This window comes from Peromyscus californicus, unplaced genomic scaffold, assembly GCF_007827085.1.
Source record: "Peromyscus californicus insignis strain IS unplaced genomic scaffold, ASM782708v3 Scaffold_10__1_contigs__length_136768540, whole genome shotgun sequence".
NCBI classification, from domain to species: Eukaryota; Metazoa; Chordata; class Mammalia; order Rodentia; family Cricetidae; genus Peromyscus; species Peromyscus californicus.
This window is the reverse complement of record NW_026294391.1, coordinates 14581439-14653527: the sequence shown is the minus strand read 5'-3', so window position 1 is coordinate 14653527 and position 72089 is coordinate 14581439. Positions and strand designations below refer to the sequence as shown.

The 72089-nt window shown below is 40.0% G+C and overlaps 1 protein-coding gene and 1 long non-coding RNA gene across 2 annotated transcripts; both read right to left on the bottom strand.

Moving 5' to 3' along the window:
- Positions 1 to 22775: 22775 nt before the first annotated feature.
- On the bottom strand, positions 22776 to 28430 carry LOC128119063 (uncharacterized). Its single transcript, XR_008221441.1, has 2 exons — positions 25282 to 28430; positions 22776 to 24546 (listed from the first exon to the last, which is right to left on the bottom strand). It is a non-coding gene; the product is annotated as an uncharacterized LOC128119063 (long non-coding RNA).
- Positions 28431 to 46346: 17916 nt separating this feature from the next.
- LOC128118676 (protein S-Myc-like) lies at positions 46347 to 51747 on the bottom strand. Its single transcript, XM_052751525.1, has one exon. The coding sequence runs from the start codon at positions 48655 to 48657 to the stop codon at positions 47353 to 47355; it is 1305 nt and encodes a 434-aa protein (XP_052607485.1). The 5' UTR covers positions 48658 to 51747; the 3' UTR covers positions 46347 to 47352.
- Between the last annotated feature and the right edge of the window lie 20342 nt (positions 51748 to 72089).

Below are 72089 nucleotides of genomic sequence, written 5' to 3'. Positions count from 1 at the left end.
TGAACATTGCCCTGATGTGGCCTAAGCAGACACCCGCAAACACAAGTCCACTGTGCGTCTCTGTTCTCAACACATGCCAAGTAACCACTTGGCCATGACAGGCACCTGTACTCAAGGACTACTTCTCCCCGCTCCCAGCCTCTGCAGGAACCTGCACTCACATGCCCACTGCCTTCTTATCCTCTGCAGGTGTCTCCAGGCACCTGCACTCATGGCCACCCCTGCCCTCTGTCTGATGCAGACACTAGCACTCACTTGCTCTCTCCTCTCTCCTTCCTCAGAAGGAATCTTCCCCAATGCCAAATTTATCCATCTACCTTCTTCACACACAGGCACTAAAAACCACTGCCCTGCTCTTGCCTCTGCAGGCAAATGTACTTACATCCTGACTGACCCCACCAAGACTCACATGGCCCACTGCCCCCACTCTGGCCTCTACAGGCAAGAACACTCACATTGCCCACCACCAACTCAGTATCTGCAGGAAGCTGCATGCACATGCAATCTGTCAATTTCTTGTTTTTGTGTGCACATGCACTCACATGCCCACCATCCCTTGGGCTCTGCAGGCACTTGCATTCACATATCCACTGTCCCTGTCTGCTCTCTACACTCACCTGCACTCACAAGCCACAGCGACCCTTTGGCCTCTTCAGGCACCTGCACCCACATGCAAACCACCCAATTCTGGCCTATGTAGGCACTTGCACTCACATGCCCACTGTCCAAATCTGGTTTTGCAGGCTCCTCCACTCACGTGTCCACAGCCAGTCCTTGTGTCTGTAAGAAACTGACTCATATGCCCATGCTCACCCTCTGGCCTATGTGCAAATATGAACTCTCACGTGCACAGCCCCTCTGGCCTCTGCAGGCACCAACATTCACATTGCCCACTGCCCCTCTCTGGCCTCTGTAGGCACCAACATTCACATTGCCCACTGCCCCTCTCTGGCCTCTGCAGGCAAGAACACTCACATGCCCACTACCAACTCAGTATCTGCAGGAAGCTGCATGCACATGCAATCTGTCAATTTCTTGTCTTTGCACATGCACTCACATGCCCACTTCACCTCTGGGCTCTGCAGGAAACTGTACTCCCATGCCCACTGCCCTCACAACCTTTGCATTCTATTTTTTCTTATTTGAGTAAGGGCTTCTCTGTGTAGCACTGGCTGCCCTGGAACATGCTCTGTAGAACAAGCTGGTCTTGAACTAAGAGATCCATCTGCCTCTGCCTCCCAAGTGTTAATACTAAGACATGAACTACCACCATCTGCCTGCCTGGCCTTTGCAAGCAAGCACACAAATGTGACCTCTGACCCTCTCCTCTCTGCAGGCAGCTGCACTCACATGGGAACTGCCCCAATGTCCATTGTTGGCATCTGCATTTACATGGCCCCTTCCCCACTGTCCTCTCAGGCACCTGCACTCACATGCCCACTGCCTCTCTCTGTCCTCTGCAGGTACCTAAACTCACATGCCCACTTCTCCATTTGGATTCTTCAGGAACCTAAACTCACAAGCCCACTAACCTCTTCAGGCCACAGCAGGTACTTGACTCACATGCCCAGTGTCCTCCTCTGACCTTAATATTCACCTGAAGTCACATGCCCACTGCCAACCCAGGCTCTGCAGTCACCTGCACTACCATGACAAAATCGACTTGGCCTCTACATCCACAGAACTCACTCTCATCTCTGGCGTCTGCTGGCACCTGAACTCATATGGACATTACCCCAATATGGCCTCAGCAGGTACCTGCAAACACAAGTCCACTGTGCTCCTTTGGTCTCTGCAGGAACCTGTACTCAGATGCCTAAGGCTCCCCTGCCCTTTGTACGCACCTGCACTCAGATGCCCACTGTCCAACAATGGTCTCAGTAAAAACCTGCACTCACATGACCAGAGTCCACCTTTGCCCTCTGCAGGCACCTGAATTCCCATGCCTGATGCCCACCTGTCCTCCACAGGTACCCACACTGAATGACCACTGACTCCTCTCTAGCCTCTGTAGATAACTGCACTCACCTGCACTCCCATGCCCACTGCTTTCCTGGCCCCTGCAGACACCAGCACTCAGTTTCTCACTGCCTTCCTCTTGCCTCAGGAGGAACCTGCCCTAACATGCCAAATTTACCAATCTACACTCTTCACAGCTCTACACTCAGATGCCCACCTCCCAGCTCTTGTCTCTGCAGGCAAATGTACTCACATGCCCACTGACCCCTGGCCTCTGCAGGTACTTGTACTCACATACCAACTGACCTCTGGCCTCTACAGACACCAACACTCACATGGCACACTGTCTCTCTCTCTCTGGCCTCTGCAGACAAGAACACTCACATGCCCACTACCAACCCAGTATCTACAGGAAGTTGCATGCACATGCAATCTTGTCTTTTTCTTGTCTTTGTGTGCGCCTGCACTCACATGTCCACTGTCACTCTGATCTATGCAGGCACCTGCACTCACATGCCAACCACCCAACTCAGGCCTCTGTAGGCACCTGCACTCACATGCCCACTGCCTGCCTGGGTTCTGAAGGCACCTGCATTACCTGCACACCACTCACCTCTGGCCTCTGCAGGCACCTGTCATCACATGCCCACTGGCCCAGTCAGGCCTCTGCACTCACCTGCAGTCCCATGCCCACTGCTTTCCTGGTCTCTGACACACCAGCACTCACTTGCTCACTGCCTCTCTCTTGGCCACAGAGAAACCTGTCCTAACATGCACAATTTACCAATCTACACTCTTCATAGCTCTATACTCAGATGCCCACCTCCATGCTCTTGACTCTGCAGGCAAATGTACTCACATGCTGGCCCTCATAGGCAAGGACACTCATATCCCCACTGCCCCCTGGCCTATGCAGGCACTTGCATTCACAAATCCTCTGTCCCTGTCTGCTCTCTGCAGGCACTGCACTCACAGGCCCACTACCCTACTCTGACATCTTCAATCAATACACCCACATGCCAACAGCCCAACTCTGGCCTCTGTAGGCACCTGCACTCACATGCCATTGTCCAACTGACCATGGTTGGCTTCTGCATTCACGTGGCCAGTTTCACAATGTCCTATGCAGGCACCTGCACTCACATGCCCACTGCCAATCTGGTCCCTGCAGGGAACTGTACAACCAAGATCAAAGCCTCACTGGCCTTTGCATGCACCTGAACTCACAGGCACACTGTCACCCCTCTACTCTTTTGGCACCTGCACTCATAAGCACCTTAGTCTAATATGGCCACAGCAGGTAGGTACCTGCAAATACATATCCACTGTGTCTTTCTGGCCTCTACAGGTACATGTACTCTCATGCCAAATGCCCACTTGGCCTCTACAGGCACATGCACTCAATGACCACTGCCCCCCAACTTCTGGAGATATCTGTACTCACATGCCCACTTCTCCATCAGGCTTCTGTAGGCACCTGCTCTCACATGCCCACTACTCTGACCTGGATTCTGAAGGAACCTGCATCCACATTCTTACAACTCACCTCTGGCCTCTGCAGGACCCAGCATTCAGATGCCCACTGAGTCAGTCAGGGCTCTACCTGGACTCACATCCCCACCTGCTGACACCTGCACTCATGGTCACCCCTCCCCTCTGGCCTCTGCAGACACCAGCACTAACTTGCTCTCTTCCTCTCTCTTGCCTCAGGAGGAACCTGATATAACATTTCAATTACTCCTCTGCCCTCTTCACACACCTGAACTCACATGCCCACTGCCCTGCTCTTGCCTCTGCAGGCAAAAGTACTCACATGTCCACTGACCCCCTGTCCTCTACAGCCAAATACACTCACGTACCAAATGACCTCTGGCCTCTACAGGCACCAGCACTCACATTGTCCACTGCCCCTCTCTGGCCTCTGCAGACAAGAACACTCACATGCCCACTACCAACTCAGTATCTGAAGGAAGCTGAATGCACATGCAATCTGGCAATTTCTTGTCTTTGTCTGCACATCATTCACATGCCCACTCCCCCACCCCCCGGGCTCTGCAGGAAACTGCACATGCATGCCTTCTGCCCCCATAGCCTTTACATTCTATTTTTTCTTATTTGAGAAAGGGCTTCTTTGTGTAGCACTGGCTGCCCAGGAACATGCTCTGAAGAACAAGCTGGCCTTGACCTCAGAGATCAATCTGCCTCTGCCTCCCAAGTGTTGGCACTAAAGACATGCACTACTACCATCTGCCCCCCTGGCCTTTGCAAGCAAGCACACAAATGTGACCTCTGACCCTCTCTACTCTGCAGGCAGCTGCACTCACATGTGCACTGTACCAGTGACCATTGCTGTCACCTGCATTTACATGGCCACTTCCCCACTGTCCTCTGCAGGTACCTGCACTCACATGCCCACTGCCTCTCTCTGTCCTCTGCAGACACCTGCACTCACATGCCCACTGCCCCATCTGCCTTTTGCCAGCACCTGCACTGATAGGACCATTGTTTGCCCGGCTTCTGCAGTACCTGCACTCACATACCCACTGCCCACCAGACTGTCAGCCCACTGACTGACAACTCACTGTGATAGGGACAGTCCAAATTAACATTAGAGAACTTATAAGGGACTGAAACTTGTCTAATCTCCAAAATCTCTAACCTAGGCACTTCCACTTATTCTGATGCCTGCTATTCTGACTTATAAGTTAATTCATCTGGATAACAGCAATATCACTGAGCCCCTGAGACTACTTGGTGAGCATGTACCAATGGTTTGACTAAATGTGCCTCTTCTCATGTTTTCCAGACTAAGTAGACAGTTGATCAGGACCTGGAGGTATTAAAACAACAGTTAGATAGATTCCCTTACAGAAACGATCCTACAACATTGGAGAGGCTTAGACTTCAAATGAGATAAAGAAAACTATGTCTGGCTTTGGGTGAATCATGTTGTTTGTATGCTAACTGATCATGAGTAATTAAAAAAATCTTGCCAAGGCTGAAAAAAAAAACTCCAAAAAAAAAAAAAAAAGGGACAAAGACATAAATCGGATAATTGATACAAATCTCTGTTCTTTTGGTCTTCCTGACTGTCATTCCAGACTGGGCCTTTAATTCTCATTCTGGTTAGATTAACAGCTAGTCCCTGCATCTTAAACTATTTGGCCAATTATGTATCAGTTCAGTAAAATTAATGGTCCTTAGGACTAACTCCACCTCTTTAGAGCAAGATAAGTTGTCAATTTGACTCACTCACTAGGACCAGTGTAGAATGTAACAGGGTCCCAGACCTTAGCACAACTGACTCCATGATGGAAGTGCCATTCAGGCTGTATAACTCAGCACATAGACAGCACCACCTGCCAAAACCAAAAAGAGACCTAATCCAGCAAAGTCCATAGTTCTGGGAAAGTCTCTAAATGTCCTAACCTTGCTTTTGGCTTCTGTAGTTCTGCTTCTGGCTAGATGATCTTGTTAACTGAAGTATGTTAACCCAGGACATGGCCTTTGTGCTTAGAAGCTCTCCTAAGAAAAGCTCGGAGCTACACTGGGATCCCAAACACCCAGTGTAGTTGCCGGCGTGTTGATAAAGACTTTCTATTGGTTTAAATCCATATCTGAGAAGTCTTCTCTGGTGAATACCCCACAATAGACTGAGACAACCATCCTCATAGACTGAACAATCACCAGATTTTTGATCTTTTCACAGAGAGACAGCCATTGTTGGACTAGCCTCAACTACAGCCTGTAAACAATCTAATAAATCCCCTTTATATATATATATATATATATATATATATATATATATATATATATATATATAGAGAGAGAGAGAGAGAGAGAGAGAGAGAGAGAGAGATTCATTCTATCACTTCTGTTCCTTGACTGCAACACACACACGCATATAAATTACTTTGATAATCTTACTCCCTATGTCATATCCATTATAAGCATTACACTAAGCAGGAATTTGTATCTTTTTTTCTCTTTTCCCTGCTTTTAGTTGTTTTCTTTATTCCATTATCCCTGTTTTTTCATATTATAAAATAGTGGTGACTCCAGCCAGGGAAGCAGGTAGGCTAACTGCAGATCTGCAACTCCCTCACTGCTTCTCCAAATCCAATTCCCCAGTCTCATCCCCAGCTCTTCAGCAGATTGCCTACTGTGGCCTTCCATCACCACCAGCCTCATGTCCCCATCTCCAGTAAATCAAAGAGATCTTCCAATCCTCACCTTCCTCCCCAATTCTTGCTTTATTCCAGCCCCCTACTCCAGTAGAAACTCTCTGGAGAACTATGTTAATCTCAAAGATTTGAGGAGAAAGACCACTGACCCAAATCATCATGGCCAAATTAATTCAAGCAAGCTTTTTTATTCACGTACACAGCCTGCTTTCCCCTAAGTCGGGGTTCAAGAGGTCAGCCTTGGACATGGAAGATGAGGGTTTTTATAGTTCAGGGGTAGAGGTTTTCCAAATGGGGGATTTACAGGTGAACAGGTGGGGTTTTGGAAGCAGAACATATGCACAACAAGTTAATCTTAATAACCTCCTGATACAAAGACATGCTTGCAAGTCTATAGGTGGTCATAATAACCTTTTGAAACAAAGACATGGTTGTCATTTCCTGGATCAGGCAGTACAGAGCCATTTGTAGTTAAGGTGACAGGTGGGGCATAGCCCCATCCTTGAGAAACAGATTAAATTGTAAACAGGAATGGGCCTAGTTTGTCCTTACTACAAGATGGCTTTCAAGCCCAGGATGGTGGCAGCCGATTCATCAACCCACAGGTCACTCTGACCAGGAAAGCAAGTAGGCTAACTGCAGATCTCCATCTCTCCCTCTGCTCCTTCAAACCCAATCTCCCAGTCTCATCCCCAGATCTGCATCACAAGGGAAGCCTCCCTTCCCCCTTTACCCCCCATCTCCAGTGCATTCCACACCACAGATCTTCCCCTCCTAAACTCCCCTCCCCCCACTCATCACTTGATCCCAGCCCCCCACCCCAGCAGGCACTCCCTGGGAGCCTACAGGCCACTCTGACAAAGGAAGCACGTAGGCTAACTGCAGAGCTTCACCTCTCCATTTCTTCAAGTCCAATCCCGCATTATCATCCTCAGAGCTGTAACAGACCTTCTGCTGTGGCCTCTCCACACTATCTGCAACAATTTCCAGGGGACTAAGCAGATCCTGGTGTAACACCCTGCTTTCTTCTTCCTTTGAACCCTTCAGCCACCACCTATTCCCAAGTCTTAGGTCCCAATACCTAGAAGCACATTTTACCTGGAACCCTCAGTGGCCACACCTATCAGGACCGTAGAAGAATTTCCTACCCAACACAAACAGCCACCACACTCTCCTGAGAACCAGAGAGGAAAGAAACGAAACACCCACCTAGCAAAGACATGACCAGACATCAGCACCTAGAATTACAATCTTCCCAAACACAGATGCCAAGGCACCAGCATAAAAACACAATCAGTAATAGCCAGGACAATATGTCTCCAATAGAGCCAATCACAGTAGGTCCTGAGTATTTCAGCATAGCTAAACCACAAGAAAAAAAAAGACCTTAAAATAGCCTTTATGAATATGATACAAGATTGTACTGGCTGGTTTTGTGTGTCAACTTGACCCTGAGAGAGCAAGACAAACTCCATTTTAAAGAAAACTTAATTTCTAGCAATACTAAGATAAAAGCTGAACCAAGTTTCAGAGACATAAACACCCAGCCAAGACTCCGGTCAAGGCGACCCCCCCCCCCCCCCCCCCGCAGTCAGGGTGGGTAGGCTGCTGGCCAAGAAATAGCTAAAACAAAGGCTTAATCCATCAAAGTCTTCAATAGTACTGGGAGACTCTCCAATAGTACTGGGAGAGTCTCCAAATGTATTTTGTCTTCTGTAGTTCTTCTCTTGGCTAAATGTTCCTGTTAGCTGAAGTATGACCCTGAAATGCAAAGGCTTGTACTCCCTAGCTTGCGGTTTTTCCCTTTAAAAACTCTTCACTTTGAGAGCTCAGAGTCGTCTTCCTTCACCTGGCTAGCCAGTGTGTTGTAGCCCGGGCTTGCTTGCTTTAATAAATAAACCCCTTTGTACTTGCATCGGATCTGTAGTGGTCTTGCTTGGGGGTCTCGAGACAAGGGCACAACAACACAAGCTAGAGTCATCAGAGAGGAAGGAGCCTCAGTTGAGGAAATGCCTCCATGAGATCCAGCTGTAAGGCATTTTCTCAATTAGTGATCAACCGGGGAAGGTCCAGCCCATGATGGGTGGTGCCATCCCTGGGCTGGTGGTCCTGGAGTCTATAAGAAAGCAGACTGAGCAAGCCAGGGGAAGCAAGCCAGTAAGCAGCACCCTCCTGTGGCCTCTACATCTGTTCCTGCCTCCAGGTTCCACCCCTGCTTTTTTTTTTTTTTAATCACAGCAATACAATACTAAGAGAAGTTGGTACCAGGATAGTGGGATGTTGCTATGACAGACTGGACCATGTTGTTTTGGGAAGAACTATGGAAGGACTTTGGAACTTTGGGCTAGAAAAATCACTGGGTATTGAGAATGTAGTGATCTTTTCTGTAGGAACTTGGAAGAAAAGAATGTTGAGAGCGGTACAGATGATGGAAGCCTGGCTTGTGAAGTTTGAAGACTCTGTAGTTCTGGTTATCTGGGGCTGAAGAATCAGTTGTGATTAGCAAGATACTGGAACTACTAAAGTGAAACCTTGGCTTTGCTGGGATACTTCATGCTGGTTAGCTGTAACTAAGGAATTGGTGATTATTAAGAGATCAGCATCACTAAGGTTTTCACCTGGAAAGTGTTTCTTAAGAGTCAATACACAAATGCTGTATTCCAGACATAGCCAAGGTTGAACCTTTTGCTAGCAGCTGAACTTGGTAGTGTAAGAGTCACCAAGGTGGTGCTGATTTTGAAGGTATGAAGGAGTCATGGAGAGCAGCTGAGGCTTGGCACTGTGTGGCAAGTGTGTGAAGTCCCTGAAGAGAGCCCAGAAGAGGCTTTTGATAAAAGTGCAGCCCAGTTGCAGCAAGGGACCCCAGCAGTTTGGGAGATGCCAGTACCATGGGATGACCACCAAGAACAGCAGCAGCAGTGGAATAGAACCCTGCCAGGGCTTTGAAACAAACTGTGCTGCAGAGGGCAGAGCTGGAGAAGTGACCCACACACTTTGGAGAGCCCAGAAGACTTCGTATGGATTCCAGACAATTGGACATTGGGTTATTTTAACTGTTGGAGTTTGGTTTCACTTTTTTTCTGATTGTGGCTATACTCTGGTTCTTCCCTCTTGAAGAAAGCATTTAACTTAATTTTGATTTTTACAGAGCCCACACTGAAAGACTTCGAATTTTTAAAAGAGTTTTTTTGATTTTTAAAGATATTGAATATTTTAAAGAGAATGAACTTTTAATGTGTTTGAACTTGTAAGTACTGTGTGACCTTTAAAGTTATTTACATTAACTATTGTGATACTAATGTTCCATCTTGGAGATAAATAAGAAAGGAAAGTTCTAATTGAAAAGTGATGTTTGTGTGTCAAGTTGACAAGGGGTCAGTTGTACTGGTTGGTTTTGTGCCAACTTGAAACAAGCTAGAATCATCTGAGAAGAGGGGACCTCAATTGAGAAAATGCCTTCATAAGATCAGGCTGCAAGGAATTTTCTTAATTAGTGATCAATAGGGGAAAGCTGTGGGTGTTGCCATCCCTGGGACGGTGGTACTGGGTTCTATAAAAAAGCAGGCTGAATAAGCCATGGAAGCAAATCAGTAAGCAGCACTCTTCCATGGCCTCTGCATCAGCTCCTGCCTCCAGGTTCCTGCCCTGTGTGAGTTCTTGCCCTCACTGCTTTTGATGATGAATTGTTATATGGAACTGTGAGCAAAACAAACACTTTTCTCCTCAAGTTTCTTTTGGTTGTAGTGTTTCATCACACCAATGGAGTACAAACTAAGCCAGATGCTTAAAGCGGAAATCAATGGAAACACAAAAAGTGGAAGGAAATGAATAAAACTGTTCAAGACCCGAGAGTGGAAATAGGATCAATAAAGAAAACCCAAACTGAGGGAAATCTGGCAATGAAAACTTTAGGAACACAAACAGGAACCACAGAGGCAAGCCTCACCAACAGAATACAAGAGATGGAAGAGAAAATCTCAGGCATTGAAGATGTGCTAGAAGAAATGGATACATTGGCCAAAGAAAATGTTAAACCTCAAAAAATTCCTGCTCCAAAACATCCAGGAAATATGGAACAATATGAAAGGACCAAATCTAAGAATAACAGGAATAGAAGAAGGAGAAGAACTCCAGCTCAAAGGCCCATAAAATATTTTCAACAAAATCATAGAAAAAAAATTCCCTAACCTAAAGAAAGAGATGTCTACCAAGGTACAAGAAGCACACAGAAGACCAAATAGACTGGACCAGTAAAGGAAAGTTTCCTCAGTACATAATAATCAAAACACCAAACAAACAGAACAAAGAAAGAATATTAAAAACTGCAAAGGAAAAAAAACAAGCAACACATAAAGAAAGACCTATTAGAATTACACCTGACTTCTCAATGGGGACTTTAAAAGCCAGAAGAGCCTGGACAGGATGTGCTACAGACTCTAGGAGACCATAGATGCCAGGCCAGACTACTATATCCAGCAAAACTTTCAATCACAATAGATGGAGAAAATAAGACATTCTATGATAAAACCAAATTTAAACAATATCTATCTACAACTACAGCTTAAATCACATATTGACCCTCACACAATGCTAATGGGAGACTTCAATACCCTACTCTCACTAATAGGTCATCCAGATAAAAACTAAACAGACAATATAAAACAAATGGAATTAACAGATATTTACAGAACATTTCACCAAACACAAAAGATTATACCTTCTTCTCTGCACCTCATGAAACTTTCTCCAAAACTGACTACATATTTGGTCACAAAGCACCTCTCAACAGACACAAGAAAACTGAAGCAACTTCCTGGTCACCACAGATGTAAAACTGGATATCAACAATGACAGAGACAATAGCAAGTTTACAAACTAATGGAAACTAAACAACTCACTACTGAATAAAAAATGAGTCAAGACAGAAATCAAGAAAGAAATTAAAGGCTTTCTAGAATTGAATGAAAATTAATACATAACACACTTATGGGACACAATGAAAGTGGATCTAAGAGGTAAGTTCATATCACTAAGTACCTACATTTAAAAAAAAAAAACTGGAGAGATCTCACACTAGCAACTTAACAGCATACCTGAAAGCTCTAGAAAAAAAAAGAAATAACACTCAAAAGGAGTAGATGGCAAGAATAATCAAACTCAGGGCTGAAATCAATAGAATAGAAACAACAGCAAAATAATACAAAGAATCAATAAAACAAAGAGTTGGTTCTTTGAGAAAAATCAATAATATTGACAAACCCTTATCCAAATTAACTAAAAAGCAGAGAAAGAATATCCAAATTTACAAAATCTGAGTCAAAAAGGGGGACATAACAACAGACACTGAGAAAACTCAGAGGATCATAAGGACATAGTTAAAAAAACTCTTCCAAACTCAGAAATATAAAAGAAATGCATAATTTTCTCAATAGTTACCACTTATCAAAGTTAAATTAATTATCAGATAAAGAATTCAAATAGACCTATAACCCTCAAGGAACTAGAAACAATCATTAAAATCTCCCAACCAAAAAAGCCCAATACTCCTCAAAATATTCCACAAAATAAAAACAAAAGGAACATTGCCTAATTCATTCTATTAGGCCACAGTTATCCTGATACCCAAACCACATAAAGACCCAACCAAAAAAAAAAAGAGAGAATTACAGACTATTTCCCTTATGAGCATAGATGCAAATATACTAAAAAAAATATACTTGCAAACTGAATCCAAGAGTACATCAAAAAGATGTACTATGATCTAGTAGGCTTCATCCCAGAGATGCAGGGATGGTTTAACATATGTAAATCGATAACTGTAATCCACTATATAAACAAACTGAAAGACAAAAATCACAGGATTATCTTATTAGATGAAGAAAAGACCTTTGACAAAATCCAATACCCTTCATAAGAAAAATTCCAGAGAAACTAGAAACACACAGGACATATCTCAACATAGTAAAGGCAGGTTACAGCAAGCACACAGCCAACATCAAACTGAATGGAGAGAAACTTAAAGCAATTCCACTTAAATAAGGGACAAGACAAGGCTGACCACTCTCTCCAAATCTATTCAATATAGTACTTGACGTCTTAGCTAGAGCAATAAGACAACTGTGGGAGATCAAGGGGATACTAATTGGAAAGGAAGAATTCGAAGTATCTCTATTTGCACATGATATGATAGGACACATAAGTGACCCAAAAATTCCACTGAGGAACTTTTAGAGCTGGTAAACACTTTCAGCAAAGTGGCTGGATATAAAATTAACTCATTAAAAATCAATAGCCCTCCCATATACAAATGACAAATAGACTGAGAAAGAAATCAGGGAAACAACACATTTCACAATATCCCCAAATAATATAAAACATCTTGATATGACTCTAACAAAGCAAAGCAATTGAAAGACTTGTATGAAAAAATACTTCAAATCTTTGAAGAAAGAAAATGAAGATGATATCAGAAATGGAAAGATCTCCCATGCTCATTGATCAATAGGATTAACATAGTAAAAATGACCATCCTACCAAAAGCAATCTACAGATTCAGTGCAATCCCCATCAAAATTCCAATGCAATTCTTCACAGATCTTGAAAGGATAAATTTCAATTTCACATGGAAACAGAAAAAAAACCAGGATAACTAAAACAATCCTGAACAATAAAAAACTTGCTGGAAAAAAAAAACTTGCTGGAAGTCTCACCATCTAGATTTCAAGTTGTACTACAAAGCTATAGTAATGAAGACATCACAGTATTGACATAAAAACAGAGATGTTGATCAATAGATTTAAATTGAAGACCCAGGCATATGTTCATACATGTATATACACCTAATTTTTGGTAAAGACACCAGAAATACACACTGGGAAAAAAAAGCATCTTCAACAAATGGTGCTGGTCAAACTGGATGGCTGCATGTAGAAGAATCTAAATAGATCCATACTTAATCACCCTGCACAAAACTCAACTCAAAATAGATCAAAGACCTCAACATAAAACTAGATACCCTGAACTTGATAGAAGAGAAAGTGTGTGTGTGGGTACCCTTGAACACATTGACATAGGAGGTAACTTTCTGAACAAAACACTGATAGCACTAAGATCAACAATTAGTAAATGGGATCTCATGAAACTGAAAAGCTTCTGTAAGGCAAAGAACACTGTCAATTGGACAAAGAGGCAGCCTATAGAATGGGAAGAGTTTTACCAACTCCACATCTGATAGAGGTGTAATATCCATAGTATATAAAGAACTCAAGAAACTAGGTATCAAAAAAAAAAACCAAATAATCAAATTTTAAAAATCAAGTACAGATCTAAATAGAGAATTCTCAATAGAGGAAACCCAACTGTCTGAGAAACATTTAAAGAAATATTCAACATCCTTAGCCATCAGGGAAATTAAATCAAAACTACCTCGAGATTTCATTTTATACCCAACAGAATGTCCAAAGTCAACAGAACAACTGACAGTTCATGCTGGCAAGACTGTGGAGTAACGGAAATACTCATCCATTGCTGGTGGGAGCATAACAAAGTCTTATTATCTACTTATGGAAATCAGTGTGATATTTTCCAGGAAGATGGGAATTGATCTACTTCAAGATCCAGCTATAGCACTCTTGGGCATGTACCCAAAAGACATTTCACCCTACTACAAGGACACTTGCTCAACCATGATTGCTGCTCTGTTCATAATAGCAAGAAGCTGCAAACAACCTAGATGTCCCTTAGCAGAAGAATGGATAAAGAAAATGTGTTACATTTACACAATGGAATATTACTCGATTGTTTAAAAAAATGACATCATGAAATTTGCAGGCAAATGGATGGAACCAGAAAAAAAATCATCCTGAGTGAGGTAACCCAGATCCAGAAAGACAAACATGGTATGTTCTCACTCATAAGTGGGTATTAGCTGATAAGTAAAGGATACTCATGCTACAATCCACAGACCCAGAGAGGTTAAGTAACAAGGAGGGCTCAAGGAGTGGGGCAAATGCATGGTTCTCCCTGGGAAGGGGAAAATAGAGTAGATTTTATGGGTTGACCGTAGGTGGGGGTGAAATGAGAATGAGAAGATCAGGTGGGGAGGGGGGAGGGATAATGGGGTTGAGGGAGAGAATGCCAGAAAGACAGCTAGAATTCAGGGGCATGTGTGGGGTGGTATGGAAAACTAGTGCAGTAGAAACTTCCTAAAATATATGATAGTGATCCTAATGAAGTCTCCAAATAATGAAGGAGGTAGAGTCCCAACTATCCATCTCTTGTCACTAAATCAAGCTTCCAGTACCAGGGCTGGGTTACGTTCAATTGAGCTGTTGGTCAAAAGGGTCCTGTGGGAATCCCCCAACAATCCATGCTGTTGCCAAGACTATAGGTTGCTCTCCCCAAGTGACAGCAGATTTAAAAAAAGGCAGCAACATGGAAGATATAATCAACAAAGAAATTGAGATTTTGGGAAAAAAATAGAAATTTTTTAAATGAAAAACTATGAATCAAACTGAAACTAAAAATAAGCTTGCAGAGCTATTCTTTTGAATATATCTTTCTCATTTTTATTAGTTGTGAATTCCCACAGTGCACACAGGCTGACATGGTGCTGGAGAAGCAGCTGAGAGTTCTACATCCAGATCAGCATGCTGGAGGAAGAGAGAGCACCACGGCACCTGGCTTGGGCTTTCTGAAACCCCAAAGCCCACCCTCAGTGACACACTTCCTCCAACAAGGCCACACCTACTCCAACAACTGTTGGGGTTCTGAGTTAAGCAGTTTGCTCAAAGAAAGATAGACACTACAGGATGGAGCAATCTCTGATGGACTGAATGCCTAGCAGCTTCACAGAAGCCTCTTTATTGTTACACAAAAGGCACTTACTTCTAGCGAGTCAATTTCCACATGCAAAACCTCTGATCTAGGAGTCCCCTGAAGGAACCATTACCTAAGCAATTCTGAAACATATAAGACTTCCTGGTTTTTCAGGTATGTATCCAGACTAAGTTATGCAAAGGCTTTGTGAATCCTTCAGGAAAAGCAACTCCATGAACATCCGCTAATAATCACTATATGCAAAAGGTTACTTCAAAGCCTAGATATCATCACTCCAGAATTCATGCCAGATACAATGGCTTTGTTGAATGTCTCACTACAACCAAGGTCACACCTACTCCAACCAGGCCACACCTCCTAGTGCCACTCCCTAAGCATTCAAATACTTAAGCCTATGGGGCTCATCTCATTCAAACCATCACAAGGATTTACTGAGGAACCTACTCTTGAAAGTTCTATCCTCAGTACCAGTCAGAGAGGAGGAAACAAACTATATTCAAAAGAGGCTTCCATTTACCACCTACTAGACACCACAGGCTAACAAATGTAAACCCAGTTCTAGGAACAGATTACCTACTTTGGTGTTGTTGGCCATTGAGGTCCCACAGACCTCTAAGTGTTATGGGCTACTACCAAAGCTTTTAGTTACTTTCAAGAACTTGATGGTATGATCCTAATGATGAAGACACAACATACTTTAGTCATATAATAGTGGAAATCTAGCTGATGTGTACATAGAAGCTTCTTTCTAAACATCACAAAATATCTAAACAAAATCACAAAAATTAATCAGTTACTTATATTTCCATGTAAGACCTGAAAATTTGAAACTGCTAGGGGAAAACAAAGGTAAATACTTTAAGATATAGAAATAGCAATTATTTTCTGAACAAGATTCCAGTAGCACAGGAAATGATCCCAAGAATTGACAAAGGAGTTACACAAAGTCGAGAAGTTTTTAGATCAAAGAAAGCAATCACAAGTATGAAAAGACAGTATGATATAGACTATATTTCTAACTATGCATCAGACAGGTGATTAATATTTAGGATACATGAAGAACTGAAAACATTAAACACCAAAAACCTAAATTATCCCATCAATAAGTTGGTCAGCTAGCAAACTGATAAAATAATTCTCAATAGAAGGTATACAAATTGTCAATAAGTGGGAAAGTATCCAATATACTATCTGTCAGAAATACAAATGAAAACTACTTTGAGATTATGTCTTGCTCAACTGGAATAGCTAATATCAAGAAAATAAAAGACAATAAATGCCAGTGAACATGTGGGGAGAGTGGAACCCTTATTCTTGGTATAGCTACTATGAGAATAAAGATGGATGTTTCTCAAAAAACTGAAGTAGAGCTACCAAATGACCCAGCTCTTCTTCTATTCTTGGTTATATACCCAATGATTCTAAGTCCTGCCTCTCAGAGACACTTGCACGCACACACACACACACACACACACACACACACACACACACACACACACATATATATATATATATATATATATATATATATATATATATATATATATATATATCACTGCACCATTCACAGCAACATGGAAAGGGAATCAGCCTAGATGTCCATCAATATAGGCAGTAACCATTAACTGCCTATAGAGCATCAGGGATAGGCCTTGTGAGCCTCTTCCGGGATGTAATGTTCACAGGCCCAATTTTATGTAATTCTTATACACGTAGTCATAGCTACTGTGAGCTCCTGAGTACAATTACCATGCAAGACAGCATTTCACAACACTTACCATGGGCTCTTATATTCTTATATTCTTTCTCCCCACTCTTCTGCAGTATGCTATGAGCCTTGGAGAGGGTGATACATATGTCCTATTTGAGCCTAAACATTCAATAGTCACTTATTATCAGCACTCTGATCAGTTGTGAGCCTCTGTAATAACCAGCACTCACTGCCAAGAAGTTTCTGTGTCCAGAGCCAACAGCAATATTAACATAAGGGCATAAGCATAGTCATTTAGAAAGCAATTTGATGGGTATAATATGTCCATTTAGCAAAATAACAGCAACAGTTTCATCACTAGGGCTTATGACTCAATGTGGACTTTTAGCATGTTTACAATACTAGTCATGAGTTCCTCCTTGTGGAATGGGCCTCAAATCCAATTGAAAGTTATTGACTACTCTCAGATCGGTTATGTGTCACCATTAAACTAGTGGACCACTCTTGCCTGGCAGATTTGTACTGTAGTACATGGGGTCCTCAGCTGAGTAAGACTGTTGATGATTCTTTCCTAGGACCATAGATAGCACCTTCTGGCACTGTGAAAGCTAGCCAACAGCCAAAAATCTTTTACCTCAATTTTAGCTTGATTTTGGTCTATCCTGCATGTTGTATTTTAATACAAGATTGCATGTACCTATACTATCCTCAAACTCACTATGTAGGCAAGGCTGGCCTTGACTTTCCTGATCTCTTTGCTTCTCTCCACCCAGTGGTGGGATTACAGGTGTGCACCACCACACTCAGCATTATGTATGAAAATGTCATAATGAACCATATCACGTTGAATATAGCCTAGTAAAAATGTTATGCATAAAAAGCACATTATTACTGAATCTATTGGGATGGCTAATGATAATTGTCAACTTGATGGAATTTAGAACCACTGTGAGTATTTAGAGTTACTTCTGGGTTTGACTATAAAGATGTTCCAGGGAAGTTTTGGTTGAAGAAGGAACATCACCCTGAATATGTGTAGCACAACCCTGTGGACTATAGTCTTTAACTGAATAGAAAGAAGAAAGCGAGCTGGCTGAACACCAGCATTTATTGCTCAGTACTTCCTGTCTGTGGATACAATAGGACAGTCTGCCTCCTCCTGGTACTATGACTTTCAGATGGACTGTACCTTCAAACTGCAGCTCTAAATACTCCCTTCCTTTCTTAGGTTGCTTTGGTCTGGTATTTTGTCATAACAACAAGCATTGTCATAGACAGCTGATATAATGTAAGTTGGAATAATTACATGGCACAACTTGACAATGCCTACAAGTAGTAGTATTGGCAGAGGAAAGTGGAGATATGAATGCAGCAGTCGAGGTCCAAAAGGAGTTTCAAATTATAATTTTCTTTATAGCAATTTTGTATAAACTTAATTCTCAGAATTATCACAATGTCAAAAAACTCCAAAGCGAAACTTTGAAGCCAATCAGAATGTTAGAACAGAGATTGATTTACAAACATTTAACAAAGCTAAGCATACTTAAAATGAGCAGCACATAATCACAACTGTGTGAAGAACTGAAAGAGAAAAACAAGTTAAACTGAGAATCTTTTGATGAGGCTAAAGAGAAGAACTGTAATTAGCTTGGTAAATGTGTTTCTCACAGCGTATTGGGTTAAAACTCCTGAAATCACTTCATATTTTATACTAGAACTGAGTAAGTATATTGTACATAATGAGAATGGGTTTTCTTGTGGCTGAAGAATAAAAGACATATGGTGGGGATAGCTGTACTGCTAGAATGAACTTTGTGGCACTATGTTAGAATCATTTCTCGTGCATGTATATGATTTTTAGTATAGATACCAAAGTATAGCTGTGTATATATGTATATATTGACATAGAAACATGCTTTTCCATGCTGTATGTCTCAAATAGGCCTGAATATTGTGAAGCCTCAGAAAAACATTTATTTCTCATTGTGTGTGTGTATGTGTATGTGTATGTGAGTGGTGTGTGTGTGTGTGTGTGTGTGTGTGTGTGTGTGTGTGTGTTTGCGTGTGCACACATGCGTATGCATGTGCAAGTGCTTTTGTGTATGCCATGTGCCTATGGAGGCCAGAAGCAGATGAAGGATTCCCTGGAGCTAGAGTCACAGGCATTTGTGAACTGTTCAATGTGGTGCTAGGAACCAAATTTGAATCCTCTGGAAGAACAGGAAGTGCTTTTAACCACTGAGACATCACTCTAGTTCCAAGTTTCTTGTTTTATACAAGATGTAACCCAGGTCTTATATATGCTAGGGCAGACTTATCATCTCTGTGTCATCTTCATTTTAAAATATCATTCTTCAATAGAGAAAAACAGGGCTCCTTATAGAAGGTAGTGGGTTCTTAGTTCAGGTTCAAGGAAACAAATGTTAACTGCAAAATTAAGATACTGCTGGGGAAAAAAAAAAGGTCAACCCAAAGGAAATTTCAATGGCCCAAACTGGAAAAACTAAGTATTTGTATTCATTTCCTAGGAAGGCAGCAACAAATAACCAGAAACTACAGAGCTTAAAATCATGGTGATTTGGTAGCTCACAGCTCTACAAGACAGGTGTCCAAAAGCAGGATGTCAGCACAGTTGCTTCCTTCTGCAGGCTCTGAGGGACGATCTATTTTATAAATCCACCTTAGATTCTAGTAACTATAAGAAAGCACTGGTGATTCTAAGTGGGAGAAGTTTAATTCCAATCTTTTTCATCATTTTCACATAGCATACTTCTGTCTTCTGTGTGTCATATTCCAAATTTCCATCTATTGTACAATAACACTGCACAAATTCAGTTGGGTAGCTGTTGCCTTGCTTGCTGACCTTGACCACATGTCCTCCCTATGCTGATTCCCTGCCGCTTTCCTTCCTCCAGAATGCTCACCGGAGGTTCCTGGTTTGTGGATCCTGCATATTGGGCGTTAACAGCTTAGATGCAAGAATGTAGAACATCAGGAGCGAACTTCTGCCCTCCTGGGTTCTCCCATTGTACTATAAGCCTGTATTTAAGGTTTCCTCCCTCCTTCAAAACTGCTGAGACAAATGACCCGCTGTCTCTTGTCTCTGTTTTTTGATCCACATCCCCTCACTCGGATATGGTGAACGGGTGGTGGTAGCATGGGTGTTACCGCTACAATTCAGCATACTTGTATTTGAACTGAATTGCATGTGAAAAGACGTTATTTAAAAATGAACTCATGGTCTCCACCACCGACTCCCACAGGCACTCCCTGGAAACCTGCTGGCTATGATGGCTAGAGAATCAGATCAGTGCCTTATTCAGCCATCATCAGAGAAGCATCCTCCAGCAGTAGTTGGGAACAAATACAGAGACCCTCAGCTAGACAATGTGTAGAGAGTGGGAGACCTTGGAACATACAGCTCTTACTGGGATGTCTCCATCAAATCCCTCCCCTCAGAGCTCAGGGAAACCTGTGGAAGAGGAGGCAGAAAGAGCGTGGAGTCAGAGGGGATGGAGGACACCAGGAGAACAAGGCTCTCTAAATCAGCAGAGTCGATGAACATGTGAACTCACAGAATCAGATGCAGCATGCACAGGGTCTGCATGGGTATGCACCAGATGGGGTCCCATCACTGCCAGAAGTGCGCACCAGCCCCCATCCCTAAGCCAGAAGCTATTGATAGTCACTCATAAGTGAAAAAGAAGTTTTCTCCAAAGGAGTCTCACTGGAGATACAAACAACTCTTAAGGAGTGGCCCCATTCCCAGCAGTAAATGGACAACACAAAAAGAACTCAATGGCATTTTTTTTGTTTTATCTTATTTTTATTTATTTTACTATTATTCTTTAGATTCCTGTTTATTTTCTGTTTTATTAAAATTTTCAATTTATTTTACATACCAACCACAATTCCCCCTCCCTTCTCTCCTCCCACTCCCTCCCCCCACCTCCTTTCTACCATCCCCACCCATTCCTCAGAAAGGGTAAGACCTCCCATGGCACTCAACAAAGTGTGGCATATAAAGTTGAGGACTGACCAAACTCTTCCCCCCCACATCAAGGCTGAGCAAGGCATCCCACCATAGGGAATAAGTTCCAAAAAACCAGCTCATGCACCAGGGACGGATCCTGGTCCCACTGCTAGGGGCCCCACAAACAGACCAAGCTACACAACTGTCACACACATGCAGAGGGCCTAGGTTGATCCCACGCAGGATCCCTAGCTGTCAGTCTGGAGTCCGACACATGAGCTCCCATGAGCCTGGGTCAACTGTCTCTGTGGGTTTCCCTGTCATGATTTTGACCCCCCCTCATCACCTTGCTTATATAATCCCCTCTTCCTCTCTTCAACTGGACTCCCAGAGCTCTGCCCAGTGCTTAGCTTTGTATCTCTGCATCTTCTTCCATCAGTTACTGGATGAAGGCTCTATGATGACAATTAGTGTATTCACCAATCTGATTACCTGAGAAGACCAGTTTAGGCACCCTCTCCACTATTGCTAGTAGTCTAATTTGGGTTCATCCTTGTGGATTCCTGGCAGTTTTCCTGGCACCAGGTTTCTCCCTAACCCCATAATGGCCTCCTCTATCAAGACATCTCTTTCATTTCTCTCCCTTTCCATTCTTCCCCCAACTCGGCCATCCAGATCCCTCAAGTTCCTGTCCCCCATCACTACCCCTCTACCCCCCTCACCCTGGTTTACCCAGGAGATCTCATCTATTTCCCTCTCCAGAGTGATCCATGCATCCTTCTCAGGGTCCTCCTAGTTACCTAGTTTCTCTAGGGCTGTGGATTATAGCATGGTAATCCTTTGCTTTACATCTAATCTCCACTAACGAGTGATTACATACCATGTTTGTCTTTCTGAGTCTGGGTTACCTCACTCAGGATGATTTGTTCTGGTTCCATCCATTTGCCTGCAAATTTCATGACATCATTGTTTTTTTTAACCACCCAGTAATATTCCATTGTGTATATGTACCACATTTTCTTTATCCATTCTTCAGTTGAGGGACAACTAGGTTGCTTCCAGGTTCTGGCTATTATGAACAATGCTGCTATGAACATAGTTGAGCACGTGTCCTTGTGGTATGTTTAAGCATCCTTTGGGTATATGCCCAAGAGTGGTATTGTTGGGTCTTGAGGTAGATTTCCATTTTTTTTTGAGAAACCGCCATACTGATTTCCAAAGTGACTGTACAAGTTTGCATTCCCACCAACAGTGTAGGAGTGTTCTCCTCACTCCACATCCTCTCCAACTTAAGCTGTCATCAGTGTTTTTGATCTTAGCCATTCTGACAGGTGTAAGATGGTATCTCAGAGTCGTTTTGATTTGCATTTCACCAATGACTAAGAAAGTTGAGCAATTCCTTAAATATCTTTCGGCCATTTGAGATTCTTCTGTTGAGAATTCTGCTTAAATCTGTCGCCATTTTTAAATTGGATTATTTGGTATTTTGATGTCTAATTTCTTGAGTTCTTTATATATTTTGGAGATCAGCCCTCTGTAAAATGTAGGGTTGGTGAAGATCTTTTCCCATTATGTAGGCTGTCGTTTCATCTTATTTACTGTGTCCTTTGCCTTACAGAAGATTCTCAGTTTCAGGATGTTAATGTTTAATTGTTAATCTCAGTGTCTATGCTACTGGTGTTATATTTAGGAAGTGGTCTCCTATGCCAGTGCATTCAAGGCTACTTCCCAATTTTTCTTCTATCAGGTTCAGCGTAACTGGATTTATGTTGAGGTCTTTGATCCACTTGGACTTGAGTTTTGTGCATGGTGATAGATATGGATCTATTTGCAATCTTCTACATGTTGACATACAGTTATGCCAGCACCATTTGTTGAAGATGCTTTCTTTTTTCCATTGTACAGTTTTGATTTCTTTGTCAAAAATCAGATATTCATAGGTGTGTGGATTTATGTCAGGGCCTTCAATTCGATTCCACTGATTCATGTGTCGTCTATTTTATGCCAATACCAAGCTGTTTTTATTACTAAAGCTCTATAGTAGAGCCTGAAGTCAGGGCTGGTGATGTCTCTGGAAGTTTCTTCATTGTACAGGATTGTTTTAGCTATCCTGGGTATTTTGCTTTTCCATATGAAGTTGAGTATTGTTCTTTCGAGGTCTGTGAAGAATTGTGTTGAGATGTTGATGGTGATTGCATTGAATCTGTACATTGCTTCTGGTAAGATTGCCATTTTTACTATGTTAATCCCACCGATCCAAGAGCTTGGGAGATCTTTCCATTTTCTTATAACTTCCTCAATTTCTTTCTTCAAAGACTTGAAGTTCTTGTCATACAAGTCTTTCACTTGTTTGGTTAGAGTTACCCCAAGATATATTATCTATGGCTATTATAAAGGACATTGTTTCTCTGGTTTCTTTCTCAGCACGTTTATCAATTGTACATAGGAGAGCTACTGATTTTTTTAGTTAATCTTGCATCCTGCCACAATACTGAAGGTGTTTATCAGCTGTAGGAGTTCCCTGGTAGATTTGGGAGTCACTTATGTATACTATCATATCATCTGCAAATAGCGAAAGTTTGACTTCTTCCTTTCCAATTTGTATCCCCTTGATCTCCTTTTGTTGTCTTATTGCTCAAGCTAGAATGTCTGTCCAGGACCTTCTGGCTTTCAGGGTCTTAATTGAGAAGTCGAGTGTAATTCTGATAGGTCTGCCTTTATATGTAACTTGGCTTTATTTTTTTGCAGCTCTTAATATTCTTTCTTTATTCTGTATGTTTGGTGTTTTTATTATTATGTGAAGAGGGGACTTTTTTTGTCCAGTCTATTTAGTGTTCTGTAAGCTTCTTGTGCCTTCATAGGCATATCCTTCTTTAGGTTGGGAAAGTTTTCTTCAATAACTTTGTTGAATATATTTTCTGTGCCTTTGAGCTAGAATTGTCCTTTTTCTATCCCTATTATTCTTAGGTTTGGTCTTTTCATGGTGTCCCAGATTTCCTGGATGTTTGTGTTAAGAATTTTTTGGATTTAACATTTTCTTTGACCAGTGAATCTATTTCCTCTATTGTATCTTCAATGTTTGAGATTCTCTCTTCCATCTTTTGTAGTCTGTTGGTTATGCTTGCATCTGTTTCTGTTCATTTACCCAGATTTTCCAATCCCAGAATTCCCTTTGTTTGTGTTTTCTATATTGCCTCCATTTCAATTTTCAAGTCTTGAATTGCTTCCTTCACTTGTTTGATTTTTTTTCTTGGTTTTCTTTATGGGATTTATTGATTTCCTACATTTTTTGTCTTTTTCTCAATTTCTTTAAGGGAATTTTTTCATTTCTTCTTTAAGGGCATCTGTCATCTTCATAAAGTTATTTTTAAGGTCGTTTTCTTCTGTTTCATCTGTGTTGGGATGTTCAGGTCTTGCTGTTGTAGAACCACTAAGTTTTGGTAATACCATATTGCTCTTTATGTTGTTGAATATATTCTTACTCTGCCATTTACCCATCTGGGTTTGTGATAATTATAGGTACAGGTGTTGATTCTTGTGATTTTTTTTTTGTGTTGGATGGGTCTTTTGTTCCTTTAATTGTCTTTTGGCCTGAATGGACAAGGGTTCTGCTGACTGGCTGGTTGTCAGGTCAGCTGGGATTTATATGGGTTTGTATGCCTAGATCCAGGGTATCGTCCAGTTCTTCTGGCTGGTGTGGGCTTTACTTGTGCCTATGGGGTTTGTTCTTCCAGCTGGTGTGGGTTTTGCTTGTGCCTGTTTTCCCAGCTGTTGGGGGTGACATTTGTTCCTATAGGATCTGTTGATGTTGCTGGAGAGGGCTGTTCACATGGAGGCTGCTCTTCTTCCAGTTGGTGCAGGTGGTCCTTATTGCCTGTTTTCTAACGAGAGTAGGAAAGGGGTTGATTTGTTGGGTGGAGAGTTTGGGGAGGATCTTGGAGGAGTTGGGGTAGGAGAAACACAATCAAAATATATTGTATAAAAAAAATCTATTTTCACTAAAAAATAAAAAATAAAATAAAACTTTAAGAACTCATATTCATAGTTGCTGGGAGCTAAGATGTAAATATACCATTTGGAGGAAAACAATTCTACTTGTTGCAGTAATAAAATAATTGATAACATTAAAGTTTAATTCATAAGCTAACCTTAATATCCATTTGTCCATAAATAATAAATAAGTAAGTAAATAAATAGAGCATAATGAATAAATATTTCTTTTGTAACAAGTACATTAGTAAATGTATATGAGGGTTGAGAGAAATGAAAGATCACTGTTAGGCAATCACCACAATAATAATTATAATTGGAAAATCCTACAATTTTTATGTGCTATAATAATTTGTGGGTAAAGCTGTAGGAGAAACAAGAAATTTGCACAATCTGAAGGTGTTTATGCAGAAGTATTTAATAATTACAAAGTGAATATTATATTTACTGTAAGAAAACTTTAACCTAGTGATCAAGATTAACTAGTAATGAATCACATTAAGTAACTCCAATAGGATATACTCACATGTACATAGCATATTTTAAGTGTTGTTACTGCCCAAATGGCAAAACTGCTAATAGAGTTAATGTAAGCTATCAGAAAATAAAAACGAATTCAGGCTTACCTTACTTCAAAAGGCTCGATGTCATGAAATACAAGAAAGCACTGGGAAACTTCAAGACACTAAGGTAACATGACAACTAAATGCATCTTGGGTTGGATCCTGGAACAAATAAAAGATGTAAATGAAAAATAGTGGATGAAATGCCAATAAAGGATGGATTCAATTGTTTTCCACAAAGGATCATTTCCTTGTTTTTGTAACTATGCTATGACCATGTAAACTGCTATCAGTGTAGGAAGATGGACAGAGAATCTATGAGAATGAGCTGGACTCGGTTTTCAATTTCCTGTAAGTTATAAAAATATTTCAGAAAAAATAATTTAAAAGATAAGAAATATATACATTCTTAGCGGAAGGCACAAACATTCATTTTGGATTTGTTAAAACTTCAAAGAGGGAATGATTGCAGCTCTAGGAAGGAGTAAAACTTTGCCAGACAGAAACAGGTGTGGAATGGTAGAACACCAGGCATGGACACAGTGGGCCGCTAATACTAAACGCTTTAATGGGCCGCTAATACTAAACGCTTTAAAGGGCAGTGAGTACAATTCTGATTCTTCTTGACTCCATTTCTGTTGGTAATATTTGGATTTTGATTTATTCCATTTTTCCTGGTTTTGTGAATACATTTGCACAAGTCTTCACAAATCTCTTTCTATATATATTTGTGCAAGTCTTCACAAATCTCTCTCTCTTACACACACACACACACACACACACACACACACACACATACACACACACACACACACACACACACACACACACACACACACACACGTCTGAGAAAGAGACAGGAGATATGCCTTTTTCTTGAATCCATACAGGAAGAGTTATTATTCTGCAATGCAAACTAGGTTGTGAAAGAATTACTTGCTAAAGCGTAAAGTTAACATTTAAAAGAGTAACAACTTTGCTTTCCCATATAACATGGTTTATGTGGAAATATTCAGAACTGTCTCTGTTTATTGTATTTTCTATTTCTTAGAATTTGTCCTTGGAAGTAAATTTGGATAAGGAATTGTTCAGAAAAATGCTTCAGTTGGGGAATTGTTTCCAAGTCCTGTAAAATTATCTTTCAAGAAAATTTCATGTTTCTGATTGGTCCTCAAACTTGATAATGTCTTGCTTTAGAAATAATGTTTTAATTCATATCTTTGTTCCCAGGAAGTATAAATATTTGTAAAACTGTTCTTACAAATTAAAAAAGGCTACTGATAATATTCTTTGCCCACACATAGAAAAGTCTAAGACTCTATTGGAGTTATTATTTTAACAATTAACAACGTTGTCTCCAAGAAAGTTTCTTAGAAATATCTTTATAATTAGGAGCTCATATTCTGTTTGTTCATCATTAACTGGTATAATAAGGTTAAGACAATATCACCAGCTGAAAAGAGAGTCACTGAAGATAAGCTTGTAAAAGTAGACAGTATTTGTTGTGAAAGGTCTTAAATGCTACTCTAAAGAGAGAGGAAAAAGTTTTGCACATGAACTTCTTTCCTGTTTACTCTATTTGGTAAAAATACTTAAAATTTTGCCCATTTTTATTTTCTTTTACCTGTAAAGATGGAAAACTTCTGACTCTCAAGAGAAATTCTGTTCTACCAGTTCTTAAAAGATACAAAGTTGTAGAAGTCTCTAAATTTTTTGTGTTAGTTTCATGTGCTGTTATTAAATTAAATCATTTTTTTCTATATTGAAATGAATCCTACCGACCATGTCATACCTAGTGTGCTATTCATATGAGTCTCTGTTCCCCTAGTTTCCCCTTGTGGGTTCTGATTCATATGAGATTATCATATTAATCTTACCTTCTTCATCAGTGTAAATGGTTAACATGTCCCAGGTTTAATCTCAATCTCTCTCTGTCTCTGTCTCTGTCTCTCTGTCTCTGTGTGTGTGTGTGTGTGTGTGTGTGTGTGTGTGTGTGTGTGTGTGTGTGTATGTCTCTGCAATACTGGAATTAGAACCTAGGGCTGGATGAATACTAGGCAAATGCTCTACCACTGAGCTATATTCCCAACCCTCTTGTATTTTACATAAGGTAGGGTCTCATACTGTAGCCTAGGCTAGCCCAGAACTCACTTATGCAGCTCAAGCTGACTTCAAACTCCAGGCATTCCTCCTGTCTCAGTCTCATGAGCATTGGAATTACAGGTGTGTGTGCCCACGCCCAGCTCCTGTTTAATTTCAATGGCTGCCTGCAAAGGTTCTACACAAGACAATTAATCATAGATTGGAGAGGGTTAATGGGTAACTACCCCCTATGAATTATTAGCTATTGTATCCACTGAGGAGCACACCAGCTGCAGGACTCGAGCTGAGTGGCCCCTGTACTTTACCTGGCCAGCACAGTAGAGCTGATCTTGGTGCTGTAGGTGTGGGTGAGTCAGTCCCGAGGGTTTGAGAGCAGAACTGACCCCCTTGCTGCTTACTGCATAGGGTGAGCTAGCTGAGGTGGTGCTGGAGAGCTGACTCTGGTGGTGAGGATAAGGGAGAGCTGGTGCACTGACCAACCCAGCAACCACCCAGGCCCAGAACCAAGGCTTTGAGTTGGCCCATCCCAACATCCACCCCATCTATGATCTGCTGGAGCAGATGAAGGGGTCAGTTCTGCAGACCCAAAACTGCAGGATCTCCATGACACAGGATAACAACCGGATATCCAGGAGGAGTCCCAGTGAGGGCCCAGTATTGCTAGTGTGGCAGAAGCCAGAAGCCTTGAACCAGACCAATGACTCATTGCAATGAACATTTGCAAGTAAAGATGTATGAACTAAAGGGTATACTGTATGACTCACTGCGTCACACTGCACTTTCTACAACGAGATTTTCCTTTTTTTCTTTTCTTTTGAATTTTTTTTTTATCTTGTGAGGGAGGTTGCAAGGGCAGAGGGAAGATGGGAAGGAACAGGGAGATGAGTGGGATTGAAATGTATGATGTGAAATCCACAAAGAATCAAAGAAAAGTTAAATTTAAGAACATAAACTTCCGAGCCGGGCGGTGGTGGCGCACACCTTTAATCCCAGCACTTGGGAGGCAGAGCCAGGCAGATCTCTGTGAGTTCGAGGCCAGCCTGGGCTACCAAGTGAGTTCCAGGAAAAGGCGCAAAGCTGCACAGAGAAACCCTGTCTCGAAAAACCAAAAAAAAAAAAAAAAAAAAAAAAAAGAACATAAACTTCCAAAAAAGGTAGTTCCCCTTAGCCAACACACTGATAAAGGGGAAAACTAACAAGGCAAAAAAAAAAAAAATTAAACCAATGTATAATTGAACAAACTACTGACAGAAAAATCATCACCAAATGAGTTTTAGTGTAATTACACAGGGAAATTATCTTTCTTCCCAGGCCCTTTTTGTGTTTCCCAGCAGTACTGTCTCAGTGAGTACAAGTAAGAAAATGATTTATTTCCCTTCAGGAGAGGCAGAAAAAAATCATTTACCTTTGTGGAGTAAGGTTGGAAGGGTTTAGCAGGTATCTTAGTTTCTTCTGTGTACCTGTGATAAAATACTCTGACAAAAGAAACTTAAAGGTTGGAAAGTGTTTACTTTAGCTCACAGTTCAAGGAAAGGTCAGGACAGCAAGAGCTTTAGACATCTGGGCACATTACATTCACAATCAGAAAACAGAGAGGGATAAACACATGCTCCTGCTCAGCTGCCTTTCTCCATTTATATAGCCCAGAATCGCCTGTCTAGAGAATGGCAACACCCAGAGTGGGCTGGTCTTTCTACCTGAACATACTCAAGATAATCCCCACAGGCATGCCTAGAAACCCATCTGCTAGGTGATTCTGGAGTTGATGAGCATAGTATTCTCCATCCGTTTTAGAGGATAAACTGATAGGGCTCCAACTCCTCTCCTGGGATACTATTAATGAAGCTGATATGGGAGAATTTTTCTGTCTTATGCCTGAAAGAAGCAGAGAAGTATCATGATTCCCTGCTAGATTGGTGCAGAAGACTGATGGAGAGAGCAGATCTTTCACCTTACTTGCCACCAATAATCCAGAAGGAATAAAGAAGAAATGAAATTAAGCAGATTTGCTGTCCTCCCTCCCCATAATGTCAGTAGGGTCCAACTGAGGATTGACTTTCTTTCTAATCTAGTGATTTGATACAAGTCAGTATTGTGCTTTATAACTCCACGACACATAAAAACTAGAAGAGTGCGGCCGGGCGGTGGTGGCGCACGCCTTTAATCCCAGCACTCGGGAGGCAGAGCCAGGCGGATCTCTGTGAGTTCGAGGCCAGCCTGGGCTACCAAGTGAGTTCCAGGAAAAAGGCACAAAGCTACACAGAGAAACCCTGTCTCGAAAAACCAAAAAAAAAAAAAAAAAAAAAAACTAGAAGAGTGCAATGTTGTTCAACACTACGGATATCAGGAGCCACTGAAACAGGATGAGTATCTATAAAATGAGAAGATGAAATAGAATTCAAATTATCATACCATAATACACAAAATATCCAGGATACAAATGAAAATTAATCACAACTTGAACAACTAAAAAAATCCAGATATTGAAAATGAGATTACAAATGTTAGAATTATTTGATATTTTCTACAGTAATCATAAAAATGTTTCAATACGAAATTGTAAGCATTCTTGAAAAAAAATGCTATAAAATTTCAGATAATATATATAAAATAAGGAAAATGACTAAAGAGCACTTATAAAATGGAAAAATATAACAAAAGATGTATCAGACAAAATAATGGGTGGACGTGAACTCAAAGACATATCAACATAAATCATTCAACATGAAAAACAGAGGGCATAGACACTTAAAACAAATATGAACAAAGAAAAGACCTTTGAGAATAATAACAACAAAAGTTCTGCCTTTTAAAACTCAAATCGCCAAAGTAGAGACATGTGGGAGTCTAAGAAAATGGCCAAACAAAAAACTACTAAAAATAGAATCAATATGTGGTGGGCATAATTACAAATTCAAAGTGATAGTACACTATAAACTGGAACAATCAACTGAGTTTTATACTAAAATACATTACAAATACAGTTTTCAGCAAATACAAAATTACTGAGATAAATGCAAGGTATGACATACTGACCAATGAAAGAAGGCAAATTTAAATGACATCATAGTTTTCATCCGAAACCATGAAGTTCAGTGGGAACAATCACATTTTTACAAGTACAAAAAGTAATTCTCAGTCATGAAACTTGTATCTGAATGAAGAAGACACAAGGCATTCCGCAAAGGAAAAAAATAATGCACAAAAAAGAGGGAGAATTTATTGCTAAGACACCTCCCTAAAACCTGGCAGAAGAAACTTATCCCAGGCTGGAGAGATGGGTCAGCAGTTAAGAGCACTGGCTGCTCTTCCAGAGGTCCTGAGTTCAATTCCCAGCAACCACATCGTGGCTCACAACCATCTATAATAGAATCTCATGTCCTCTTCTGGCATGCAGGCATATATGCAGAGCACTCATACATAAAATATAAATAAGTAAATTAATAAATAAAAAGAAACTTATCAAAAAAGAAAAGACATATAATGGAATAAATTTTAAAACTGCAAGGAAGAAAGTATATTAGAATTAGTAATTAGCTTTTCATCATGAATTGTTTAAGTCTTACTTTGTGGATGAAGCACAGATTATAACATCTCAGGTAGAACTCTGCTTACAGACCAAATAATTAAGATAATTATATTTTGAAATTGTGATGGAAAGGGAAAATTAAATGGAAGTGAATTTTCTACACAGTATTAAAAATACCAAAAGTTAGCTGGGCAGTGGTGGCACACTCGGGAGGCAGAGGCAGGCAGATCTCTGTGAGTTCGAGTCCAGCCTGGTCTACAGAGCGAGATCCAGGACAGGAACCAAAACTATACAGAGAAACCCTGTGTGGAAAAACCAAAACCAACCAACCAAACATACAAAACAAAAAAACCCCACAAAAGTTAAATGTCTTTATTATAATAACTAGAATAGCCTATAAAAGAGTTACATAGTGGTATAATTAACAACAATATAAATAAACTTAAAGATAATTTTAATTATTTAAGTAATGCAGAACACTGCAAAGAGAGAGAAAAATGAAATATATGGACCAAACACATAAAGTTTAAAATGTCTATGTAATTTTAAGCATAAAATTTAAAACTTTTAACATATCAGTCACATAAGAAAATTACCTTAACAACAAAATATGTGTATAATTTCCCCTATAATTAACATAATAATTGTGATAAACTGAATATTTCCCACTCAAGGTCAGGAACAAGGCAAATATGCTCACATTCATCACAGTTTTCCAAGGCATTATTATAAGATTTAGCCAGTGGAATAAGGCAAAATAAAGAAATGAGATGAAGCCAGGCGGTGGTGGCGCACGCCTTTAATCCCAGCACTCGGGAGGCAGAGGCAGGCGGATCTCTGTGAGTTTGAGGCCAGCCTGGTCTCCAAAGCGAATTCCAGGAAAGGCGCAAAGCTACACAGAGAAACCCTGTCTTGAAAAACCAAAAAAAAAAAAAATGAGATGAATACAAGTTGGGATGAAATCAATATAAACATTTTCAGATGGTATAATTAATAATGAGAGCCATCCCAAAATTCAAAGAAAAATATCTTAGAATTATTAAATGTGTATGAGTATAAGAAGAGCACAAAATACAAGATCTCATATGACACAAAATTATTTGTAAATTTCTCAAAATAAAATCAAATCCATAAAGAATAAAACTAACAAAACATGTATAGAATCTTTAGGGTGAAATGACAAAACCTTTTTGGTGAAAGAAACTGAATGAGCCAAATAAGATGATTAATGGTTAACAAGATAACTCAAACTTATGTGTGACTCTGGAAGACAAGAATTGGGGTAGCAAAAGACAAACTTTGCTCTACAGTTAAAAATTGAAGAGAAGCATCTGAAAACATGGAACAGATGACAAAATAGGTTAAAAAGCATGAGGCAATACAGAATGGGAAAAGATCTTCACCAACCCTACATCTGACAGAGGGCTGATCCCCAAAATATATAAAGAGACTAGACAGCAGAATACCAAACAATTCAATTAAAAAATGGACTACAGAGCTAAACAGAGAATCCCAAATGGCCAAAAGACATTTAAGGAATTGCTCAACATCCTTAGTCATCAGGGAAATGCACATCAAAATGACTCTGAGATACCACCTGTCAGAATGGCTAAGATCAAAAACACTGAAGACAGCTTATGTTGGAGAGGATGTGGAACAAGGTTAACACTCCTCCACTGCTGGTGAGATATCAGTATGGCAGTTTCTCAGAAAATTGGGAATCAATCTCCCCCAAGATCCAGCTATACCACTCTTGGGCATACACCCAAAGGATGCACAAACATACCACAAGGACACTTGCTCAACTATGTTCATAGCAGCATTATTCATAATAGCCAGAACCTGGAAACAACCTAAATGTCCCTTAACTGAAGAATGGATAAAGAAAATGTGGTACATATACACAATGGAGTACTACTCAGCAGTAAAAAAACAATGACATCATAAAATTTGCAGGCAAATGGATAGAACTAGAAAATATCATCCTGAGTGAGGTAACCCAGACTCAGAAAGACAAACATGGTATGTACTCACTCATAAGTGGATACTAGATGTAAAGCAAAGAATAATCAGATTACAACCCACAGCTCCAGAGAAGCTAGGAAACAAGGAGGACCCTAAGAGGGATGTACGGATAACCTTGGGAAGGGGAAACAGAGGAGATCCCGATGAGTAAACAGAAGATGGGGGCGCAAAAGAGGGTAGGGGTGGGGGGTGAGAACATAAGGAACAGGATGGTCGATCTGGGGGAGGGACGGAGTGGGAGAGCAATGAAAGAGATATCTTGATAGAGGGAGACATTATGGGGTAAGAGAGAAACCTGGTGCTAGGGAAATTCCCAGGAATCCACAATGATGACCCCAGATTAGACTACTAGCAGTAGTGGTGAGGGTGCCTGAACTGGCTTACCCTGGTAATCAGATTGGTGAATATCTTAACTGTCACCATAGAGCCTTCATCCAGTAAGTGATGGAAGCAGATGCAGAGATCCACAGCCAAGCACCAGGCCAAGCTCTGGGAGTCCAGTCAAAGAGAGGGAAGAGGGATTATATGAACAAAGGGGTCAAGATAATGATGGGGGAATCTACAGAGACAACTGACCAAGCTCAGGGGAACTCACTAACTTTAGACTGACAGCTGTGGAACCTGCATGGGACCAGATTAGACCCTCTGCATACGGGAGACAGTTGTATAGCTGGGTCTGTTTGAGGGGCCCCTGGCAGTGTGATCAGGATCTATCCCTGGTGCATGAGTTGGCTTTCTGGAGCCCATTACCTATGGTGGGACACCTTGCTCACCCTTGATGGAGTGGGGAGGGGCTTGGTCCTACCTCAACTTAGCTGTCCCCCCATTGGAGAACTTACCCTGTTGGAGGAGGGAATAAGGGGTACGTCTGGAAGGGGGAAGGGGGGAATGAGAGGGGGATCTGTGATTGGTATGTAAAATTAATAAAAAAGGTTTTTTTGAGTTTTTCAGTTTTTTTATTTTTATAAAAATCAATATTTTTATTTTATAATTAATTTTACATAGCAGCCACAGATTCCCCTGTCCTCCTTCCTCCCACCCCCAAGCCTTCCCCCCAATCCATCCCCCATTCCCACCTCCTCCAAGGCAAGGTCTCCCCTGGGGAGTCAGCCCAGCCTGGTAGATGCAGTTGAGGCAGGTCCAGTCCCCTCCTTCCTGCACCAAGGCTGAGCAAAGTGTCTCAGCATAGGCCCTAGCTTCCAAAAAGCCAGCTCATGCACCAAGGACAGCTCCCAGTCCCACTGCCTGGGGGCCTCCTAAACAGTTCAAGCTCATCAACTGTCTCACTTTTTAAAAAGCAAGGCAAAAGAAAAAACACAGAGAGAAAAATAACAAACGCCTGGCATCTTCATTTTTGGCTCCTTGGTGAGAGAGATGCCAAAGCTACAATTAAAAGTTAATCCAAGCCCCTCCGGGGAAAATAGACTGACATTCCTAGCCACATTCCACCATAGGTGAGAACCTATGATTCTTGCAACCCTTAAGTGCAGTAGGAAGATTTGGTAGAACAATGATTCCCCCTGAGTAGCAGATCAACATTGGAGAAGATGTTTGTTTTGTTGTTTCTCATATCTTCAAGTGTTATGGCCAGGTGCCACCTTAAGAGGAGGCTCAATTTTTTTAGAAGGAGGTGATGTAGGGACTTGATAAAAAGAAACAGTCACAACAACGCAGGGAACTTGTGGACATCTTGCCACAGTCTCTGAGTGGAAGTCAACGCACACACACACACACACACACACACACACACACACACACACACACACAGCACAGTCACGGAAAATGGTAGTAGCCACGTTGAGAATTTCAGGTAGCAAGCAACTCAAGCTGTGAAAGGTGTGGTGGTTTCTGGTCCACTTTGTGTGGCAAAGAAAAAGTCCCATCATCTGAGAATGAACACGGAAACTGATAGTTGTAAATACATGGCCAGCAAATTGCTTGGGTGCTGAAGCTGCCTTCCTGCTATGTGTGCTTTGTTGCCAGGCAGAAGTTTGAACTCTGAGCCTAAGTCCAATGAATTACTGGATTTCTTCATCCTTGGGTTCCTTCAACTGTTTACTTCATCCACTCTCCGATGCACTTTACAGTTTGGATACGAAGCACCCCTTAATGTAAAACTGGGGACTTTTAGAATGAATACAAGCCAACTAGGTCTACAGATTACAAAGCTCATAGCAGCTAGAAGACTCTCTAGCACAGAGAAGGGGATTTGTTTTTAAGTAAATGTAAACCTGCACTACAAAACTGGTCATTTAGCAGCCTATGACTCAGCTAGCACAGAACCAAGCTGAACAGTGAGAATGACAAGAGATTCCAAGAGAATCCACTACTCCTCCACCTGGCACACTCAAATATGAGAAGACCTAGGAGTAGAATTCTTGCATTCTTTGTCTTTAAAAAACAAAGCCTGAAAGATAACCCAGCAGGTAAAGGCACTTGCCATAGAGCCTAAAGACGTGAGCTGAATCTCCAGGACACATGGTGAAAGGAAAGAACTGACTCCCCAAATTTGTCCTCTGATCTCCATACATGTGCTATTGCATGCACACACCATGTACATATCCATGTATGTACACACACACACACACACACACACACACACACACACACACAGAAAGTAAAATGTAAAAAGTTAACAAAAATAAAATGAAACAATCTCTTTTTTTAACTTTTGTAATTGTATTTTAATTTCCCCCTTATTTTATTTTTTTATACTGTGCTTATCTTGATAAAGATAAATAGCATTTGTTTTATATGTTTCTTTGATTAATAGGACCTTTTTTATTTATTGCTGTTTTTCCTCTCACTTGTCCTCACATTCTCCTCCTCCTCTTAATTTTACTTTTTCTTCTCTTAAGATTCATTTTTATTTTTAATTATGTATATGTATATGTATCTGTGTTGGGCTATATGCATATGAGTGCATTTGCACCTGGAAGTCAGAAGAGGGTATGAAATCTGCTGCAGCTGAAGTTAAAGACAGTTTTGGGCCTCTGAAAGGGGTGCTGGGAACCAAACTCTTTTACAAGAACAGTATTCATTCTTAGGCCCTCAGCCATCTCTTTAGTCCCTTTTAATTTTCTTATATTTAAGTTTTTTTCTTTACTTTCCCCTTTCCCAGCCCTCTTCTTTGATTTTGTTTGTTCATTTATTATGCATACCATTTCCTTAGTTAATTTTAACCTCATAAATTAATATTTATTAGTCTTACTATTTTTTCCTATGGTTACTGGAAGCAGTAGTTGGCTTTGGTTTTCATTTTTAAATTATTATATTGTTTTATGTGTATGAGTGTTTCACCTGCATGTATATATATGTACTGTGAGTGTGTCTGGTGCCCACAGAGGTAGGAAGAGGGTGCCAGATTCCTTGGAATTGAAGTTACAGAAATTTGTAAACAGTCATGTGGGCACTGGGAATTGAATTCAGGTCCTCTGCAAGAGCAACCAGTGCTCTTAATCACTGAGCTTTGATTTTAATTGCATGTTCATATGTGGTTTGGTGTTCTCATGACAATTTGTTTTCTCTATTCTGAGGGATACTAAGGCTTGAGTAATGCAGGATGCTTACTGGGAATACCCTCAAATAAAAAGAAGATATACCTATCCCAAGAGATGTACAAATGAGAACAAAGAAACATATTAATTATGAAAAATCAAGGTAGCACGTTTCCTCCTAGAGGTCACAAATCCTCAGTAACTGAATCCAAACATACTAAAATGGTTGACATATCAAAGAATCAATCTAATTTCAAAAATTAGATGATCAATGACTTCAAAGGGAATTTAAAAATTCAGATGAATTATGTAAGAAAATCAATTCAGGGTATATAGAAAAATGTAGCAATATGGACGAGAACTTTAGGAATGAAACTGAGATTCTGAAAAAAAAACAAAACAAAAATGCTGGAAATGAATTGCTCAATAGGTCAAATAAAAAAATGCAGTGAAAGTCAATACACTAGATGAAACAGAAGAAAAATGATAATAGAAGACACCAATAAAACATAACATTCAAACAGTAATAAAAAAAACACAAAAGCAATCATGGAAACTACTTTCAATGATTAAGAGACAAAACCTAAGTGTCCGTAGGAGCCAAGATACAAATTAAAGGCATAAAAGAATCTGTTTACTGAAGTTATAGCACAAAACTTCCCAAATCAAGGCAAAGGTGCAGCCATGTACTTCCAGAAGGCATTTAAGACACAAAATAGGATAAGTAAAGACCCTCTTTACATCACAGTGTAGGGGAAATGTTAGGGCTACAGAGTAAGGACATTATGCTGAATTTGTAAGCATAATGTCCTTACTCTGTAGCCATAACATTCGCTTAAAAAGACAAACTCAGAAGAACATTAGATTTCACAATGGCGATCCTCAAAGACAGAAAATGTTATTACAATTTGTTTCTAACCCAGAGAATAAACTGCCAACAAAGGTTACTATATTCAGCGAAATTATCTTTAAACATGGTCGAGAAATCACAATAAGATAAGCCTTGAGATCATCACAAACCAAAGCAATTCATGAACATTAAAGCAGCACTGGGAAGATAAGTAAAGATATCTCACCAGATACTTCCTGCTTTCCTAGCAAAGAATTAAAACAAAGCATAAAAATAGCAAAGCATAGAACAGGATTTACGGAAAGAGGAGCTGCACTGGCAATAAGAGTGGGCATTATGAAACAGAAGCAGCCCCAAGTTGTGGCAAGCAGGTATCTTCAGTCCATTGCCATCTAATTCCCTTCCGTTGCTCCCCCTCAGGAGTGATGACTGTCAGCTCTCCTGACTCATATGTATGTATGTATCATATGCTTTTAGCCGAAGAAAACTCCACAGAACGGGGGGGGGGGGGGGGGGGGGGAGGGGCTAAGATTACAATGACAGTAATGTTAATGAGTCAAAATTCATCTTCAATCAGCCCAGTGAGCTAGAACCAACCGAAGCTATTTCTCTTTGTCAGAGTAATTTTCTAAAGTGCCATCAGATGAGCAATATGAGAACTGTGTCTTCTTTTTGCTTACACTGGTGTTAGCAAGTTTTGAGGTATAAGACTGTACAACATCACCTGTCCCCTTATTTATCAGACACTCAGTACTCTTGTCTCCATTGCATTTATCTACCTGCTACCTAATATATCACTATACAAAGAGAATGAGGAAAGGTAGTTGTGAAGAAATGGGACAAACAAATAGGAACTAGGAAAGAGTCAGTTATCTAGAACTCAGTAAATTAGTAATTATATCCCTAAGATGAACAGGGGAAAAAGGAAAAGAGTGAACAATGTTTGAACCAATCAGGAAAATGAAGAACAAAATTACAGAAATCCGAAATATAGCTCAAAAATAATGATGAATATAAGATGGCTTCACTCTCTAATTAAAAGATGCAGGTTAGCTGATTGGATTTGGAAACAAAATTCAACTGTTCATTGTTTACAAAATTGATAACAATGTATTTACTTTCAATTGATAACACTAGTATGACTGTTTCTGCCGGGCTTCCCTAGTCCATTTCTGTAGGATGATCATAAGTATCTGATTTGTTGATGTTATCTATCTGCTGCTATGTGTTATTTTATTGGAAGCCTCAGCTAAGACAGAAGGGACCCTGTGCTCAACTCAGAACATTGCATCAATGGGATTTCCTCAGTTGACTTTTGTTAGGTATTTGTAAGCCCCTTATTTGATAATATCACCTATATTTGCTCTGCCAGTTAGGATACTCCAGTTGCCTCTAATTGTCCTAGTTTGCTTTCTATAGCTGGGACAAGTGACTAAAAGCAACTGGGGGAGTGTGGTAGTTTGAATGTAATTGGCCCCCAGAATCTCATAGGGAGTGGTACTATTAGGAGGTATGGCTTTGTTGGATTGGGTATGGCCTTATTGGAGGAAATGTGTTGCTGTGGGGGCAGACCTTGAAGTTTCCTATGCTCAGGATACAGCCAAGTGTCTCAGTCACTTCCTGTTTCCTGCAAGATGTAGGACTCTCAGCTACTACTCCAGCATCATATCTGTCAGCACTCCACCATGATCCCTGTCATAATGATAATGGACTGAACCTCTGAAACTGTAAGTAAGACACCCTAATTAAATGTTTTCCTTATAACAGTTCTGGTTATGGTATCGCTTCACAGCAATATAAACCTTAACTGAAACAGGGAGGAAAGGGTTTATTTAGCTTATACCTCTCAGAAGACAGTCCATCACTGAGGGAAGTCAAGGCAGGAACTCAAGCAGGACAAGAATCTGGAGGCAGGAACTGAAGCAGAGACCATGAAGAAACACTGCTTACTGGCTTGCTCTTCATGGATTGCTCAGCTTCCTTTTTTATACAACTCAAGAACACCTCTTCAGGGATGGCACTACCCATAGCTGGCTGGGCTCTCCCACATCAATCATTAATTAAAAGAAATCCCACATAGACCTGCATACAGGCAATGTGATAGAGGCATTTTCTTAATTGAGTTTACCTCTTGCAAGATGACTAGCTTGTGTCAAGTTGACAAAAACCTAAGTAGCCTACTATTTGATGGTTTGAGTACCTGATTTGATGATGTTTTGCTATCTGCTGTGTCTATCTATTAACTACTTGCTACTTGTTCTTCTTTTTCTTGTTATGTACTTAATAAACCCACTGTGGTGGTTTGAATGAAAAATGTCCCTCATAAGCTCAGGTTTTGAATACTCAGTGCCCAGTTGGTCATGTTGTTTGGAGAGGTTATGCAACTTTCAGGAGGTACAGCTTTACTAGAGGAATTACATCACTGGGAGCTGGGTTTGATAGCTCATAGCCTCACCCCACTTCCAGTTTGTTTTCTCTTCTTTATGTTTGTCATAGAAGATGCGACCTCTCAGCTTTCTGCTATTGCTCGCTGCTGGCTGCCATGCCTTCCTTGACATTATTGACTTCCCTTGGAACTCTAAGTCAAAATAAACACTTCCTTCCATAAGTTGCCTTTGTCATGGTATTTTATCACAGCAACAAAAAAAAAATAACTGATACACTCAGTTATGCCAAACTTAAAGGATGGCGATTATAAATAAATCTTTGGAGTGTACAGAATAAAAGGTCACAGATCAAATGGTTTTAACAGACATTTACAGAATCCATCTATCATCTGTAGAATATACATTCCTTTCAGAATCCCACTACTCTTTTCCAAAAATATATCACAATTTAGGATACGAAAACAATGGAAATTATACTAACATAGATATTGAACCATAAATTCTTGATTAGTGAGACACTGAAGAAATCAGAGCAGAAATGGCAAAACTCAAATTACGTGGAGATTAAAATATAACAGAGCTTTCTCAATACAGCAAAGTCAGTTTTATGGGGTAAGTATATAGTTATGAGTAATTACATAAAATCAGTTATCCCTAATAAATAATCTAATGTTGTATTTCAAATTCTTATAAAACCAAACAAATCAAACCCCGTAGTACACATAAAGATATAATATGGTATAAATTAATGAAACAAAATCTGAAGGAATAATGCTAAGAAATAGTGTAACAAAAATGGATTCATTAAAAATACAAAAATATTGATAAACTCTTAGTCAAACTAACCAAAATAGTTAGTTTGAATATTTTTGAAAGGTTATGTTATAATAACTAGAAAATCAAAAAGATATAGATAATAGTTTAGGAATAAAGAACCTACTAAATCTGAGCCAAGTGAATCTGAACTATATAAACGAGTAGGTAGGTAGGTAGATATTATGTTTTAAGTACATTATCCTTCCTTACCATCAGTGACTAGTGCAATAAGTAGGACATATTTCTTGTTTTACTATTTTATTAAAAATAGATTTTCTCACATAATATATCCTGATTGCAGTTTCTCCTCTCTCCACTCCTCCCAGTTCCTCCCCACCTCCCTTCCCATCTGGATCCACTCCTTTCTGTCTCTCATTAGAAAACAAACAGGCTTCTGAGGGATTAATATAATATAATTAATATAATATAATATAAAACTATAATAAGACAAAACAAAAACTAACACATCAAGGTTGGACAAGACAAGAGAGAGAGAGAGAGAGAGAGAGAGAGAGAGAGAGAGAGAGAGAGAGAGGAAAGAGCCAAAGAGAAGGCACAAGAAACAGAGAACCACTTGCTTGAAAACTCAGGAATCTCATAAAAAAACATTAAACTGGAGCAGGCCTGTGCAAGCCCTGTACACAAGCCCTGTGCCTCAGTCGTTGTCAGTTCATATTAGCTTTGTCATGTTGATTTAGAGGGCCTTGTTCTCTTGGTGTCCTCCACCCCCTCTGACTCCACGTTCTTTCTGCCTCCTCTTCCATAGGGTTTCCTGAGTCCTAAGGGGAGGGAATTGATAAAGACATTCCATTTAGGGCTGAGTGTTCCAAGGTCTCTCTGCATGACATCTAGCTGTGGATTTCTGTATTCTCCCCCTCCCCCTGCCTGCCGCAGAAGGGAGTGTCTCTGAAGAAACTCAACAAGTCACTGATCTATGAATATAGGAGTCATTTTATCACTACCTTTTTTTTTTTTTTAGAGCAGTAGTATTTGGTTTGACCCTAGGTCCCTGGGCTATGTAGTCTCTGGTTCTTGGTCACCCAAGCAATGTCGGGTATGGGTTCCATCTCATGGAGGGGCCTTAATCAAAGTCAAATCAGACATTGGTTGGTTACTCTCACAAACTTTGTGCCATCGTTCCCTAGGAAGCTTCTACTATAATACATTGTGTATCGAGTGTGTGTTCACCCGGGTCCGTGGAAAAAAGGCACAGAGCACTTTCAGGATGGCTTTAGTCTTTCCAGCTGCATGGGGATCAGCCTCTCAGGACTCACTCACTTATAGCTTAGCAAAGGGCTTTTTTTTTTTTTTTATTGTTTTCCAATTTACACCTTTAGCCAGATAATTTCTGTATCCCAAAACCTCTAATCTAAGCTCCCCAAAGGAACAATGCCAAATGCAAATTCGCCATTAAGGAATATCACGGTTTTCCGGATTGTCCCCAAGGCAAGTTTTGCATAGGCTTTGCACCTTTAGAAAACTCTCAGGCAAGATTCACATAGAAGGATCCAGAGACAAAAGGCAGCAATCACAAAAGGCAGATTAAAGCTAGATGCTAACAGTCTGGAATCAAACCACCTGTAGCTCTGCAGGAATTCCCCCAACAATATTAAGTTTCCATACTACCCCTCAAATGGCCCTTAATTTTAGTTGTCTCTCTCTGTATTCCCTCCTTCATCCCCCTCCTCTTGACTTGATCCTCCCATTCCACCCTCAGCCATCCATCCATTCATGACTATCCTATTTCCCTTTCTTAACAAGATCTATCTGTCGTTCTCCCCGCCTCCTGCTGTCCCTTACTCTATACCTACCTTCTGTGGTTCTACAGGTTGTAGCTTGATTATCATTGACTTATCAGCTAATATCCACATATAGGTGAATATATACCATATTGGACAAAATGTTTTTTATTATTGATTAAAAGGTTAGTTCCTGAGTCACATTTCTGGATCTAGAAGGATGTATTTATTATACTTGGAACTGCTTGAAAGCCATTAATCAGTAGCTATCTAAACCTAGCATCAAAAATCCTAAACTTCATATGGTTATTATATATAGCAGGAAGCTTTCTGGCCAATAATAAATCCACACTCTTCTGTTATACACACCACTGACCTGTTAGAGTCAGTACAAAGAGACCTATCAATCACCTGGTCAGAGTCAAAGACCCTAAGATAAAAAGGTTTATTTTACAGATTATAAAAATGGCCTTAACTTTGCCATGTGTAAAGGTCAGTGTAATGGTCTCACTGTTCATTGCCAACTCTCACCCCCTGAGAGAATTCTCTGCCTTGCATTTCACAATAAGCACTGTCTACTTGCTACACTATATTCTGTGATGCTGCTGATCTTTTGATGTTCATCACAAGGACAGGGCAGATATGAAGAGTCTGGACCAAAGTCCTCTTGATACTATGATGAGTAATAAAGTTGAAATAGCAATAAACAAAAGAATAAAATTTCAGTACCAGACAGAATCATCTCTGAATTTCATAACACCTTTAAAGAATGAATGCCAATGCTGCTCAAACCTTTCCATAAATAAAAAGCAGGTGTTAGCCTGATATTAAAACTGAATTACCATAAACAAGAAATGAAGACTACAGACCATATTTCTTAATGAATATATAGCCAATAAAATACTTAAAAAGCAAACTGAAAAATATATTTTTAGAAAATCGCATATTATGATAAAGTTAGCTTCAATCCAGCAAGCAAGCAAGTTTCAATATACACAAATAAATAAAAACGTACAATGTATAAATAGTATGAGGGGAAAAACACTATCATTTCAATGAATTGAGAGAAAAGACTTTCACCAAAATACAACAGCTTCTCATGATAAAAATAAGATTTTAGGAATTAAAGGATCATAACTCAAATTAATGAATGCTACATGTGATGTACTTATAAAATCATGATACTAAGTGGAAGACAATTGAAACTATAACCCAGGGACGAAGATGAATATAGATTGACTCTATGCTTATTCAATAGTGTTTAAATTTCTACTCAATGTTTAGGGGACCCCCAGGGAGTGAGACCGGGACCTGTCCTTAGTGCATGAGCCAGCTTTAATGGAACCTAGTGCCTATGCTGAGACACTTTGCTCAGCCTTGGTGCAGGGAGGAGGGGACTGGACCTGCCTCAGCTGAATGTACCAGGCTCTGCTGACTTCCCAGGGGAGACCTTGCCTTGGAGGAGATGGGAATGGGGGGTGAGTTGGGGAGGGGAACTCTGGGAGGTAGGAGGAGGGAGGACAGGGGAATCCGTGGTTGATATGTAAAATGAATAGAAAATCTCTTAATAAAAGGAAAAAAATTGCTAACACAATGTAAGGCATTCAGAGGCAGCTCAATAAAGCTGGGGATAAAGCCTTAAAAAAAAAAGCCTCAATGAACATGGTTGAACAAGAAAGAAAAATTTTCTACTCAAAACAGTAAGAGAAGGAAATGAAAATAATTCTTATATCAAAGTAGGCAGTCAAATTACTTCTGTTTACAAAATGACAAGATTTTACACTTTAAAGACTCAAATGTATGACTTTTAGATTCAATAAACTTACTCAGCAAGGTAGCTGTATATAAAATCAAAATGTTTTTCAATATACTAAGTGTGAACTTTGAATGAGAATACCCCTATATGCTCAAATTCAAATGCTTGGTCCCCAGTTGGTGGAACTGTTTGGGGAGGGTTAGGTGTGCCCTTGTTGGAATAGATGGCTTTGAGGTTTCAAAGGCCAATGCCATTTCCAGTTAGCCCTCTCTCTGCCTCATGCTTATAGATAAGGATGTAATATTTCAGCTAGTGCCCCAGATCTATGCTTACCTGTCTGCTGTTGTGCCTCCTGCCATGATGATCATGGACTCACCCTCTAAAACTGTAAAGCCCCAAATAAATTCTTCCTTCTATAGGTAGCCATGATCATGATGTCTTATCACACCAATAGAAAAATAGTGAAGACACTAAGTACTAATGTTCTGAGAAACACATCAGAAAAAACCACATTCATAGTTCCAAATCTATATAGGAATGTAACTAACCAAGGGTGTAGAAAACTCTGGAATGAAAATTTTAAAGCACAGAAGAAGGAAACTGAAGTAGATGTTATAAAATAAAAAGATATTGTATGCTCATGAATTAGCAAATTAATATTAAATGGCAATATTAACAAATATGATGTACAGATTGAATGTAATCACTGTCAAAATTCCAATGATATTCTTCACAGAAATAGAAAGAAAAAACAAACAAAAAACAAACTCCTAAAATTCATGTGAAAGCATAAAAGACTGTGAGGTCAATGTTATCCTGAAAGGAATAAAAGCAATGTTGACTATATCACAAAACCTGATTTGAAATTATACTACAGAGGCAAAGTAGGAAAATCTTCATAGTCCTTGCACAAAAACAGGCACATAGACTAACTGAGTAGATGAGATAATCAATAAATAAACCCATGCAGCTACAAATAGCTGGTTTTGACAAAAGTTGCTTAAACATAGCCTCTACAACAATTAAATGCTGTGAAAACTGGATATTCATATGTGGAAGACTCAACCTTGAGACCTCTCTCTTATTCTATACAATATTCAAAATAATGAATGTCTTTAATATGTGTGTAGGAACTTTGAAAGTAGTATAGGAAAATACATTAAGATATAACACACAACTCTCTGAATAAGTCTCCAATAGCTCAAGAATGCACTAGAATGGGCAAATAGGATTCCATCCAATTCAAAAGCACAGCAACCAATTTACCAGAGTCTATGGATAACCTATAAAGTGAGAGAAATTTCTGCCAACTGTTCTTCTAACAGAATATTTAATCAATAATATGTAAAGAGGTCAAGTAGCTAAACACTGAAAAATAAGCAATCCTATCAATAAATGGGCCAATGAATTGAACAGATGGTTCTCTGTAAGTAGAGAAGGCCATAAATCCATAGCCATTGCAGAAATTCAAATCAAAACTACATTGACATTCTACCTCACTTCAGTTAACATATTACCAACAAAATAACATGTAGCAAACATTACTAAACATTGATTACACTTTCAACAGTAATGTAAATTAGTTCATATACTGTGTGTGTGTGTTCAAAAGAACCAAACTTTCCATTAAGAACATATATCTGAATCCTCATGTTCATTGTTGTACTGTTCAAAAAAGCCAAGTCCTGGAATTGTCCTAGCTTAACACCAATAAGTAAATGGATAAAGAAAGTGTGATAGTATATTCATGTATGAAATTCTCAAACAATAAATATAAAAATCAAAAATAAATCCAACCATGAAAAATAACACCTTAGAGAAAGCATATAAAAGAGATAAAATTATCTATATGAAATAAAAAAGATAGACACACATACACAATGAAGTATATTCAGCCATACAATGAATGAAGTTATATCATTGGTATGAAAATGGAAATTGTAATGCTAAACAAATAAGCTACTTCAGATAAGCATCAGGTTTTCTGTCATATGTAGAACACAGATTTGAAAAGACAGAAATACAGAATGGCAACTACTGTATGGGGAAAGGACCAAGAAAGGGTGAAGGATGTTAAATATTAATATTGTACTTTGTATCCATATATGAAAATGATATAATGAATCCATTATTTGGTATGGTTAATATACATTAAAAATATTGAAAGCCTGCATAAGTTCAATTAAGTAGAGAAAAGAATATCTGAACTTGAACATGGTTATGTGATCATATTTTCACACACGAATAGTGAAAAAGGAAGACTCAAGGAAGAACAGATTTCTGAGACATAAGATCTTCTTGAGACCATTATAAGATCAAACATCTGGCTCAGTGACCTACCTGAGGAAGGCGAAGGGTATATTAAACCTATTCAGTGGACTACAGCAGGAAATTCCCCACATTTTAGGAAATCCATGAATCTGCAAGTACAAGAGGAGTTTATTTCAAATGGATCTGACCAAGAGAGAACCTCTTTACAGCATATTATGATTAAGTAACCAAAAGTGCACATCAGAGAAATAATATTAAAATCTGTGAAACAGAAACGCCAAGTCACATTTAAGGGCAAACTAATTAGTGGAAAAGCATTTCTGTTACCAGAAAATTTCTTTTAAAAAAATCATTCAATTGATATTTATTTCATAATAACATGAGGTATTTCAAAGTGTACGTATTTTGTAGAAATTAAACACACAACTTTGCATTTATCCATTTCTACACATCACACATGAACCAATACACTAACAGAAAGACAGAGAATATACATATACATATATAATTTCTTTAAAAACTTTCTTAGTTCAAAAAAGTGATAAAGTCATATCTACTAAAAACCTTCACTCTTCATCTTCATATGTAAACATAATTATCAAATTTAGTTACGTATCAGCTTCATACTAAAGTACACAGTGTAAGAATTAGTACAGTACATAACAGAGATTGACAGTATATTTGTATACAAAACATGCTCCTCAAACATTGAGGTGTTATCACGACACTAAGTGTGAACTTCCAGTGTAAGAATGACCTCTTGGTGGGCAAGTTTATGGAATTTACAGAAATGTTCCCCCCAGGGACATCAAATGGGGACTCCCTTTCTGTGGCATCTATTGGAATGTAATCACTCCTGGAAAAAGGAGAAGTAACTCTGGAAACTTGGAGTAAACATGACTTTAATAGCCTTCCAAGGTTCCCAACTATCCTGAACTTTCATGGCCATCACCGAGGTTAGAGGAAAGAAAGAAGTCACCTAGCATCCTATTCCTAGACTTTCCAAGGCCCCACTAGAACTCCATGATTTGCCCCCTATCCAGCTCCAAACTTGACAAGGGACCAATATGAAGGTAAACCAACATTCTTAATGTCAACACAATAGGTTTTTTTTCAAGTCAACATGTGCAAAACATCAGTGACTGTCCATTTAAGAAATATTTAGTATGTCTCAGAGTGTTTGATTTTCTTCAGCAACTGTTGTTTTCTTGCGTGCAATTTCTCCCTTTCCACCAGCAGCTTGTACTCATCAGCCTGCAGAGTGTGGATGTACTCAGTGGCCTTTTTCAGGATGACCACCTTGGCGGCCTTCTCATTGTGCACCAGCTCAGGCACAAGGTCCCTGAGGTTCAGGAAGCTGGAGCGCAAATTGTCACGGCGTTGGCGCTCCATCATGTTGTGGTTGCGGCGACGCTCATTGTCCACCAAGTCTGAGTTGCGGGGACCCAATCTCGTAGGCTTCAGCGGGAGGACGCACTTGAGGGGCCTTAGTGAAGCCTTGCTCTTGACTTTCTTGCGCGGCGGCGCGTCCTCGCTGTCCACATAGGGCAACGGTGGCGCGGCGTAGTTGTGCTGCTCATGAATGAGGACACAGCGCTTGAGGATCAGCTCGCTGGACTGCACGCACCGGGAGCCCAGCGCTGCGTTCCCAGGACACGCCGCGGTGGGGAGCCTGGTGACAGTATTGGAGGACTGTGTCTCCTCCACCGTGACCACATCGATTTCCTCTTCATCTTCCTCCTCAGTACCTGAGTTGCTCAGGATGTCCCTTCTGGAGGTGCTGAAGGCCTGGTGGCCCCTACGGATGATTGTAGTGCGGGCAGTGCCGGCATTGGCGGGGATGGCCGGTACCCGCACCCTCTTGCGCTTATTCGCCGGGAAGAAGACCACAGCAGGGTTCACACACTCCGAGTCCAGGTGGGCGAGCTCCGTGAGCCAGGAGGCTTTCCCACGCCCCACACTTGCTGTTCCGCTGCGCGCGTGGCCCGCGGAGCTGGCGGCGGCTGCCGCTCCAGGGGCGGAGGTGCTGGGGCCGGCCGCCAGGGACCCACAGCCATCCGGCAGCTTCTCGCTTACCGCACTCTCCAGCTTCTCCCGGGAGGAGAAGCCACTCCACATGCAGTCCTGAAGAATGATCGGGTTGCTGGTGAGGCCGCCGAGTCCTCCCAGGCCAAAAACATCCTCCTCGGCCGGGTTACCCCATAGGTCGGCCTCAGGCAGCAGCATCTCGGTGGCCCAGTTCCCTGGCTCCAGGCTGTGCTCCGCCAAGGCACGGCTGGGTGACAACCGAGGCGTAGGCAACAGGTCAAACTTCTTCCAGATGTCCTCCCCCGGAGGCGTCGAGTTGGGACCGCCAAAGTAAACGTCATCTTCTTCCGGATAGAAGCAGGGCTTCAGCGAGTCAAACTCCAGGTCTGAGTTCTTGCAGATCATCCCGGGCATGGTGGATGTAGTGCAGCTGAGCATCCGTTAGTCTCCGGCTGGTGACTAAACACTTCTTACTTCTCAGCTCTTTTTAAATGTAGGGGTGCTTCCGTCCCCTGGGGGTCACACAGGGTGTAGGACTCAACCAACCTGCAACACTCTCCAGGACTACCGGAGGATCCAATCCGAGGCTTTTCTGTGCTGGATCTCCGGTGGGCTTTAGGGACAGACGGGTCCTCCTGGTGGCTGCAGTTTGATTGCCCTTGTGCCTAACTAGGGCTGTCCTGGCTCCAACCCAGTTCTAAGGAGCATCTTCCCGGGAGCATCGTGTCCTGGTCCTGTGCCTTCCTCCCCCACCCTCCTTTGAATCCACCCACCAGGTCCAGACAGATGATTATCACTTCATGTGAAACTTTCAAGGACAGAGGGCACTGATGATGCCTTTCCAATCCCCAAAGAAAACAACTTTCCATTGAGATTAGTATACACAGCAAGATTACCCTCCATAATAAAAGGAGAGATATGATCTCAGAAAAGCATAAATTGTGGGAATGCAGGACCACCAGATGAGCATTAAGGAGGTGTTTATGGAAACCTCCACTCAGAAGAGGAAGAAACATAGGTACAAACATGACTGCTCCTGAAGGAAAATATCCCATTATAGGAGTACACACACAAATGAGAAAAGGAAAGGAATCAAACATTACCAGTAGTACAGAACATAAAATGTGTAAAATGAGAGGAAGAAATGAGCTCAGAATATTTGAAACAAGAAGAATTAAATTATAGTTATTACCCACTTATTACAATGAGCATAATAATCCTAATTCTCCAATTAAAAGACACAGAGAATCTACTTGGGATAAGACACATTCCAGAAGTATGTTGTTTACAAGAAAATAATCTCTCTGCAAAGAAACAAACTGAGTGAAAATATGGAAAATGATAATCCAAGCAAATATAATCAAGCAGGAGTAGTCATAATCATAACCATCAAAATAGACTTTAAGACACAAAAAAGTCACTCTATGCTGAACAAAAGTAGAATTCATAAAGAAGATATAACTAAGGGTTAGAAAGTAATAAGTTGCTTGCCTGGCATGTGCAGGGATCTGAATTTGATCTCAGCACCATAAAAAGAAGCTAGACTATAAATGTATGTGCTCCCAATGCTGATATCCCTAATTTTATAAAACCACAACTAGTCATAAGGCCTCATTAAATAATAGTAGGTTACTTCAATATCCTGATTCAAATATATTCATTGAAAACAGCAGAGAGATCTTCAAAAACCAAACATTAGCTAAAAAATGTCAGAATATATATGAAGTAAGATGACCTAAAGAGACATCTACATAATATTCAGTTCAACAGCTGCAGAATACACTTTTGATTATCAGCATATTATTCTAACAAGCACCATGTATTAAGCCTCAGAGAAATTATTATTGAATTAAAATATAATAATTCATTACATCATATATAACATCAATGGAATTAAAATAAATCAATAGCAAAAGCGCCTGAATACTCTCTTCACAACTGTGGTTAGACAACATAGTGGTTCACGATTGGTGAGTTATTGAAGAAATCAAAGAAGAAATGATAAAATTCTTCTAATCAAATGAAAAGTCTATATTAGTAATATAGAGATATTTTAAATAAATACTTGAAAGGTATCCCAAGAACTTATAAAGACAAGGCCCAAACCAAATTCCAAATCAGTATAAGAGAAATAATAAATAGTACAGCCAAAATAAATGAAATAGAAACAAAAAGAACAGTAAAAAGTTTAATTTTTAAAAGATGGTTATTAGAAAAAGATAAAGAGAACCATTTTATTAAATTTATTAGTAGAAAGGGAGAAAAAGAACAAATAAGTGAAACTAGTTTTAAAAACTAATAACAGATATCATTGAAATTCTGAGGATCATTAGAGACTATTTTGTTGAATTACATGTAAAAACATTGGGAAAAATACAAGTGGATACACATGCTATAAAAATTGAACCAAAAGCATAACTAATCAATCAGTACCAAGTAGTGATACTGAAGCTGTAGTAATAAGTTTTTCCACACAGAAAAAAGCAAGACTAGATGGATTCCCTGCTGCTCTTTAGAGAAGGAATGATACCAATGTTCCTCGAAATGAATCTATAAAGTAGGAAGAGAAACATCACATCAAAGGTCATCCTGTGAAGTCAATGTCTGTATTACTAAAACTTGGAAAAAATGCAACCCAAAAGTAACTTGTTCTAGTACCTCTAAGAAACAAAAATACATCATTTCTCAACAAAACACTTTTAAATAGAATTTCAAAGTACATTAAAAATGTCATTCACCTTGATCAAATAGGTTTCAGTTCAAGAATGTGTGAATAGTTCAATATAAGTATAGCAGGAAATGTAATGCAGCTCACAAATAGAATCAAATGTAAAAAATACATGATCATATCAATAGGCATATGAAAATCCTTTTGTTTAATTAAATATCCCTTCACAAAAAAGCCACAAATAAAGTATATATAGCAGGATTGCATCTCTACATAACAAGGTCATTATAAAACAAATCCATAAGCCAGCATACATACTGAACGGGGTAAAACTGAGATGTTGAAATTCACACAGAAGCAAAAAGACTCCACATAGACAAAGCAATGTAATGAAATTAAAGAGACGGCCCAGAAAAAAAATACATTTTTGGCAAACTGATTCTCAGTAACTGTAGCAAAAACATCTCTTGAAGAAAGGACATTCTTTTTAACACAGTGTGCTGGGAACACAAGTTATCTGCATGTACAGGAGAGAATCAAGGCTCCCGTGCCTCCTCTTGTACAAATTCCGTTCCAAATTAATGTGATTTTAAAAATTAAGATTCAAAATCTTAAAAGTGCATAAAAACATGAGGGAAATAATCCAAGAGAGATGCATATGTAATGATTTCCTGAATAGAGTGTCAATAGCTCATAATACAAGCAAGAGTTGATAAACAGGATTATAACATAGTAAAAATCTCTGCAAAGAAAAGGAATCAACAGAGTTAAGAGATAATTAAAGCTAATTGTCAGCTTCACAGAATCCAGAATCAACTGTAAGATGCACCTCTCTGGGCATGCCTGTGAAGCTTCTATTTTCTTTCTTTCTTTCTTTTTTAAATTAATTTAATTTTACATATCAGTCACAGATTCCCCTGTCCTCCCTCCTCCCGCCCCCACCTTCCCCCAATCCACCCCTCATTCCTACCTCCTCCAAGGCAAGGACTCCCCTGGGGATTCAGCTTAGCCTGGTCGATTCAGTTGAGGCAGGTCCAGTCCCCTCCTCCCTTCACCTAGGCTGAGCAAAGTGTCCCAGCATAGGCCCTACATTACAAAAAGCCAGCTCATGCACTAAGGACAGGTCCCAGTCCTACTGCCTGGGGGCCTCCTAAATAGTTCAAGCTAATCGACTGTCTCACTTATCCATTCTTAAAATACAGTCTTTTTAAAATGATTTATTCTTTGAGAATTTCATGCATGTATACAATGTATTTCAATCATATTTACTTCCCACTCCTCTCCTCGCCTCAAACTCTTCCTAGATCTTCCTCTACATCACTCTCCCTATTTTATGTCCTCATCTTACAATCTCCTATAACTGAAGCTCCAGAGGATCCCAAACCTCCTCTAGACATGCATGCCCATGGCTTACACACATTGACACATACACATACATACACATAAATGTGCAGTAAAAATAAATCTTTAAAACAAATCAGATTTTTCTCTTGCAAGTAGCAAATTAGAATTGATACTATTTTAAGAGGACACAAAGTTGGGTGAGTAGGGAAGAGAGGATGGACCTGAGAGGAGTTAGAAGAGGGGTGAATATGACCAAACTACATTACATGAAATTCTTAAAAAACTAGCAAAAATACTTTCATACCGATAGTAAGAAAATAAGGTTATTTCTGTTTAAATGGAGGCTAGATGAAGAAAGAAGGAAGAATGGAAATAATAGAAGAAAGAAATGACATGAAAGATTGATAGAAAGAAAGATAAAAAGATAGAAAGAAAGAAAGAAAGAAAGAAAGAAAGAAAGATAGATAGATAGATAGATAGATAGATAGATAGATAGATAGATAGATAGATAGATAATGCAGAGGGAAATCCATTATACTATCACTTTTACTTCTAAAGTCCAGGACCTATATCACAAGTTTATGACGTGGCCATTATGTGTAGTGGAAAGGAGCAAGTGATTATATTCATTTTGTAAGACTTTTTGTTAAATTAACACCACAAAACTTATTTCTATGTTTATTACACATTTGCCTTTGATTCTAAGTAATACAAGAACTGATTTATCCTACAACTTGGGAGAAAGTTTGATAATCTCCACTGAATGGGTTAAAACAGAACGTAAAACTACAAAATACTAGTTTAAGTCTGAGTTCTAAGTATGATAAATACAACGATAAATAACGTGCTGTTTTTCTCTAATTTCCCAAGGTGAATTTCAGTACAAAAGCTTTTTTGTCATAACAGTTTATTTCAAGAAAGGAAAGGCCACTTATAACAACTATTTATTTTAAGTATAGGAAACAAATAAGTCTTAACATAAAACTCCTAATTTCCACTGAAAGTTATGAATTGACCTGGATTAAATAATGTCAACTGCATATCTAGTGTCTTAAATCTGTATCACATGAATTCTCAAAGAATCTCTTATCTATCATCTTTCTTTTTCTTTCTCTCTTTCATTATTTCCATTCTTCTTTCATCATCTAGTCTCCATTTAAACATTATAAATAGCCTTATCTTTCTTATGATCAGTACAAAAGTATTTTTGTATTCTTTCAGAATTTCATAGTGTCTTTGAGACATCGTGTCTTCTAGTGTCTTAAATCTTAAGTCACATAAAATGCGTTCCATTTGCTCTTGTCAGAAAGAGTTAGGCCAATCTAAGGGTGACACACAGTACCACTCTACTTGACATTCATGATAACCATTTGGTATTCAGGGTGGGAAAGGTCAAATACTGCTTAGTAGCAGAAATTCAAAATTAATCAGTTCCAAGGGGACCAGAGCTAATAGAATTACTTATTCCACTTTTGGACCTATGTTGTGCAAAAAAAAAAAAAAAAATGTAGACTTCTAGCATTCACTAAAAGTTTCAAGACAAAACTGGTATGCTGAATTTCTGGAATTCACAGAACATAAAAACATTGCATGCATTGTAATGATGCTTAAACATGGGCAAAGTATAATGGTTATCAAAACAGTTTTGTGTAGCATTCTTAAGCCTTGTAGTGTATTTTGTGAAGCCTTGTCTCTCCTTTTTGGACAGGGTCTATATAGCTCAGGCTGGTTTTGAATTCACCGCCCTCCTACTCTACCTCTCAAGTACCCGGATTACAAGTGTGTACCACTGCACCCAGAAAGATCATATCTTTTTAGTACAACTAATCTTACACACCTTCTATCTTTTCTTGAGCCAGGGTGTCATGTATCTCAGGGTGGCCTGAAATTTGTTACATAGCTAAGGATGACACTGATTTCTGATCTTTCTGTCTGCACTTCAGGTCTTAGGTTACACTTTTTTAAAACTCTGTTTAAAATAATTTTTTTATCATGGACTATAGGATGAGGATTACTAAAAGTGAATGATGCTTACTATCCTTAAGTTTTAGAATCACCTGCAAAAACCTCTATTCTGTTTAAGGTCATTTGTAAGATATTGAATAACTCACCTCATTAGATTAGTCTAGTGGTCAGATGTGTCCTCATTTAACTGTTTTAGGTAATTTGTAGCCTTTACAATTTCACCTTTAATGGCAAGTTGTTAAAACTTGTTTAAATCAATTTTCTAGTATCAGACTCTTCAATGAGAAGGAACAAGAGATGAACTCTATAAAATTTAGCTCCCTCTCTTCCCAGAAAACCCAAAACCTCTCTTAAAATGCAAAGGCACTCTCCTTTTCTTAGATCACAGGTTAGCCAGCTTTTTGTGTTTGTGTTTAGAATACAGAAGTGAACATTCCAGACTTTGTGGACTATTCAGTCTCTATTGTAAATACTCAATTTTTGCCACTACAGTGGGAAGCTGCCTTAAACAGTATGTCATTAAAAATGAAGGAGGAGCCGGGCAGTGGTGGCGCACGCCTTTAATCCCAGCACTCGGGAGGCAGAGCCAGGCGGATCTCTGTGAGTTCGAGGCCAGCCTGGGCTACCAAGTGAGTTCCAGGAAAGGCGCAAAGCTACACAGAGAAACCCTGCCTCGAAAAACCAAAAAAAAAAAAAAAAAAAAAAAAAAAAAAAAAAAAAAAAAAAAAAATGAAGGAGGAGCTCAAAGTTGCCCCATAGGGCAGCTGGCTGAGCCTGCCTTAGAACTAATGTAGTGTTATGAGTCACGTTGAAGAAACTAGTGTCTAGTTGGATATTATTCTTTGCATGGTATATGTTCATTGAAATTTTGTACTTAAAATCAGGAAAGGAAGAGAAATAAAAGTGTCCCGAGTCCAGCATTCCCCTCACATCACTGAGCTATCTACCTTAGGCCCTGTGGTAGGAAAATCTTCACTAACACATGTGTATTTACACATACACTACCAGTGCTATACTGTCCTAATTTCAGATGAGAGCAGGCCATGATCTGCTGCTATACTGGGAAATAAACAAAGAACAAATCCTGCATTCATCAATTCAAATGTTGCATGTCTAGTGAGCAGAAACCTCAGACATGGACCCTGAAGTCAATTTTCTTTATCATTATTTAGTTTGTTCTGGTGACATCCAATTTCCTTAGCAATTATAAAAATGTTCCCAAAGTCAACAATTAAACAGGTACTCAGTCATGTTAAATAAGTGCCAGTTTCATTTACAAGCCCTTTTGAAAGGGAATACCCACTGTGGTTGTAACAGAGAATAAACACTATTAATATATTAATTATTCTTGTTATTATTGTGGTAAAAATAGCATGAAATCTACCTTTTAAGCAAATTCCAGAGAACAATGTAGAATTGATAACTATTGGCACAAAATTGTGCCAAAGACCTGCAGAACTTACTCAACCTGTATAACAGAAGCTTTGCCGTCTTCAGAAACATTTTCCATTTATCCCTCCCCTCAGACAATAGGAATCGTTTTTCTGCTCTTTGCTCTTATAAGTCAGAATACTTAAAACCATTTCTGTAAATGAAATCATGCAGCAATTTTACCAGGGTGACCGGTTTATGTTGTTTAACAAAATGTCCTCAAAATTTACCTGTTTTCTTACATGAGAAAAAGATCAAGTATAAGAAAAGGCAAATATCCAGGATGCTGGTTAGAGACCACCACCAGTGAGGACGAAATGAGCCCTCTAGGGCACATAATTGAGCCAAATTTAACCAACTGCTTAGAGTAGTTTCAAGGTATTAGTAAAAACTTACAGAAGAGACTTTTTCCCTTTTAAAACAGAAGAAGGTTGTCAAGACGTAGACACAGGGGAGGAGAGATAGCTTAGTGGGGAGAGGCCTGACAACCCGGATTCCATCCCTAGACCCCACAAGTTAGCAGGAGACTTCTATTCTGATTTCTATGTGCGCACACACATGCACATGCAGAAACATACACACATCAAATAAATGTATTTTATTTATAATAAATAAATAAATTTTAATAAATAAAATAATTTAATTAAACTTTAAAAGACATAGCTGTAGGCAACAGCTTCATGAATAATATTCTAAGAATTTAAGCAATAACAGCAGGAATTAACAAGTGATACTAGGTCCAGCAAAAAAATATCTGTACAACAAATCTACAAAATTAAAGAAAATTTTTTTCAACTCTTCATGTACCAAAGAATAAGCTTCTGCCATGATACTCTGTTCCACCACAGCCAACAAAATGACGCAGTTCGCAAAATATGAACTCAAACCTATGAAGGTTTTTCCTCCTTTGTAGTTGCTTTTTGAGGTATTAGTCCCAACAATAGTAACAGAAGCCATAGTATACAGCAAAACTCCACAAATTGTTACAGAAAAAAATCATTTGACAAAGTAAAAAATCTATTCATCACAGGTAAGATATCTTATGAATATAGATGTAAGTGATGTCCATAATATACTGGTACATCAAATATAACAATTTATTAAAAATAATTACATAACATTGTCATGTACAGTTTATCGAGGTACAAAAGGCTTCTACCATAGGTTTTGTGGGGTTTTTTTGGGGGGGGTTGTTTTGTTATTTTCAGACAGGGTTTCTCTGTGTAGCCCTGGCTGTCCTGGAACTGGCTCTGTAGACCAGGCTGGCCTCGAACTCACAGAGATCTGCCTGCCTCTGCCTGACAAGTGCTGGGATTAAAGGCATGTGCTACCACAGCCCAGCAAAGGTTTTAATTAATGAAAGTCATTACATTCCACCATCAAGAAATCATATAATCAGTATCATATATCAGTAAAATCATATATCATTAAAGAAAAAACATATTTGACAAAACCCAGCAGACATTAGTGATATAATCTCACATTAAGCTAGCAATAAAAACTTCCTCTCCAACCTGGTAAGCATACCTAAAAGTTCATGTATTTAACACCAAACCTAATGGTCAAAAGTTCACATGAAGATTGGGAGAAAAGCAAGGATGTCTACTCTTACAGTCTTCAACATTATGCTAGCTAATGGAAGAAGATAAGTAAATGGAAAGACTGGAAAGAATAAAACTGTCTTTGTAGATGACATAATCGTGTGTATATGGGAAATCTGAAACACTACCAAAATAAAAAGTGATTACAACAAAGTTAAAAGAGAATACTATAATAAGCAAATGTCAAACATATTCTTATATACAAGCAATGAAAGATATGATTTTATGTGCATTGGTGTTTTGCCATGGGTGTCGGGTCCCCTGGGACTGGAATTATAGATAGTTGTGAGCTGCCATGTGTGTGCTTGGAATTAAACCCAGGTCCTCTGGAAGAGCAGTCAGTTCTCTTAATCTCTCCAGCCCCGAAAGATATGGTTTTAAATAGGTTATCATTTCCAAAAATAAATAACGAAAGAATTAATTTGTAAAACATGTAAAAGATCTGAGATGGGAAATTATAATATTTTGTTTAAAGTAACAAGAAGGACTAAATAAATGAAGATGTATTACGTGTTTATAGACATCGTTCCTCCAGCTTGATCTACACTTTCATGCAATCCTCAATCAAAAGCACAATGAGTTCTTTCATAGATGTTGGCAAAGTGATTTTGAAAATTACAGGAAATTTCACTAAGACTAACTTTATCTCACCCAGGAAGCCTCCTCCCTGAGGACTAGAAGGTGCTATGCAAGCTGCCCAAGGAGAAAAGCAATCAGTAGTCCTACCCAGCCTTCACGCCTACACACCACAACAAGGACCAGCATGGCAAGATATCCTAAAAGGCGCAGTAGTGACACTGGCATCGTGGGGGAACCATGCCTGGTGCTGTCACCCTAGCCAACTACCGTTGACTAATAGGACCATGGATCCTAGAGGAGAACCTACTACTGCCATTTTGCTAGGTCAGTGTAATTTGTAAGGGCACTTGAAATACTTATCATTATACACAAAGATAACTGTAGCTTTCACTCTTCATCAAAGAAGCTTCTTTTTTCAGCAGATGGAGACCATTATAGAAAGCCAGAATTGACCAAAATGCAGAGAACAAGTGACTGTGGGGGTGAGGTGCCTGTACTGGCTGGTTTTGTGTGTCAACTTGACACAAGCTAGAGTCATCAGAAGAAGGAGCCTCAGCTGAGGAGATGCTTCCTTGCGATCCAGCTGTAAGGCCTGCCTCTGCCTCCGGAGAGCTGGGATTAAAGGAGGGTGTCACCACACCTGGCACATTTTATTTTTTAACTTTTGGGGATTTTTTGTTATTTTTGAAGGCATAGTCTAACTCCATAGCACATGCTGGCCTTGAGCGCAGCATATCCAGCCAGCCTCTCAAGTACATGGCCACAGTCCTGGCCCATGTCTGTCCTTTTCATTTTTGGTTGTGATTCTATAGGTTGTATATTTGTTCTCTTATGATACAGAGGAAGTTTTCAGTGTGATTTAATTCCATTGTTTGTATTTCTTATGCCTTTCGGGACTCTGTCTAAAAAGTATCTGCTTTTTCAAATGCCCTAAAGCATCTCCATTTTATCCTAAGATTTTCGTTCTTTAGCTATATTTAAGTCATTCACTGTTTTGAATTGATTTTTGTAATTGGTGAGAGACAGTAATCTAGTTGCATTCTTCTGACTGCTGGTATCCAGTTTTCCAGCACCACTTATTAAAAATATCCTTTCTCAAGAAGCCAGAAGCCATGGATTTGAGAGCAGGAGCAGGAGTGGGCGTATGGAAGGGGTTGGAGAGAGGAAAGGGAAAAGAGAAAATGATATAATTATATTTTATTTTCAAAAAATAAAAAGAAGTATTCTCTGTTGTATATCAGTTGTGGGTTCACGTGGGTCCCTGGAAAGAAGTACAGGGAGACCTTATGGATGAAATCTTTTGCCTTTTTCAGGTGCAGCCCGCCCCGCTCCAGACTGGCTCCTCCTAGCTTAGCAAAGGGCTTTTGTATTCTCCAATTTATACCTTTAGCAAGTTAATTTCCATATCCCAAAACCTCTTACCTCATCTCCCCAAAGGGACAATGCCAAATGCAAATACTCACTTAAGGAATATTACAGTTTTCTGGATTGTTCCCCAACCAAGTTTTGCATAGGCTTTGCACCTTTAGAAAACTCTCAGACAAGATTCACATAGAAGGATCCAGAGACAAAAGGCAGCAATCACAAAAGGCAGATTAAAGCTAGGTGCTAACAGTCTGGAATGAAACCAGCTGCAGCTCGGCAGGAATTCCCCCAACACTTCTCTCTCCAATGCATGTTCTTGGGTGTCATTATCAAAAGTCAGTTATTCAGACAAGTGAAGAGTCATCTGTGACATTCAATTCTGCTCCATTGGTCCGGAATTCTGCTTTTACTCAACACCTTTTCAATTATTGCAGTTTCATGACGTATTTTAAGGACAAAAAGTATGAAAACTACAGCTTTACTTTCTTTCATGATTTCTTTGGCTATTCCAGGACATTTGCAACTCCTTGTGAAATGTAATTTTGCCTTTTCTGGTTCTCTAGAAAAAAGTCTGTCTAAGTAGCTAAAGGTGGACATGATCTCACAACCCTGCTGCTTCAGCTTCTTAAGGGCAGGGGCTGCCGATATATACTACCACAAATGAAAAATACTGTTGGTATTTTCGGAAAGATTGTATTTTATTTGTGAATTATTTTAGTAGCATAGATACTTTTATTTTATTTATTCATTTTAAATTTAATTTGGGAGAATTTCACACATGTGCATAATATCTTTTGATCTTATTCACCTCCTATTCCTCTCCTCTAACTGCCCAGAGACAGCCCTCACTTCAAACGTTATGCCTTCTTTCTTTTTTTTAATTTCTGAGTCACTGAGACCAATTAGTACCATATATGGTGTGTGGGGCCATCCACTGTAGCCAGGACAACTCCCCAGTGAGTATCCTACCCAAGAAAAACTTGCTCTATCCCTCAGCAGCTATCAACTATAAATGGCTCCTTGGCTAGAGGTGGGGCTTCATGAGCCCCTCGCCATTCCTGCTGGAATTTTGACTTTCTTGATCTTGTGCACATCTTGTTCGGGTAACTACAGCTGCTGTGAATTCGTAAGTGAAGTGTTCATGCTGTGCCCAGAAGATAGCATTTTACAGCATCCCTTACCATCCTCTGGCTCTTGAAGTCTTTCTGGTCCCTTTTTCATGATATTCCCCAAGTCTTGGATGCAGGGGAGTTGATACACATGTTCCATACGGAGCTAAACACTCACATTCCCTTTTTCTCAGCACTTAAACCAGTTGAGAGTCTCTGCATTAACCACTACCCATTGCAAAACAAAGCTCCTTTTATGAAGGTTGACAGTAATACAAGTCTATGGGTGTACACATAAATATTTCAAAAGCAGTTTGGAAACAGGACCACTTAGGAAAACAGTAACACTGGGTTTCCCCCTAGTCCCTATGGCCTCCCTGTGAGCTTTTGACCATGTTTATAATACTAGGCATGTCTTCCTTCCTGTGGAGCAGATCTCAAATCCAACCAAAGTTGTTGGTTACCCCATGATATTCATACACTACTGCACCAGTGGAAACATCTTGCCTAACAAGTCAGTATTGTAGTATGCAGGGATCAGTGCTGGGTGTGAACATTGATATTTTTTCTTCTCCAGTGGACTACACAGCACCTTCTGGCATTATGAATGTTAGTCAGCAGGGAGGAAGTTTCCAACTCAGTTCTAGATTGATTTCTCTTTTTGCTACAGCCCTAAGTGTGTTGTGTCTTCAGCAATAGTGCCTCACCATCTAGTTGTGGTGGGCAACAAAGAGCATTGACAATAACCTGTGTCGTTTTGTGTGGTTTGGGGCCCTCTCCTACCAACAACTCATAGGGAGGTATCTTATACTATACATTGACACCTGGTTTTTAAAGAAAAGTTCCCATGTATCCCAATCTGGTTTTGAACTCACTAAGTCATTAAGAATGACCTTGAACTTCTCATCCTCCTGCCTCTACCTCCCAAGATGCGATTACAGTTGTACACCACCACACCCAGTATGTGCAGCAAGGAAGGTTGAATTTAGGGCTTGGCAAGCACTCTCTACCAAGTGAGCTACATCCCTACCAGATCCATCTACATCTCTCAGTTATTATTGGGGGGATTTTTGTCCATGATGTCTTCATCACCATATCGTTTTCCTTTTGTACTTCAATAGCTATTTATCCACTGTGTTATTTCTCATGTGCTAAGGAAACAAGATTAGAGAGTACTGTACCCAATTTTAGTATAACAAAAAGGAAAGAAGGTATGGAAGACAGCATGAAGGAAAGAGTTGCCCACATCACCCTTCTTTGAAGTCTAAGCACCATATTTTTTGGAGATTCACTTCTCATTTGTGCAACAGGAAGAGAATTACATCATCTATTACCCTTGAATTCCAGCAGTAGGTCCACCATGCTGAAAGCTGGTTTGGGGTTGAGCTCCACTACTATAACCAAAAGCTAGTAGCCATGCGTTGACACACTGGAAATGTATTATCCAGGTGACAAAGAAACTAGCCCTGTTACTCCTTAGCCAAACTTGGAAAGCAGGGAAAAAACATAGCACCAGACTTCACATTGGTGCTCAGTGTCAGAACCAATGTGATTACAACCACAATGAGTGGAAAAACAGAGGACTCATATTTGTTCCAGAACACTAAGATATAGCATCTATATCTATGCTAACATCAGGCAGATTCCTGTACACTAATGGGGATGACTTGAATTTCATTATACTTCACTGTCAGCTTTGAAGTGCGCTTTGGGCAGTTTTCTCTCCTGATGCTGTAAGCTGCTTCCATTGTGAAACTTGAGTGTGACTCAGCTTGCCAGTAGCATTGCTGATGAGTTCCCACTGTGGTGAGTAGTATCACCAACTTGGCAGAATTTAGAATCACCTGTTAGATTAGCCTCTGGTCAAACTTGTAAGGGGTTATTTTGATTACATGAATGATGGGGGAAGACCTATCTTGCCTATGGCTTGGCTTTTTTCCAGCCAGAGGAGAATGGACTATATAAAATAGAGAAAGCGAGTGAAGCACTAGCAAGCACTCATTGTTCTCCATTTCTTGATTATGGATGCAGTAGGATCCGTTGCTTCAAGTTCTTCCTGCTTTGAATTCCCTGTCATGATGGACATGCTAACTTGAACTGTGAGCAAGAATAAACATGTTTCCGTGAAGTTGCTTTTGTCAGTGCATTTTACCATAAAAACAGGGAAAAAAAAAAAAACAAGACTGTTCTGCCCAGATTAGGACCCCCAAGGAGACCACCGGAGACCCAAGATGTCGAGAATGCAATAGCAAGGTTTATTTGATTCAGCGCACGTGTGAAGTTCAAGCTAGCAGGAAACCCTTGTCCACCACGCCCCACGCAGTGAAGCAGGGAGGAGAGTTCCTCTTTCTTGGGAAAGTTAGTTTTTATAGGCAAAACCCACAGAATTCCTTAGAGGGGAGGGGGCTAGTACAGGTCCATCCTCTAATGGTCCAGTTTTTCCTGGGCCTGGACTTTGTCTTATTTTAGCTTATCTATTTTCTCTGTCAGGAGTTTTACAACCCATCTCCAGGGTCTGGTCTGTTATCTCCGGAGAGGGGCATCTCGTGGTGAATCAGTCACCACCAGACATCCTGACTTTGTTCTTTTGAAAACACCTGACTTAACCCTCAACAGGAAGGGGGGAACTAACTCAGTTCTGTTTATTTTAAGATATCTCTTTCCTCAGCTCTTTTGGTTATCTGGGGGAACTGTGTCTAGGCCTTTGGTGGTGGTGGTGGGGGGGTGTCTTTCAAAGACATAATTGGCAACAAGAGTGGGGTCATTACTGTATTAAATTGGATCATGTGGTTCTTCAGCCATTAGAAATGGTTTTCAGGAGGAAGATTTGGGGTGTTTGGATTAGAAAAGCTTTTGAATCCTGTCAATACAGCTAAGTGGACTACTCTGGTGAGAGACTGGAAGACAAGAGCATCAAGAGAAATGAAGCTCATAGAGGCCCAGTTTAGGTAGTTTCTATCAAAACTTGTCTGGAGGCCTTTCATGTGACATTCTAGCATATAATCCACCTGTATTCTGAGCGTGCCATGAGAATTTCAGTGACATCACATTTGTAGATGGTGGACTGATTTTTTTTTTCAGGGGAATTCTCAAGACAGGAGAGCATTCAAGCTGGTGCTGAGAAAGCAGCTCTAACTATTAAAGAAATCAGCATCACTGACAGACAAGAAACCTCTTGTGTTATGCTATAACTATAGGAAAGATGTCCTGAAGGCAAAACCCCACCCCTCAGAGGTTCCATTTGGTGAAGACAGAGATTAATTTAAAGGAAAAAGCCTAAGCTGGAGCGTTTCTCCTGCTCCTTAAAAGCAACTGCCCAGGAAAGTTTCTCCATGTCAGTCCACAGCTGCTGATGTAGCTGTGGCCCAAGGGGGCAGGCTAGACTTCAAGCTGGCAGCAGAACTTGGCAGGATGACATGACAACCAGGTCCACATGACACTGGTTTTGGAGGCTTGAAGGATACACGATTGAGGGGTGTCATAGAACATTGCTCCATAGTTTGAAAGACTGCCAAGCCAAGCCATGTGTAGCATGGTTGGACTCTGTAGGAAGGTCTTGAGAAGCCACTGTGTGAAACTGTGAGGGTAAAACCTGAGCTGCAGTGGAGACCCAGCATGTTGGAGATACCGGGATAGCCTCTCCTGAGGAGAGCAGCAGGAATGGAATGTAGGCAGCCTAGAAGAGTATGTATGTATGTTGAAAGCAGCCAAGGTGGAGGCATGTAGCCACTTAAGCCTTTTGGAGCCCCAGTTGATTTCATCATGAGTCCCAGCCTCAGGATATATAGATACAGGATTCATTGTTTTCCATGCTGGATTTTGGTCTGACTATTCTTTGATAACTACGATTCTTTTCTTTTGGAATTAGAATATTTACTGTGCACAATTTAAGTTAGAAGCATTTAACTTAATTTTCAGTTCATAGTAGTTAGCAGATAAGAAACTTTTAAATTGTCTGATTGTTAAGCTACAGGAGGTTTTGTTGTTGGGTGGAATGCATTTTACATTATAACATGGCCACCAGGTTACGGAGACCAAAGATAGAAAGTTATGACTTAAAAGTGATGGATTTGGATACCAAGATGTCAAGGGAAAATTCTGATGGTTCCTGTTAAGTATCTATTTAATGGAATGGAGGATCACCCGGGAGCCAGGGCCTCTGGTCAAGTCTTAGGGGATTATCTTGCTTACATTACTTAATGTGGGAAGACCCACTTTGATTATTTCCCAGATGGCATACAATAAAGAAGACAAGCTGAGCATTATAAAATATTTATTACTCTTTGTTTAACTATGGAGACAATGTCACCATCAGCTTCAAGCTCTTGCTGTCTTTACTTTTCTGCCATGACGAATTCTGCCTTGAACTGTGAGACAGAATGAACCCTTCCTCTCTTATGTTGCGTTTGTCGGAGTGTTTTATTATGGCAACAGAAAAGGAAAACAAGACATTTAGTCTCCAGAAACGTGGGAGGAACAGCTGTTTCTACTCCTCTGAGCCAGATGGATCTCTACAATGGCTCAGGCCCCAGACTGAGACATGTGTACCGTCGGGACGTACACAGTTTAAGCCTGAGTCAGAATAAACTGCAACATGAGCCTTGATATGATCTTGAGACCATGTGCCTCCCAGTGGTTTTGCGATAAAGGTATGATGCAGTTCAGCACCAAATTGGGTAGACAAAAGTTAGCAATTGTAATAGTACTCCAGACTCAAGTGGAATAGCAAAAAGCAGTGCCACTTTAATGGGAAGGTAGGTTGAGGTAATGAGCTCTGACCAAAAAAACAACAAACAGACCCAGTCTGTCACATTTTCATTCTACCCAGAACTACCTGTATTTGTTAGCAGAAGTCGGGGGTCACAGGTGTACCTCAGCAGTAAGCATCCCAAGGCAGTGTGAGCATTGACCTATCACCAGTGATATGCTTCATATTAATGGGTTGTAGGCAAAGTCTGGTGGGATTGATGGTCATAGATGTGCTATAGGAATCTAGAGCTGAACTATGTATGCACTGTGATAGTGTGAAAGCTGCTCTGAATTCCACAGTTCCTGTCCAAAGGCTGGCGGATGTAGACGAGATATTTGGGACTAGCCAAACCCCAGGACAGGCTTGACTTGATCAAACAACCTTTCTAGGTTACTCCTCTTCTCCATTTTAAAGATAATTGTGGCTTTAGGACAAAAACAAGGATTAGAACACTCTACAGTGTTGGGAAAATGACAACATACCAATAGCAGAATCACAGAAAATTTGGAGTTGAGAACTATCTGTTTGGTTGGAACCTCCAGCTCACTCCTGCTTGATCCAGAACGACCCATCCCCCCCCACCACCAACTTGCCTCTCTCCAAACCGGGCAGTCTCAGAGAATCTTCCACAAAGAAAAGGTGCCAAAAAGCCCAGTTCCAAATTCTTGACAACTAACTATTGTAACTTACTCCCCTGTTGCAGCCAGCAGCCCATGTCCCTGCCTAAAGTGCTCAGCTTTTGACCATACTTGGGCACAAACCCAGCTTGTGGCGAACACATCATCACCCCTCATGTACAACCTGTATAATCTCCCTGCTTTCATTAGTAGGCACGGCTTCTCTGGCCTCCATCTCTGGACTGGGGAACCTATCAGGGAGTTGCTTTGCTCAAATAAACCTGTTGCTGTACTTTTTCAATTCTGCCTGATCTGGCTTACTGTGTCAGTGGAGAAACTTATTATTGGTGAGAGAAAACCTGTCACTGTCCAGCAGTGAAATAGTGAAATTGACTTGGAAAGAAAATAACCTGCCCAGAATTTCCAGCAAGGCAAGCACAGAACTGATGACCTAGTGGAGAGTGGGATGAATACATAATCATTCAATGCTCAAATGACATTAAATGTCAACATGTATCAAGAGTTGAAAGGTCAGGTGTTGTAATTCCAGAACTTGGGAGGCTAAGGCATTAGAACAAGTTTGAGTTCAGCCATAGCTGTACAGAAAGACCTATGTCAAACTACAAACTCGCAAAGGCATTTCAAGAAATTTGAACACGTCTTCAAAGCAAAATATTGTGCTAGACTGAGGAACAGAATAGACTCTTCATAAGAGAAGAAATTTGAATGGTTAATACTTAGGTGAAAAGTGTTCAATGTCATTAGTGGGGGTGGGGGGAGAAAATCAAAGCTGAAATGATATAGCATCTTGTTCTCATTAGAATACCTGTTATAAAAATATAACAAATTCTGGTGACTCTGTGGAGAAAAGGTAACTCACATAAAATGTTTATCTGAGAGCCTGAAGCAGGCATTTAGGAGTTGATCTTGCTGAAAAGCATCCTCTCATCCCTTAGACCCACAAGGTAACTGTTAGGTTTCAAACCTGGAACAAAGAGCTGAGGTGCCAATTTAACATATCAAAGTGGACCTGTCTGTCATGTCCTCCCAGCATCCCTCAGTCCCTACCTGTTACAGGGGATGGCTGGCATACCCCACCCTCTACCCTGAACTCTCCAGTCCAGGGGCTGGGCTGCCCTTCCCCCAGAGGCTCTTCCCTATATAATGCAGACACAGAGGTTGCTGCTGTCTTTGTGCCTTTGGGACTCAGGGCTGCTGCACCTGGTTCCCCTCTCTCCCCTCTCCTTCCCCTCACTGCTCCACACTTAGCCCAGCTCATCTTGTCATGGCCACTCTGGACTCTCCCAGATGCCCATGCCTTTACCTAAGCTCTCCCTTTTATCTGCGATAAACATCAACAAAATCTTTCTCCTCCACCATACCTAGGAGCAGCCATGTCCTTTCCTTTCCATTTTATTTCTTTTTTTTTTTTACTCAGTAACTAAATGTAGAATAAAGTCCAGTACCTCTAACTCTTTTGTACCTGTCTCCTTTACTTTGGGTAACCTGTTTTCTTGTGCAAATTGCTATGTTAATGATTTAAAGGGTGTTTGTATAACCTGTTTTCCTTCGAGGCTGAAGGCCCAGAGGTACATCATCCTCAACCAAGATGTAGTCATCTTGGATTCCAAAGAGAGAACTTCAGAGGACCCCCACCCCCATGAAGGCAATTATCCAGGAGGGCAAGGCCCTAACCCAGGAATAGAAAAGATCACCCCTGAGAGCCACTTTGTCCTCTCAAGGGATTAGGACTTCTTTTGCAGCAACAGGGCTGAAACAATGATCAAGGAGAGACCACACCCACACCCGGACTGCTTCATTATGCTGCCTTTAACTAAAGCCCATTTCCAGTTCTTCTCTATTGTGGCCACACATCTCTGTGCTTTTAAGCTGCTCTTAGCGCTTTAACCTGAATATTGGAAAGAAATGGCCACGTCTAGCTTGTTGGGTCTGCTTTTCTAAAATCTTAGGTTAAAAGGGCACTTCAAGTCTTGCTATGGTTAGATCAAGTACACAGTAGAAACTAAAAGCCCCATATTCAGGTCAGAGCCTCTAAATCCTCTTTGATATTGGTAACAAATGGTAACTGGATGTTCCCTCTAGGATGACCCTGGCCACAGGGAGAAATTCATGGGGACAAACTTCTTTCTCAGTGCTCAGTTTTCTCTTTGTTTTTTAAATTGTGTTTGTTGTTTCCATCAACAGAATATTTGAGATAAACCTGGACTTGGAGTGCCCTCTACTATCTTAATTGGAAAAACACATCAGACTTTGGCGCTCTCTGGTGTTGAAATCATGGAAGAAATTACAGACAAGCAGTTTTCTTAGAATTTCTTCAAGGAGAGGAATAAAAAAAAGCTGCAGTGGAAAGACAGGCATGAGGAACTTGTCCTCCTATATCACGTGGCTCCTGACAGCAACAAGCAAGAAGAGCTGTCAGGAGAGGTGTAACAATGCTAGTGTGTGTGTGTGTGTGTGTGTGTGTGTGTGTGTGTGTGTGTGTGTGTGTGTGTGTACCAGAAACTGACAAGGCAGTTTTCAGTGTGGAAAGCTCTAATAAGCAATATTTCAATGAATGTTTTAAGGGAATTCAGTGAGCTCAAAGAACACATGGATGAATATTTCAGTATACAGAAACTTAAAGAAGGCATGAAAGCAAATAAAAATGGCAAATCTAGAACTTAAAATACATGAAGCATAACCTAAAATGTAATAGGGGATACCAATAGCAGAAACAGTTAAACAGAAGAAAGAATTAGTAACCCCCTTATTAGGGGGGTTTTATGATAATACATAGTCAAAAAACCAGGTAGGCTCGCTGGGAAACTTCTCTACTCTCTGTTCCCCCAGACCCAGTCCTCAGGGTCATCCCTAGCTGCAACAGAATACCAGCTTCAACCACCCCCTTCCCAATCCACACCTCCTGTGGATCCCAAAGCCCATCCCCCATGTCCTTCCTCCCCTCCTCCATTGCTGGGTCCCAGCCCCCAACTCAGATGGACATCACATGCTCAACTACATTCTGTGCTAGAAGCCTTAACACTCTCTCTGTTCCCCAGACATAATCCTGACGATTGTCCCTAGCTGTGCAACACAATACCAGCTGCAGCCTCCCCTCCCTGTTGTCCTTGCCTCCTGTGGATCCCACAGATCACTCCACATTCCTGGCTTCCCTTGCCCCATCCTCCAATACCAGCAAGTATTCCCTGTGAACACACCAACCTAGAAGGTCAGTAAAACAGGCAACACAGAGCCAACACACCCTCTGAAAATCCAGACAGGAAAAAGAAACGAAGCAACAAAGCATCCCCGCCCCCCAACAAAGACAAACACAGAAATCAGCACTTAGACCAATAATCATCCCAATCCCAGATGCCTAGGCATTAGCATAAGGATACAATCAATAATAGCCAGAGCAATTTGTCTCCATCAGAGCTCATCTATCCTACCACAGCAGGCTCTGAATATTCCAACATAGCTGAAACACAAGAAAAGGACCTTAAAACCAACTAAATGAAGATAAAGGTCCTTAAAGAGTAAATGAATACATCCCTTAAAGAAATCCAAGAAAAACATGCAAACAGGTGAAGGAAATGAATAAAAGTGTTCAACATCAGAAAATGGAAACAGAAGCAATAAAGAAAACACAAACTGAAGGAACTCTGGAAATGAAAACTATAGAACCTCAAGGAAGAAAACAGATTCAGGCATCACCAACAGAATAAAACAGATGGAAGAGAGAATCTCAGGCATTGAAGATACAATAGAAGAAATAGATACATCTGTCAAAGAATATGTTAAATCTAAAAAGTTTCTGACACAAAACATCCCGGAAATCTGGGACACTATGAAAAGACCAAACCTAAGGAAAATAGGAATATAGGAAGGAGAAGAAACCCAGTTCAAAGCCCCAGGAATATTTTCAACAAAATCATAGAAGAAAATTTTCCTAACATGAAGAAGAGATGCCTATAAAGGTACAAGAAGCTTACAGAACACCAAATAGATTGGACCAGGAAAGAAAGTCCCTTTACTTTACAATAATCAAACCACTAAACATACAGAACAAAGAAAGAATATTAAAAGCCACAAAGGAAACAGACCAAGTAACATATAAAGGCAGACCTACTAGAATTACACCTGACTTCTCATTGGAGACTCTAAAAGCCAAAAGGTCCTGGACAGATGTGCTTCAGGCTCTAATAGACCACAGATGCCAGCCCAGACTACTGTATCCTACAAAACTTTCAATCACCATAGATGGAAAAAACAAGATATTCCACGGCAAAGTTAAATTTAAACAATATCTACAGAAGGTGTTAGAAGGAAAACTTCATCCCTAGGAAGTAAACTGCACCCATGAAAACACAGGAAATAAATAAGCTCACACCAGCAAAACCAAAAGAAAGGCCAAACACACCACCACCACCACCACCAACAACAACAACAACAGCAAAATAAAAATAATTAACAATCATTGGTCATTGATATCTCTAAATATCAATGTTCTCAGTTCCCCAATTAAAAAAATCCACAGACCAGCAGAATGGATACAAAAACAGAAGGATCCATCCTTCTGCTACATGCCAGAAACACACTTCAACAGTAAAGATACACATTACCTCAGGGTAAAGGGCTGGAAAAAGATATTCCAAGCAAGTGGACCTAAGAAGTAAGCTGCGGTAGCCATTTCTTTATCCAGCATAACAGACTTCAAACCCAAAGTAATCAAAAGAGATGGAGAAGGACACTACACACTCCTCAAAGAAAAAAATCCACCAAGATAGCACTTCAGTTCTTAACACCCATGCTCCAAACACAAGGGCACCCACTTTTGTAAAAAGAAACATTAATACAGCTTAAATCACATATTGACCCTCACACGCTGATAGTGGGAGACTTCAATACCCAACTCTCACCAGTAGACATGTCATCCAGAAAAAACTAAACAGAGAAATACTAGAACTAACAGATGTTATAAATCAAATTGAACTAACATATATTTACAGATCAGTCCACTCAAACACAAGAGAATATACCTTTTTCTCAGCACCTAATGGAGCTTTCTCCAAAAATGGCCACATACGCTCACAAAACAAGTCTCAACAGATACGAGAAAATTGAAATAACACCCTGCATCCTATCAGACCACCACAGATTAAAGCTGGATATCAACAATAACAGAAACAACAGAAAGCTTACAAACTCATGCAAACTGAACAATAACACTAATGAATGAATAAGTGGTCAAGACAGAAATAAATAAATAAAGACTTCTGAGAATTGAATGAACATGAATGCACAACATGCCCAAACTTATGGGACACAATGAAAGTGGTGCTAAGAGGAAAGTTCATAACACTAAGTGCCTATACAAAAAAATTGGTGGAGAGATCTCATGCTAGTAACTTAATAGCACATCTGAAAGCCATAAAAGAAAAAGAAGCAAGCACACCCAGGAGGCAAGAAACTATCAAACTCAGTGTTGAAATCAATAAAATACAAGCTAAGAGAGTAATACAAAGAATCAATGAAACAAACAGTTGATTCTTTGAGAAAATCACCAAGTAAACAAATCCTTAACAAAATTAACTAAAAAGCAGAGAGAGAAGATCCAAATTAATAAAATCAGAAATGAAAAGGGGGGCATAACAACAGACACTGAGGAAATCCAGAGAATCATAAGGACATATTTTAAAAACCTGTGCTCCACCAAATTGGAAAATCTATGAGATAGATAATTTTCTTGATAGGTATCCCATATCAAAGTTAAATCAAGGGCTGGAGAGATGGCTCAGAGGTTAAGAACACTGGCTGCTCCTCTAGAGGCCCTGAGTTCAATTCCCAGCACCCACGTGGTGGCTCACTACCATCTGTAATGAGATCTGGCTCCCTCTTCTGGCCTGCAGGGATACATGAAAAACAGAACATTGTATACATAATAAGTAAATAAATCTTTAAAAAAAAGTTAAATCAATATTAGATAAACAATTTAAACCAATCTATAACCCCTATTGAAATAGAAGCAGTCATTAGATAGCCAAACTACATAAAGACTCAGCAAAAAATGAGAATTATAGACCAATTTCCCTCATGAACATAGATGCAAAAATTCTCTAGAAAATACTTGCAAACTGAATCTAAGAATACATTGAAAAGATCATCCACCATGATGAAACATTCTTCATCCCAGGGATGCAGGGATGGTCCAACATAGGAAAATCAGTAAATGTAATCCACCTTTTGAATAAACTAAGATAAAAACAACAACAAAAATATGATCATCGAAATATATGCCAAAAAAGTCTTTAGCAAAAATCTAACCCCGCTTCCTGATAAAAGTCTTGACGATATTAGGAATACAAGGGACATACTTAAACATAATAAAGACAATTTACTGCAAGCCGATAGCCAATATCAAACTAATTGGAGAGAATTTCA

Excerpts from the sequence above, each read along its gene's own strand:
- LOC128118676 (XM_052751525.1), bottom strand. The coding sequence starts at position 48,657 with ATGCTCAGCTGCACTACATCCACCATGCCCGGGATGATCTGCAAGAAC.